At 38.2% G+C, this 60,948-nt stretch overlaps 2 protein-coding genes across 2 annotated transcripts in view; both read right to left on the bottom strand.

Annotated features, from left to right (window-relative positions):
- Nucleotides 1-6,410: 6,410 nt before the first annotated feature.
- Nucleotides 6,411-22,432, bottom strand: rwdd1 (RWD domain containing 1). Its single transcript, XM_039747607.1, has 7 exons — nt 22,010-22,432; nt 17,518-17,583; nt 16,773-16,903; nt 12,901-13,038; nt 11,609-11,741; nt 6,877-6,939; nt 6,411-6,779 (listed from the first exon to the last, which is right to left on the bottom strand). Exons 1-7 carry the CDS (start codon nt 22,080-22,082, stop codon nt 6,664-6,666), a joined length of 720 nt encoding a protein of 239 aa, XP_039603541.1. The 5' UTR covers nt 22,083-22,432; the 3' UTR covers nt 6,411-6,663.
- A 33,390-nt stretch (nt 22,433-55,822) lies between these two features.
- LOC120525373 (calcium homeostasis modulator protein 4-like) overlaps nt 55,823-60,948 on the bottom strand; it is a 15,311-nt gene continuing 10,185 nt past the window's right edge. Inside the window, exon 2 of the mRNA XM_039747605.1 lies at nt 55,823-57,035. Within this exon, the coding sequence (XP_039603539.1) occupies nt 56,622-57,035 (414 nt within the window). The 3' untranslated portion in view covers nt 55,823-56,621. The remainder of the gene's footprint in view (nt 57,036-60,948) is intronic.

Here is a 60,948-nt window from a genome sequence, read left to right as displayed (position 1 = left end):
TTGTTTGCTTTAATTCGGACACATTGGCTGGTTTGTGAGTGTGAACAGGTTGTTTCAGGTCCTGCCACAGTATCTTTACAGGGTCCAAGTCAGGACTTTGACTAGGCCTCTCCAAAGCTTTTATTTTGTTCCTTCTGAGCCATTCAACTGTAGACTTTTTTTCATTTTTCCATTGCATAACTGAAGTACTCCACATCTCCAGGTCATGGAAAGATAACCAGACACTTAAGAATATTCTGTGTAGAAGTGCAGAATTCATGGTTTGTTCAGTAACAGCATGTCTTCCAGGACCTGAGGTAGCAAACCATCTACACATCATTACACTGCCACCCCCATGTCTTATCGTAGTCTTACTGTTGAACACTGTACAGTGTCACACACTTATGCATGGGGGACAGTTTATAGGCTCAAATAGTGTTATTTGTCAGCCAGACCAGGGGTTGGCACTTTTACCTGATGCTGTCTCCTCTTATTCCTCTGCAGCAATGACATCTCCACCGGTCCACCCACTGTTGACATCATCACTTCTGGCAAACCCTGCTGACATAATTTCCGGTACCCAGAATCCACCTTACTGCCACATCAGTTCCTGTTTCCCTGACTCCACCTCTTTCTCCTATCCACCACATTTATAGACCTGACTCGACCTGTTAGTCACTTCAGTTGTGAACTCCGCTTATGTGAAGACGCGTTTCTTTTCTTTTGCTGATTTTTCAGTATATGAGGTGGCCATCTCCACACCTTTTTCTGTCTGCTGCCTAATCTTTTTACCACAACAGTCAGATCTCAGATTATAGCAATTTGGTATAATAGAGCACAACTCCCCAAATGTTTTTTTTACATGAATTTCAATTCAGTGACTTCTGTTTTTTTACTTGAAAATTAAACAAAATAGTTTTGACACCGGTGAATATGTAGTGAGGAGTACTACATACTATGGACTTTGTCACCTTTTTCAATGATTTTGTACAGTAAGCTCTTACACAGGTGAATAGCTTTTCCGCAACTGGCTGTTTAGCTGAAGGTAGAAACTGCTACTTGGAATTCTCAGCATCCTACGTATGTTCATTTTGGGGAACCTTCAGTGGTATCTTAGCAGAGACAGTACATGTCACCAGCAGCATGCACAGCTACTCAATAAGTTCTGTAACAGGTAAGCAACTAGACAGACAGCTGTCCATTTAACTGAGGAGCAGAGCATAATTCCCAGTAGTGATGTCACCATACCAGAATTTCAAAGCTTTTTATTAAAGTATCTTCATTATTAAAATGAACAATATTGTGCACTGCGGTGGGTTGGCACCCTGCCTGGGATTGGTTCCTGCCTTGTGCCTTGTGTTGGCTGGGATTGGCTCCAGCAGACCCCTGTGACCCTGTGTTCGGATTCAGCGGGTTGGAAAATGGATGGATGGATAGACAATATTGTGCATTTGTTTGTATTATGTTCAAACATATATACAGTAAATACTAACAGTAAAAACCTTTTTAAAATACTGGTATAATGTATCTGTTAAGTAGTTACCTATGATTTAAGTAAACAGTTATTGGCATTCATAGATACCAAAATACAATACAGGACTTGTTATTTAATGTGTCAAAGAGGTGAGGATCCTCCCAATGTAACAGCAAATGAGGGGTTTATAATCTTGAGAGAATTTCGGCATAGAGTTTATAAAGAATGGTATGATCATAAACTATCTGCTTTATCTAGGTATGTGCACATTTTTAATTTATTTTGACACCTTCTGTCCACTGTGGTGAGCTGGCGCCCTGCCCGGGGTTTGTTTCCTGCATTGTGTTGGCTGGGATTGGCTCCACCAGACCCCCGTGACCCTGTAGTTAGGATATAGCGGGTTGGATAATGGATGGATGGGTCTTCTGTCCAGTAACTGAAAAATACAGCTTAAAATCCATACTAAGTATAAGAATCTAAACATTACTATACACTGCTCAAAAAAATAAGGGAACACTTAATCATCACAGTCTAACACCAAGTCAATTAAGCTTCAAAGATTTCAGTTTGTCCAGTTAGGAAGCATAAGCAATTGTGAATCAACTTTACTTGCTTTGGTGCCAATTAAAGTGGCAACAGGTGCACTGGAGAGGCAACAGCAAGACAAACCCCAAACAAGGAATGGTTTTGGAGGTGGTGGCCACAGGCAATTGCTCTCTCCTTACCCCACCTGACTGATTCTTCTGTAGTTTTGCATTTTGCTAGTGTCTTTGTCACTACTGGTAGCATGAGGTGGTACCAGCAGTTGATTCAGGTTGCACAAGTGTCCAGCTCCTTCAGGATGGCACATCCATATGTATTGTCGCAAGAAGGTTTGCTGTGTCTCCCAGCACAATCTCAGGAGCATGGAGGTGATACCAGGAGACGGGTCATTACACAAGCATGCCTGGACAAGGCCATGGGAGGGTATCAGCAGCATGTATATCACCAGTATGTGCTGCTCTGTGTGAGGAGGAACAGGAGGAGCCCTAAAAAATGACTTCCAGCTGGCTACTAGTGTGCATGTTTCTGATGAAACTATCAGAAACAGACTCCATGAGGGTGCCATGAAGGCCTAACATCCTCTAGTGGTACCTGTGCTCACAGCCCATCACCTTGTTGCCTTAACTGGTATTCACCAGAGAATACACAATTGGCAGCTCCAACATTGGTGCCCCATTCTCTTCATAGATAACAGCAAGTTCACATTGAGCACATTTGACAAATGTGGAAGAGTCTGGAGATGTTGTTTTGAATGATATACAGCCTGCAACATCACCCAGCATAATAGGTTTGGTGGTGGGTCGATGATGGTCTACTGGGGCATATCCTTGAAGGGTCACAGACCTCCAGGTACTAGGCAATGGTATCCTGACTGCTGTTAGGTATCAAGATTAAATTGTCAGAGCAATTGTCAGACCTTAATGGTGGTGTACTGGACCCTGGGTTCCTTCTGGTGCAGGGCAATACCTGGCCTCATGTGTAGACAGTTCCTGGTTGATGAAGGCATGATGCCACTGACTGGTCCACACATTCTCCAGACCTGAATCCAACTGGGAACCTCTGGGATGTTATGTCTTGGTGAGCACCACAGACTGTCCAAGAGCTTACTGATGCCCTGACCCAGGTCTGGGAGGGGACCCTACAGGATACCAACCGTTATCTCATCAGGAGCATGCTCACATGTTGTAATTAGTGCATACAAGCACATGGGGGCTTATACACACTACCATGTCACAATATGAATTACCGTGATAAAATTCACACAAGTTGGGTCAGCCTGTGATTTCAATTTTTGACTTTGATTTTTGGTGTGATGTTGAATTGATTTCCATTGACCAATGTTACATCATTTTGTCTTCAAAGAATTACGCAGTATTACTCAGTAAAGAGTTTTGATTTGAATATTTCACTCATCGTAATCCGATGTGTGATTTAAATGTTCTCTAATTTTTTGAAGCAATGTATATGTACTGTTGAATTAATGAATTCCAAGATCATTCAGGATATTTCTATTTAAATAAACTCTTTAAATCAACATGCTTTTTTGGTTAGTTTGTAATATTTTCTATTATAAGATTTATGTTTGCATCATTAGCTGGTTAACAAAAATATTTCAAATTTCATATATATGAAACTCATGATGCTTTAAATTTCTGTCCGTCCTTTTTAAAACTTTTACAGCTTCATGTGTAAAACTATAATTTCTAGCTTTAAATGAACCGTTTATTTCTGAACTGTGAACAGTCTTTGTTTGCATGTTTTCAATGTTTCTTATGTGAATGATCACATTTTATTACTTATACCTGTGTTCAAATCCAGAATTAGAAAATTACTTGGGCTGTTATTACCTGTGCTCAAAATATTTACTGCATACAGTAACTGTGAGGCAGCATTACATTCTTTAATGAACCATTCAGACACGACTTGTATTTTTTCTTACAGGTTATACTAAGAAGTGGTAATTTGCTTTCAAAAGCCAAACAAGTGACACAATTTTAGTGTGTACAGATTTGTATTTAGCAATGAAGCATGCAGTTGTATTTGTCCTTCTGTGTGTTTCGGCAATTACGCATCTCTATTAACAAGGCACATGTATTAATAGGAAGGTGTGCCTTGTCCTACAAAGCAATGAAACATTAACCTTTTTCTTAACAAATGAAGCAACTTATGTCATTGATGGTGCAGAAAAGCCAAATACCCACTTTGTTTGAGTACTGCATTGATGTTTCCATGACTTTGAACTGCAATTGAATTATTGAATTGTCATCAATGTACCCCTTGGGGTAATTTTTGGCAGGGTGGCCATTTCTGGGTAAATTCACCACTGTTCCAAATGTTTTCCATTTAGAGATAATGGCTATCACTGTGGTGCAGCAACTCCAAGTTCCAACAACTTTTCTGCTCCTCTCTTCTTGAATTTCTTTTGATGGAAGCATAGTGTTCTTCAAGAAGCCATCTGGTGATGACTAGTCTCATGGCCAGAGTTAATATATTATGAAGATTTTACTCAACAGGAATGGCTCCAGTCAGTCTGGCTGTGTTCAATCTAATATGTTTGGTCAGCTGTTTAAGTAACTAAAGCCAATGTTACATTACACAACTTCTAGTCATGCGCTATGTCAGACTTGCAGACTGCAGTTGTCAATCTTATTGTCAGACTATGGTAATTTAAACAACCAAAAAATCGTTGGACACATTGTATTTAGTGATCATGTACCGACTTTCCAGCAAAGTCATACTTGACCTTTTTTCTGACAATTAACAACAGGAAACATGATGGAGCTGGCGCTGTACAAAAGGTTAACAGGTATGGTGAGTTCACCTTTTTTCTTCTTTTTTCATTCCGTTGTGGTATGTAAAACATGAGATATCAGACAGACAAGTCTCTCATCCGTTTGTGAGGTCCTACTTCTCATTACTACATTATATGAATTGTACTTTTAGATGAGAATTCATTGGTTGTAGCTCTCATGCAACTCATAGCTCACTCCTATGACAAAAGACAAAATCAAATCTGTTTGACTGTATCAGAGTGAGACATTGGGCATGTCACATTATGCAACTGAGCCTTCGACTTATATTATGTGAATGAGGGCTACAACTGAAAATCAAGGGAAAAGTCACATAATGTGGTATTAGCCTAAAGGAATACCCTTTATCTAACATTATATTTTGTCCAAAGATCTGAAGCATCTTATTTTGACAAATATATAAAAATAAAGGATATCAGGGAGGAGGCAATAATATAACATTGCTGCCTGACAGCTCTATAGCTCTGGGTTTGTATCTTGACCGGTTTGTGTGAAATTTAAATATTCTCACTACATCTGACTTTATTTTCTTTCTTTTGTCTTGTAATAAATCTATCAAAAATAATGATATCTAATAATAATTAAATCACTAGTAGAAACGTATATAAATAAATTCATGATGATCAAAGGGAAGTTAGCTTTTTATGTTTGTGCATGACTCAATAGCATCAAAATTTCTACCTGTATTATTGGAATGAATGAGATCGAGAAACAAAACACCCAGAGTACATCTGTGAAATATGCTGTATTCCTCCCTCTGACCATAACAACTCAGAATGTGCAACAGCCTCATTTTGCAGTTAAAAATAAAACTTACAAACTTATACACACAATAATGACATGCTATGAATTGCACAACAATCCATCATTATATAATTCCATGTGATGAACTAACTTGCTTAGTGCCACAGATTGATATCTCTCTGTTATTAAAAAAAAAATCTTGGAAAGCTTGGAAGGAGACGTGATTTTCTTGGAGACACTAACGTCCCACGAGACAAGGCAGTGAAACAAAAGGACGGCGGGTGTACAGGCTTTTAAATGTTTGAAGCGCTGCGCCACATGCAGATCACACAGCACGGCAGCAGCAAGCCAGTAGCAATGAGGAGGTAAAAAAAAAGTATTTGCTTCCCATTGTATCACTGTTTAAGAGGGGATTTCGGAGGTGTGACCGTATCTCCTTAGTGTTTTTATTTTTTCACAATATACATCTTTTTTACGATTTGAATGTAAATGCTAAATGTTTCAAATTGTAATAATAGCTGCAATTTAGTATTAATAATCCTAAAACAAGGAAACAGCTTTTAGATTTTAACTAAACATTTAATATTGAGGAGTTTTACCTTCCAAGTGTAAAGGAACCACTTTTGATGCATTTCCCTCCAAACAGGAGTTTGAAAATAAAGTATAATATACATTGCACCTCTCATCCCCTCCTTACAGAGATGCACTTTGCGTTGAATTATCTAAAATCAGCAAAGAACTATTTCTTTGAAAATTGAAATCATATATAAAATATACTGTACAAAGCAAGGTAGTATTAGGTTTGTTTTGTCTTATAAAAAAAAGAAAAGTATGATTGACAGAAAACAATCTGCACATTGTCTGGATCAAGGCTCAGGTGAATCTTACCCTTTTATTTGAACAAACAAAAGCATGACTGTAATGGTTTATGTGTGAATGGACTAAAAGTAATATGTACAATGTATTAGTAAAGATCTATTTATTTGAATCTGTGGATCAAAAAATAAACAAGCATTAAAATAATTTCATGTTGGGTGAAGACACTGTAACCATGTATTTTTGTTTCCTGAATACAAAGTTAATAATTTGACACTGGCGTAAGTAACAAGCAAATTAGTCGTCTTCACTGTCTAGATTAGCAGGATTAAAATCTGGATCATCATCATCTTCTAATTCTAAATCATCCATGTCTTGGAATAAGGACTCATCCACTTCCACATTATTGCCAGCTACAAAGAAAAAAATAAAACAAAATCATAAATATGTGCACACTATACTCTTTACACTTAAAACAAACTTTAAAATTAAAGCATCTTATTTTCGTACCTTCTTCCAGAAATTTGATATCAGAAGTATCCAGATCATGGTCTCGCTCAAAAAGTTGCTTTCCTAATAAAAAGAGGAGTGTCAACATTACTTTGTTTACATGCCATTAAACTGTTAATTTCAAAAGGTGCCATGTTATGGTACAATGAAAAATATTGTGTCATACAATTGCTGCATCTCAGAAAATAAAAAATACTCAAAATATTACAAAAAAAGAGAAGAGTTTAGTGTCCATGGAATCTCTTTGATTAACTATTAGCTAATCTACCTCTATTATTAACAGTTGTTAAGGTTTCTGCTTTAAATACATGACACAATAGTACAGGGTATTTTTGGGAGTTTTTTTCTTGTCTTTTAAGGGAATCAATGCTCAGGGGCTGTCACAAAACATGGCTTGTTAAAAGCCCATTGGGTGATTTTGAGCTATATAACAAAAATTGTTGTTATAGCAAAAAAGTGCTTCCTTACACTCTTAAGTGTACGTTTCTTTAATTTTCCATATTTGATGGTGCCATCGCATATACAATTCACAGCTTAACAATACATTTTATTTATATAGACCTAAGCACCTAAATGCTTTTATACTGATGTTATCTTACAAAAAGCCATCATAAAAAAACTTTAACAGTAATATAAAAAAAAAATAAACACCAAGGAGAATATTTTTCTAAACTCAGTGTTGACTACATGCATTTTACTTTCTTTGAGTAAATGACAATTTCTTCCCTTGATGTTTCAATTTTAAGAAACAGAATTTAGCTGCTTACTAAGGTGATTTATAAAATGTGTCCTGAATAAACATCCTGAATAAAACAGTCGATTGAAAAAGGCAGCACAAAAAAAAAAAAAAGAGTTAAGACTATGCTGTTATGGCATAAAATGCAATCAGTGTTTCAGAGCTAGGATTGCTGTTTTATAAAAACTTCAAACTTTAAAAGTTCAAAGCTCAAGCTGTAGATTGAATTCAAAATAAACAGTAGTCTTTCAATGAAAGTTCTAAAAGCACATGCCAAATTTTGTGACCTTCCGAGCAGTTGTTTGTCTGTTATTGGTATCAGCTTCACAAATTATGAACTTTAAAAGTTCAAAGCCAAACAACTGGAATATGTACAAAAAGTAATCAGCTCTTAGGTCTGACATACAGGTGCTGGTCATAAAATTAGAATATCATGACAAAGTTGATTTATTTCAGTAATTCCATTTAAAAAGTGAAACTTGTATATTAGATTCATATATTACACACAGACTGATGTATTTCAAATGTTTATTTCTTTTAATTTTGATGATTATAACTGAAAACTAAAGTCCCAAATTCAATATCTCGGAAAATTAGAATATTGTGAAAAGGTTCAATATTGAAGACACCTGGTGCCACAATCTAATCAGCTAATTAACTCAAAACACCTGCAAAAGCCTTTAAATGGTCTCTCAGTCTAGTTCTGTAGGCTACATAATCATGGGGAAGACTGCTGACTTGACAGTTGTCCAAAAGACGACCATTGACACCTTGCACAAGGAGGGCAAGACACAAAAGGTCATTGCTAAAGAGGCTGGCTGTTCACAGAGCTCTGTGTCCAAGCACATTAATAGAGAGGTGAAGGGAAGGACAAGATGTGGTAGAAAAAGTGTACAAGCAATAGGGATAACCGCACCCTGGAGAGGATTGTGAAACAAAACCCATTCAAAACTGTGGGGGAGATTCACAAAGAGTGGACTGCAGCTGGAGTCAGTGCTTCAAGAACCACCATGCACAGACGTATGCAAGACATGGGTTTCAGCTGTCGCATTCCTTGTGTCAAACCACTCTTGAACAAGAGACCGCGTCAGAAGCGTCTCGCCTGGGCTAAAGACAAAACTGCTGCTGAGTGGTCCAAAGTTATGTTCTCTGATGAAAGTAAATTTTGCATTTCCTTTGGAAATCAAGGTCCCAGAGTCTGGAGGAAGAGAGGAGAGGCACAGAATCCACATTGCTTGAGGTCCAGTGTAAAGTTTCCACAGTCAGTGATGGTTTGGGGTGCCATGTCATCTGCTGGTGTTGGTCCATTGTGTTTTCTGAGGTCCAAGGTCAACGCAGCCATCTACCAGGAAGTTTTAGAGTACTTCATGCTTCCTGCTGCTGACAAACTTTATGGAGATGCAGATTTCATTTTCCAACAGGACCTGGCACCTGCCAAAGCTACCAGTACCTGGTTTAAGGACCATGGTATCCCCGTTCTTGATTGGCCAGCAAACTCGCCTGACCTTAACCCCATAGAATATCTATGGGGTATTGTGAAGAGGAAGATGCAATACGCCAGACCCAACAATTCAGAAGAGCTGAAGGCCACTATCAGAGCAACATGGGCTCTCATAACACCTGAGCAGTGCCACAGACTGATCGACTCCATGCCACGCCGCATTGCTGCAGTAATCCAGGCCAAAGGAGCCCCAACTAAATATTGAGTGCTGTACTTGCTCATACTTTTCATGTTCATATCTTTCAGTTGGCCAACATTTCTAAAAATCCTTTTTTTGCGTTGGTCTTAATTCATATTCTAATTTTCCGAGATACTGAATTTGGGACTTTCATTAGTTGTCAGTTATAATCATCAAAATTAAAAGAAATAAACATTTGAAATACATCAGTCTGTGTGTAATGAATGAATCTAATATACAAGTTTCAGTTTTTAAATGGAATTACTGAAATAAATCAACTTTGTCATGATATTCTAATTTTATGACCAGCACCTGTACATCATTGAATGCCTAGTCTCCAGTCTTTCTTTGACAGACTGTAGCTTTTAGACAGGAGTAGATGATTTCAGACAGTGCTCAAAGTCCTTTGGGTGTTTTGACCCTTAACTATAATGCCCTCCAGTTGGCAGAATGGTAATGGTGGCCAAATCACTGCCCATCAGCTCCTGGCCTCCCTTTTATGGCAGTGCCAACCACAGGCTTATACTGCTGTTTACCCCAGCATGAGAGCTGCTGTATTTCTATTTTTTTCATTTTGATCCCATAAGCATATTCCATGTCACTTCTGCTGGGAATCCTCTATATTTTGCCTTGACTGAGAATATCAAGACCTATCAATGCTTGCCTTCACATTCATGGACCAGTTCCTGGTGGCTTTCTTTTTCATGATCTTCACCTCATGGAGAACTTAATTCAATTACGATGCTCTCCCTCTTCCGCTCAGACCAGATGACCACATCCATCCTTAGGGATGTTTGAGCATCTGGGGTGGAACTGCAGATTCCTTGTGAGTTCCATCCTCATCTACCACTCCCTCTCCTAGACCTATGTAATCCAATTTATGGTTGCCAGCACTGGACACAAAGCAGGAAACAGCTCTGGACTCTGCACCAGTCAATAGTGGGGCCTTCTCACTCAAACCCACATTCATGCAGGGCCAATTTAGAATTGATAGTTAACCTAACATGCATGTCTTTTGGAATGTATAAGGAAAACTGAAATACCCTGAGGAAATCCCACACAGACACAAGGGAAAATGTCAATGTGGAGTCTGCACAAGATTTGGGCATGGAGTTTTGAATTTGAATCCAGGATTTTTAATCTGTGTGGCAACAACATTTAAACAATGAGGCACTGTGCTACTTTCCCCTGTTACTTCCGTATACATGAATAATCAAGCAGCGTGTGCTACCAAGAGGCAGGATTTATCATTTATTGATTCGCCCTTTTTTCTTCAATGATATACTTGCTACCTTACATCGAAGTTTTCACACTATGAGTACAACTTACATATTTTCCCTTACAAAACATTGATTATGATGAAAACAATTCATTATGTCAAAGCAGCGTGTTTTCTTGAAATTCACTAAATGAAAAACAACTCTTTTAAATGCACCATATGATTTGCTAACACATCTGCCAACATCTAAGGTTACTGGTCTTTTATCTAATTAAAATATACAGAGAAGTAATCTACAGTAGTATGCAAATATCTATGTTAGGAGCACAGTGATGCAGTGGTTTGTACTGCTGCCTCAAACATCCAGGTTATCCAGATAAAGTGTGGCGTGAGTACATTATTGTGTGTCCACATAGATTATTCTCGGGATACCACAGGTGCAATGTGAGTAAGTACAAATATGTCCTGAAAAGGCCACAACCCATGACCAAGAAATGGATTAAGCAGGTTTGATAATAGAAAGATCATTGTCCTGGAGGGCTGCAGTGGCTTTGCAGAGGAGAGGAGATGAGCATATTGGGAGAAGGATGCTAAGGACAGAGCTGCCAGGGAACAGGAAAAGAGGAAGGCCTAAGCAAAGGTTTATGGATGTGGTGAGGGAGGACAAGCAGGTGGTGGGTGTAACAGAACAAGATGCAGAGGACAGGAAGATATGGAAGAAGATGATCCGCTGTGGCAACCCCTAACAGGAGCAGCCAAAAGAAGAAAGGAAAGATTAGAAACTGAGAAACTCTACATAACCCACCCTGTAATGTGAATAAGGGTTTTAATTTTAAACTCATACAATACTTGCAAATAAAACAAATAATAATCAAAGTAAAGAGACTATATTTATTAACAGTTCTGTGAATTATGATTTGATGCATACTGTTCTACATCACAGAAACTGGGATCACAGAGTGGAAATAAATGACTGTACAGATAATGTAGTGAAAACAAAGCTAAAGAGAGATCACCACTACATAATATTATGGAATTCCATAAATTGTAGAGGGAAAAACAACATTCACTGAAATTTCAAAAACTGTTTTCACATACCAGTAAGCTTGCATTTTCCAGACTGCTCTTCTTCTTTTTGACTTTTCCTTTTCAGCTCAAACATCTCAAGTTCAAATTTAGCTTTCCAGGAAAGAAAGTTTTCAATATTAACTGGAGTTCCATGGAATACCACCTACAACAGAAAACATGTTTTATTAACAGCAAATTTACTTACTGTGGATTTTGATATAATGTATCTTCAACATAAATGTAACAAAATGCTGAATAATTATATGTACTATTTTCTTGGGATATTTTTAAACAATTGTTAACACAGCATACTTTGTAATCTTCTACTCATTATCCCACTGTAAAAAAACACAGTGTGCAAATTAGTAATGTAAGCACATTTTGAACAAGTTGAATAACTGGGTTTCTGCTACCGACAGGCAAATAATTTAATGCATGTTGTGCATCTTAATCAAACTTCAAAGTAATTCCTATGAAACAAGGTACCATGAAGCAGCTCGGTTCTAAAAATGCTGAAGATTCCTATAGTTCTTTTTTCTCTTAGTTTAACTTTTAAATGAATTGATTAAAAATGCTATATGTGAACAAGGTTTATTGAGCAGATATTCAGCATAGCATTGCAAATGAACAGGACACTAAATATTAATAGAAGATCATGACTGCCACCTAGTGTTCAGTTTCCAGCAAATAAATTAAAATTGTGTATTGACACAAAATATGATTGAGGAATGGACTAACTCTGCAAAGATCACAGTATCCTCGACAAAGTCAAGATCAGTAAATCTGTCTTCACCAACAGATACTTCACAGTCGCAGGACCCCACGACCCTGCCCAACCCCAGTTCATGCAAGTACTGAACAGAGCAGGAGCAAGGACACAGTAGTATTCTGACGAACCCCAGAATCAACTGGGAAAAAAAGCAGAGGTTCCCCCTCCACTCTGCACAGCACTCACAGTACCAGTTTACAGGCCGGCCACAATATACAGCAACCTTGAAGGGAGCAAAAATACACAGTAGTAAAAAGTATTTAATGGCTTACTGTAAGTACGCCACAGAGGAAAGCTTCTGGAAACATATTTATTCTGATAAGTTCAAATAAAAATGCTTTATAAATCTTCCTCTCTCTTTCTCTCTTACATCCTGATACAATAATTTCACAAACTGCTTTACATTTGTAAATTCATTAGTCAATAGTATCTTTTGCTGTAGTATCATACATTTCTTTGCTTAATCACCATTGATAATTGTACTATGTTAAAAACTTGTATTTTACTTTTTAGGATAGGTACATATAATAAAGTCCCTATGTTTTTTACAAACCTTTTCAGCTTCCTCTGCTTCCTTCTCTTTTCGTTTCTTTTCTTCCTCCCATCGATTTTTTATCTGATCTACTATTTCATTTAATTTCTCCTGCACTGCAGTTACAAGTGTAAAAATCATTACCATACTTTGTTTTATCTATAAAAAAAAAGAAAAAAAAAAGAGAGATTTAATAGAATAGGAAGAAGAATGTTGGCTTTAAATACACAGTACAAGTTATTTTTCTTTCTCATTTAATTACATCCATCCATCCATTTTCCAACCCGCTGAATCCAAACACAGGGTCACAGGGTTCTGCTGGAGCCAATCCCAGCCAACACAGGGCACAAGGCAGGAACCAATCCTGGGCAGGGTGCCAACCCACCACAGGACACACACAAACACACCCACACACCAAGCACACACAAGGGCCAATTTAGAATCGGCAATCCACCTAACCTGCATGTCTTTGGACTGTGGGAGGAAACCGGAGTACCCGGAGGAAACCCACGCAGACACGGGGAGAACATGCAAACTCCACGCAGGGAGGACCCGGGAAGCGAACCCACATCTCCTTACTGCGAGGCAGCAGCGCTACCACTGCGCCACCGTGCCGCCCCTCATTTAATTACATTGTAATTATATTTAAAAATAAACATTTAAAGCCTACAAAGATAACTTGAATCAAGCTTAAATGTCTACATGGTAGCATTGGGCCACAGTAATTTATTGATATTGCACTACTAGTATGTACTGCGTTAAAAATCTCTCTTGCTATACATATACTTGATGATAATACTCATGCACATAAACAAAAACATTTTTGCCATATCTCTGCACAGCATCTATTTCAAGTACAACTACTGTTTTGCATATTGAACAAGTTCCAGTTTCAAACATCTTTTGGAATATGTCCAAAAAAATCATGGGCACAATTGCCAACCTGGCTCATAAATTTGAAGCATTTTGTAGAAATTGTATAACATACCATTTTATTTCAAAGCACTGAAATGTGATTTTTTTTTTTTACCCAATGTGACATTGTTTCATATTACAAAAAATGCCACTAAAGGAAATATGTTAATAACACTGAAAATGCTCCAATTTTTTAACAGGTTATTCGGGCGACGCTAGTGATCAGGATTTTGACTAGGCCATTGTAGTACATTAACTTGTTAGTTAAGTCAAGGTTAGTCTAGCCTTGTAATTAGGATTACTGTCCTGCTGGAAGAGTTCTGAAAAAGGCTATCATGCAGTATTTTCCACAAAGGCAAAATTCCTGCTTTGGAAAAACAACCTCATACCATAATGCTATCACCAGCCACATAAGAGTTCTTAATAAAATTGACCAGAGCATCTTTACTCGAGTCTCAATTTCTAAAAACTGTAGTTCCTTCAAAGCGAATGTTGTCCTCTATATGGCTTAGCTCACAAGTCACCATATCTTGAACAACATTTTCTAGGTAGCACTGGGGTGGTCTAACATCACTTCCACTTCCTGATAATTGAATCAATAGTGTCAACTGGGACAACCAAACACCTAGATATCACTGTGTACTCTTTGCATAACTTACGCATCTATTATTTTATCTCTATTTTTTTTTTTGCAATGCTCTTTAGCCTTCATTTTCACAACTATCCTTCAGATTCACAACCTGAGTAATGATCCCTTATGGGGGTTTTAATTCAGAAAATGTGGCAGGTATTTTAATGACTCACTGGTGTAGGCCAGCTGTAAGGCAACTGTATGCTCAATAAGCAATTGTGTTTCACCTGCGTAAATTTACAGCTTACTCAACACAATAATGGAATATTTATAGTAACAGCAGATTTCCTTTCTTTTTTGTCTTATGATTTTTATAACAACGCCACACTAAAAAATACATTTTAAGAGCTTTGAAATAAAATGAATATAGAGATCAAAATTTCACTTTTATAATGCGGTAAAATTAAGAGGATTAATCTGAATGCTTTTTCAAGGCTCTGTGTAACATACTATTTATCAAGCATGATTAAAATAGTTACCACTTCAAACTGAAGTTCGTATTTGTTTAAATAATTAAAGCTACAAATACAGAAACACAAAAAATAAAAATGGCAATTGTTTTTTCATAAAACATTTCAAGACAATAAAATGTCTCCACTGTCATATACAGAAAAAACTCATGACAATTTATGGAAAACCAGCGTTGTCTCAGTGTTTACAGGAAAGAGACTTAGAAAATGCATCACAAACAGCAGATGAACATTAATTGTTTGAGATAAACATTATAACATCTTTAATAACTTATATAATGTTTCAAGAAATATAATAGAGCCTTTTGTGAACTAAATCACAGGACGTACAATTTAAAGAATGTACTTCCATAGCCTCCTTTAATGGTGCAAACCAGATATCTCATTGTTTCATGTGATTAAAAGATAGTATTAATGTGTCAAAGTCCACAGCATAAATTAGTATACACAAATGGCAAAGGAAGTCACTTCTGCACATCTGAAATACTAGAACACACTCACTATACTAAATGCAATACTGCAACTTGCACATCAACTGAACAGACGAGTGGCTAATGTCACCTATTTGGCTCTAAACTTCAGTTTATGTCTTAATCAATGAGAAACCTGCATTAATAATGATGTCTTGGAGTCAAAGAACTGAAGAGGACTTGGACCGGAAACACACCATAGAGAACAGGTCCAATAATGGAACAATGTGTGTCCTGTCTACTAGTATTACTTTGAGACAACACCATAATTAGCAGGGACAAAATGATCATCTAGGGCACAGGTGGGCAAAGTCAGTCTAGGAAGGCTGCAGTGGTTGCAGGTTTTTGTTCCAACCCAGCTGCTTAATTGAAAATCAATCCTTGTCAATTATTTAATTTCATAGCTTGCTAGTGCTTTAACTTTGCCATTTCAACTCATTCTCATATCCTAGAATTTTTTTCCTTTCTAAGGATACCATCCAAATGATTTGAAGTCTAAAACAGACGAGTTATTTTCAGTACTTTACTTTTTTCTCTTCACTTTCCTTCCAAGTATTTAATTAAACCCAATAGTGCACGATAAACACACACAGGTGTAAATGGAAACAAGCTAAATGGAGGAATGCTAGTTCCTTTTGTCATTTGCATCTGATTGCTAATTAGGAGCAATTAAAGACCAAAACTACAGCTGTTTAAGATGAAAATAAACAATAAGGGTTCAAAATCTTAACGAGTGAGACAACTACAGTGATGCAGACGTGTTACTTGAGCAATAAGTGCTCCTTATTAAGCAATTGGGTTGGAACAAAAACCTGCAGCCACTGCAGCCCTCCAGGACTGAATCTGCCCACACCTGATCTAGGGGATAATGTCATCTGTATAAGGATCTCGCAAGGAAAGATGCCATAACACAATTCTTGTGTAATAAATTCTGTGCCATAATAAAGGATCCCAACTACCTTAGAAATGAACTGTTCTTAAGGCTGGTCATACCATAGCATCATACTTCATACCGCCACGTTTCGAAATACTGTTATTAAGAAATATTGTTTTCCTCTAGGCTACATGTATCATGAATAGCTGAAACTAAAGTGATCATATGTCTTATCTACCTTCACCATGAGTGATGAATGTTGTATTTTTGCACAGCAGGCTATATACACTGTTATCTACTGTTGTATCTTTGATACTGCAAGGTACCATATGCATAACTTATGGTAGCTGTACTTACCCTTTCATTAGTTGAAGTCTTTTGTTCTACTTACTTATTTTCAAGAGACCAAGTTTAAATAATTATTTCAATGTAATTGTAACTAACATTAAATAAAACAGTTACAACCAACATTTTATTCTTTATCTATTACTACAATATTTCTAACCAGCAGAATGTCAGAACTGTCTTATTACCTGTTGCTGTATTAACGTCAAAATTTCTGCTATGTCCCTGTCTTCCAAATTTTCTTGACTGAAAATTTCATAAAGAGGAGGTTCATCTGGATATTTCTGTACATATGTAAACTTGAAAGTTGCTTGAACAGCTGAAAGGAATTGTACAATTGTAATTAATATCAGAATTGCATTATTTTATAAAAGCAAAAGAAATAAAGGTATTTGTATCCCAGGAAATATTAGGATAGTACATTCTCTTTTCTCTCAGCTGAAGTATGGTAACATTGATATTTGCAATCAATAAAAAATTTGAATGAATGAACCAAAGGACTCAATGATCAACAATGTTTGCATATTGTTGTGAATTCAGTTTCAGCAACTGTCATTAACACTTTTGTATTTGCTTAAAAACAGACATGTGAATCCCGAATTGTAATAACTTCACAAAATAAGAACAGAAAAATCACTATTAAAAATTGATCTTAAAGCTAGTATCAATGAGAATAATACAACTATCAACCACAGTGTTTACCCAACACCAGAGGCACAGGTTGTGATTAAATAATTAAATCATTCATAAACAGATAATTTCTCAAGTAAAAATCAAATGAACAGTTACATTTACAGTATATTGTATTATAGTGAATTGTGTCAAAAATAACATCACTCAGTAACCATTTAAAGCAGACTCAGAAAAAAAAGAAAGAAGAGGTGAATGGAAAAAATAGTAATGCAGAGCCAACAGAAGGTAGTTTTTACTTACTTTCATCATTTTCCCCTGCTTCAGAAGTTACAGTAATTGTGAAGCTAGCTGGACTTTCTGACAACACTTGAGGAAAAAAAAAAAGATTAAGAATTTTAGAAACAATAAATGTTGACTTTATATAATGAACTCTGAAGTTATCTTGACCATAATTTTCTCGTACTGTACAAGGCAATGCACAGTACAGTGATTTAGAAACATCATATCTGAAAAAAGCAGTTTACAAGTTCAGAATGTTAGAGTGAAGCTAGATAATTTTATAGCAATACAACTTCTGAAAGTATTAAGACTGGAGATGGTCCCTCAATCCCCTCTCAACCACAGCACGAAGCATACAGGTATATGTTTAATAGTGTAAGTAAGGTACATATATTCTAGAAAATGTACATGATGTATAATCCTTTCCTGCAGAAATCACTGTAACACAGTCAAAAATATCAAAATTAGAACATATCTATGAGGCATGCTATGGATATTAAATGAAGAAGTTACACTCTGTAAACTACTAAAGAAAGAAAACTGAAGGTTTATTTCCAAAATGGATAACCAACTTAACATTTTACATTAAATGTATTTAACAATAATTACTTATTCACATTAGATCTGTTTATCTTACAAATCACCAAAACAATTACACATTACTTTATGAAAAATAATTGTACCATGTGAATTAGTAAATTACATTATAGTAATATTAGTACTAGCAATTTTCTGGATGTTAAAAGTACTTTCAACTACACACTATCATTTTTCAACACAGCACAACAATCATTCAAAGGTTAATACAAACAATGAATACAGGTAGAGGCCTATAAACACATCTGACCTCCTTAAGATATCCTTAATCCTTAAGGTATTAAAAAGTAGTATGGAGACAGTGTAGTGCACTGATTAATGCTACTGCCTCACAACTATATGAGAAGTCTGCAGTCTGTGGAGTATTCAGTGTTTTTGAAACATGTAAAAGTCAGTATAATGGCAAATGCAAGTTTGTTCTGTGATGGTGCGTCACTCTATTCCTTTCTGCATCTGTGAACTTTGTAAGCAGGCCAGGAAGTTGTTGGATAGAGGCTTTATTTCTTTCACTGCTCATTTTACTCCCTGTAGTTATTAAAGGAAGCACCTGTGTTCCATCATCATTTTGCTAAGTTACACTGAAACATGTCATCATTCTGTGTATAAGTGTACAATAGAGAAATAAGTGCTCTCAATTATTATTTAGTTTGGATTTTTCAGTGGCTACATGCAAGATACAGGGCACAATAGCTGAAATCCCATTGACATAGTACTATCAACCAGTAGAAATACTAGTATTTAACCTTCATCTTTGTGTACACCAGGTAAAATTAAATATATATTCTTGAAGTGTGAGCAATGATCTTTCTGTTTTGACATCATTCTTTGAGTTTTAAGTGATTTAATGTATTCTGAAGGTTGAGACAGTGGTGACAGTTTGGCCAGCATTTTTAAACACCATGATGTGATATGTCATCATCCTTCACTAACATTTTTTTGAAGATGTTACAAAGGGCAAAACAGTCCTCCTTACTTCAACACTGATACTGTGACTTAATAAATCCAACTTTCTATTTTCTTTTATAGCCTTCAAATTGACCAGGAAAGAACTTAATGGTTATGTTAGCATGGCACCGGAAGTACTCTCGGGTCGGTTTTTAAAAACAGACTCATCAACCCTACCTAAGGGTGTCTGGAGTTGGGAATGGAAGTGATGGCAAAGATTTACTTGGGAAAGAAAAACATGGAGAAGAGAATGGAACTGGAGAATAAGTTGGAAAGAGCTTCACAATGAATTTATTTATAGTGGAAAGCAAGGAAATAGATTTTTTTTTAAACAAACTATGGCTTTATGGTAATTCACATGCTCCTCGGGAGACATAAAATCTAAGTTTCCTATTGAGAAATTTAACATGAGCACATACACCAAAATTGACCAAATTGTTAGAAATCAATACTACCTAAATTTGCAGAGTTGTGCTGTTACACTGATCTTTCAACTCATTCAATAATTTAAATTAATAAGAATAAGAAAACACGAACACCTAGAAATTACATTTTTGTGAACAAATTACATTAACTAGATTCTGAAGTTCAGGGGGAAAAAAAATTTTTTTTGTCAGTTTCTTTTTAGTGCAGACTGATAACAAATCAAAACTGACAAAGTGGTATGCAAGATAAAACAAATTAGAACTTCAAAAATCCCTGAGCACATAAAACTAGCTTTATTCTGGGTTTGGGGTTGGTTTAATGGCATCCCAAATTTGCCACTATATAAAAATACTTAGAGAATAAAGAAAAGAGTGTTCTTTCAGCTTGATGCTGGCCAGGTTAAAAAAGTTAAAAAGCCACATCTCTTTAGTAAACTCTGGCAAGGGTTTTCAAACCACCATCCCACCAAATTCAGCAAAAGAGGTGGCCAAAGGAAGTTCGGGGAAGTCTCCAAGAGACCCAGGATAATTTCAAGATATTTAGAAGGAAGTCTTGTCACTGATAACGTCAAAGTGTAGGAGTCAACCATCTGAAAAAGACCGCAGAATATTTTGCTAATAGCAACATAAGGAAAAAGTCTCTGTCCTCCAAAACGGATAAAAAAAAACAAAAAAACCCATAATACATGTGTACACCTGAAGTATGGTAGACAGCACCTAAGAGAAAAAAAGGACTAGTGGAACAATGTGCTCTGGATGGATAAGATAAAGTTAGAGGTGTTTGGCCACAATACCAAATGTCTTGTCTGACTAAAACACCCTCATACAAGCTGTAAAGTGTGGTGGAAGCATTATAGTTTGTGGCTACTTTCCTGCTACAGGACCTGGCCAGCTTGCCAGACTCAGTTCAACACTGTGCCATAGACTGTAAATATAAGCGAACCTTGCCACAATCAATGACCCATAACACTCAAAACAAATCCACAAAATAATACTTCAAAAATATTAAATTGAGGGTTATAGAAAAGTTAGAGTGGAGTTCTTACCTCCACATAAATACCATGGGGGGACTTGAAATGGGCAGTATATGCAAGAAAGCTGTCAAAACATGACACAGTTGAAGGGAGATGACTGACACACAATTGGAAGAACTGCTCGTTACTTATGTTTTCACATCAGTCAGTCAGTCATTCAAGCACACACTAGGGACAATTTAGGATCGCCAATGCACCTAACTGGCATGTCTTTGGACTGTGGGAGGAAACCCACGCAGACATGGGGAGAACATGCAAACATCACGCAGGGAGGACCCAGAAAGCGAACCCAGGTCTCCTAACTGTGAGGCACCGTACAGTAAATACCACCCCAGGGAGAAGCAAAGAATACAACTGATTCCAAGTTTTGCTTTTTTTTTTTTTACTGGATCAAAGGCAGGTTATGTGACTTGTTCAAGGTTACATATACCAGAGATGGAACAGAAATGTCAAACCTATAGTTTACAGACCAGCTCCTTTACCTGCCTGTTCAATGTGATCATGTACAGTATATTTAATCATTTTGATTTCAAATATTGAGGAGTAGAAACATACTACATAGGATCCTTAAAGGAAAGCAATTGCATCTGGTCCATATGTAGAGAAAGCTATTGTTAAATTATCAGAGCTTGGTAAAATGAATTACTAGCTGCTACTTAAATCATATTATACAGATATGCTGAATGTATTACAGGAAACATAGTTGATGCGGCTGTTGCAGGACATACAGATACAGAAGACTTGAGTAGAAAATCCAGGCCTGGTTACTAGCTTCACTCTTGATACAGTTTTCTTATTATTAACCTCAACCCCCAAAATGACTGTTTTCTGGCAATTACAAATTGGCCAGAAATAAATGAATGTCAGCGTACCCTGTGATGAAGGCTTGTTTCTTTTTTGCACCCAATAAGCCTAAATTTAGCACAATCAGAAAAACAAATAAGCAAGCTTTTGTATTTGCAAATATCAACAATGACAACCACTTCTTGTCCCCTATTAAAGAAAAGTATTAATATTAGGCAGGCAGATTGCACAGGCACAGTGGCGAGTTCAAATCCAACTACCGACACCGTGTGACCATGAGCAAGACACTTTACGGTACCTGCCCGTGCTCCAGCTGAAGATGATATCTTTCAAATTTTATTAGCATTACCGCAGAACAGTAATAAAGTTATGGTAACAAACATATTTAAGACATAATATAAGCAACGATAACAGTATATCGTAAAGAATGCTGCTTTGCAGTTTAGTAGAGCCACTAATGAACGGGATACCCTGCAACCCATCACCATTTGTAACAGTAAAACTTCTCTCAGAGTTCATAAGCTTGGCATTACTCACAGGAAAGTGAACGATGCTGTCTAATGTATCATAAACTTCAATTTGTTATATTTTTACGCCAAAGTAAGTAGATTTAAGTGCAGGGCGGAGTGAAAGCCGTCCGGACAGTCGCCGGAGATGTGGCACGTTGAGACACTTCACTGTTGAGTACAAATTAGCCCAGGCTCTTACCTGTAAATGAATCTGGATAAATGGCCTCCAGTGCCTCTAACTCGTTCTTCTGCTCCTCTCCGTAATCTGTCATTTTCTGTCACGATGTTCCATTGATCCCTGTATTGAAACGCGACCACTGAAGCAACAGTCACGCCACAGAAAGGAAAAAACGAGGGGGCCTCTGTGAGTTCGACTTATCGATAATCACGAAACAGGCCTTCTGGACTCGGGGTTTTCGCGACTACAAATGTGGCACTGCCGGCACTAGTTTCATCTTCATTCTTTACAATGGTAATTCTTCAACTACTGTGGTGAAAGAATACCTCCGTGTATCATCAGCCCAGGCTAGTAGGACTGTTAACTATTTCCTCTAAACATTCCGGAGAGCACCAATATCGACTGCTCGTTAATTGACGAGTTAGGGCTACATAGAGTGAGCACACTCCCAGGATGAGAAAGAGTTTCTGAAGCTGCGCAGCCTGCGCTGAATGGTCACATGCCGCAGGTCTTGGCGAAGTGAATGGACAAGCTCTTACGTCTGCAGTGTCGTTGTATTATAGTTCTGAGGAATTTAAGGTTAAACGTGAGCATTTTACATTTTTGACGAGATTCGTTTTATGCACATTTATTTTGTGTTTATTTAGATTATATGGAGTACTTTAACAAAAAAGTTAGCTGGTAAAAAGCTCAGTTTTATTAACACAAACGCCTTGCTCGCATTGACATGCGGGTCGTGGCTATAAGCTTAACATTTATGCGTTTACAGTATCAAATTGATCAAACTTTGTAATTAATAATACTGTTCTCTACTGTAGTTTGGCGAGGAGGCGGAGTTTGTCCTAACAGCCGTGGTCGCAAGTTTGTAATTAACCACAGTGTTAACGGCAAAGTTTCATTAAAGCAGTCAGACTTGCCGGACCGACGATGGCAACGTAACCAAAATAACTGTGGCTAAACGCATGCGTGAACGCTGAAAACCTGCCAAATCACGAGGTCCAAGTCAAACTTCATCCGTTAATGCTTTATGGAATATGTCAATTCTTTGGGCCACAGGCGTACAATTTTGATTGTTTTTATCGAACACAAAATTGTTTTTATCAAACACAAAATGTTTTTAGGGCGCATAGTACTGAAAACGCCAAAAATAATATTAATCATACACATCTGTATATTTCCATTTTTATAAAAAAATCTTTCAGTAATAAAAAATGACTTAAGAGATACATTGATTTAATATAGAATTTCTGCACCAAAGACTGGATTAATTAAATAATAAAGAATTGGATTAAGAGGTTTGTGTTTTGTTATGATTTAATGGTGGGTGGCGTGATAGCACAGTGGGTAGTGTTGCTGCCGCACTGATCTTTGGATTAAATATATATATATATTTTTATTAACGAGTGTGGGCTCAGCACATTCTTAGTATGGCAAACACTGGTAAAACCGAAGTCCAATAAAAGAATTTCAAGAATAGCCTCCCATTAATAAAGCATTTAACCCGCCAAGAAACGTTGCACAATGGATTTCGGAGAAAGTTATTGTTTTGCACAAATTATGCCAAAGAAATGCTAATAAGTGAATACTTTACTATTTAACAAACAATTTGACAAAACATAGTTTCAAATTTCCCCATATATTTGAATATGCAAATTAAATTAATATAGCAGGTACAGATACAGACTCTCTGGGATCAAAAAGCCCACAAACAACAAACTCCAAATGTTTTTAGTCAATAACCGATACACAAATGTTTAGAGTGTTATGTCCAGTGAACTGGCTTGCTAATGCATTCCGGAAAATCTTCCCTTCTTCAGAGCCAAAGGCAAGCCACTGGGCATGAAAGGAAAGTACAACCCATAGATATTAAAAGAATTACTAATATAAATGAGACTGTATATAATAGTATTCATTAAAGTCACACACACACGCGTATAATACACGCAGAGAATACTGACAATACATACTGTACATTACAAATTAGGAAGAGAAAGATAAATAAAAATGCGTACATTGACATCAGTTAATACTGATAAATACTGAAATACATAAGGGACATGGCTATAATGAAATTACATATACAATGAACTTTGCTTTTTTACCATTTGTGTCAGGAGAGTTTACTGTATCTCTCTATTATAAAAAAAAATCATAGAAAGGAAAAGCAGGGCGGCAAGACGTGATTTTCTCAGAAGACACTTAAAACACCCGCGAGACGCAAACAATGTCAAATAAGAGCAAAGCACTCAGTTGTGTAAAGGCACGTAGCACACACAGATCCTGTGCTGTCAGCACATATAAAGTGTATAAGGACAATATGTTCTAGATGAAACATCAACGACTAAGCAAAGAAGAAAGAGCAGCACAGAGAAAAGAGACCCTAAAGCGTTGGAGAGAAAAAAAGGCAGATAAGACATGAAAGCAGTGGAGTTCTCTCAATCATGATCACGCCCCCCATCTTCCCCCTTCTCCAGATCTACAGTGGTGTGAAAAACTATTTGCCCCCTTCCTGATTTCTTATTCTTTTGCATGTTTGTCACACAAAATGTTTCTGATCATCAAACACATTTAACCATTAGTCAAATATAACACAAGTAAACACAAAATGCAGTTTTTAAATGATGGCTTTTATTATTTAGGGAGAAAAAATCCAAACCTACATGACCCTGTGTGAAAAAGTAATTGCCCCTTGTTAAAAATAACCTAACTGTGGTGTATCACACCTGAGTTCAATTTCCGTAGCCACCCCCAGGCCTGATTACTGCCACACCTGTTTCAATCAAGAAATCACTTAAATAGGAGCTGCCTGACACAGAGAAGTAGACCAAAAGCACCTCAAAAGCTTGACATCATGCCAAGATCCAAAGAAATTCAGGAACAAATGAGAACAGAAGTAATTGAGATCTATCAGTCTGGTAAAGGATATAAAGCCATTTCTAAAGCTTTGGGACTCCAGCGAACCACAGTGAGAGCCATTATCCACAAATGGCAAAAACATGGAACATTGGTGAACCTTCCCAGGAGTGGCCGGCCGACCAAAATTACCCCAAGAGCGCAGAGACGACTCATCCGAGAGGTCACAAAAGACCCCAGGACAACATCTAAAGAACTGCAGGCCTCACTTGCCTCAATTAAGGTCAGTGTTCACGACTCCACCATAAGAAAGAGACTGGGCAAAATGGCCTGCATGGCAGATTTCCAAGACGCAAACCACTGTTAAGCAAAAGAACATTAGGGCTCGTCTCAATTTTGCTAAGAAACATCTCAATGATTGCCAAGACTTTTGGGAAAATACCTTGTGGACTGATGAGCAAAAGTTGAACTTTTTGGAAGGCAAATGTCCCGTTACATCTGGCGTAAAAGGAACACAGCATTTCAGAAAAAGAACATCATACCAACAGTAAAATATGGTGGTGGTAGTGTGATGGTCTGGGGTTGTTTTGCTGCTTCAGGACCTGGAAGGCTTGCTGCGATAGATGGAACCATCATTTCTACTGTCTACCAAAAAATCCTGAAGGAGAATGTCCGGCCATCTGCTCGTCAACTCAAGCTGAAGCGATCTTGGGTGCTGCAACAGGACAATGACCCAAAACACACCAGCAAATCCACCTCTGAATGGCTGAAGAAAACCAAAATGAAGACTTTGGAGTGGCCTAGTCAAAGTCCTGACCTGAATCCAATTGAGATGCTATGGCATGACCTTAAAAAGGCGGTTCATGCTAGAAAACCCTCAAATAAAGCTGAATTACAACAATTCTGCAAAGATGAGTGGGCCAAAATTCCTCCAGAGCGCTGTAAACGACTCATTGCAAGTTATCGCAAACGCTTGATTGCAGTTATTGCTGCTAAGGGTGGCCCAACCAGTTATTAGGTTCAGGGGGCAATTACTTTTTCACACAGGGCCATGTAGGTTTGGATTTTTTTTCTCCCTAAATAATAAAAACCATCATTTAATAACTGCATTTTGTGTTTACTTGTGTTATATTTGACTAATGGTTAAATGTGTTTGATGATCAGAAACATTTTGTGTGACAAACATGCAAAAGAATAAGAAATCAGGAAGAGGGCAAATAGTTTTTCACACCACTGTACATGTAAGAGCGCCAGTATAAATTCACACCCGATCTGACGCTGCATTAATATTGCATTAGAGCGATGATGTTTTCTGTTTGGTACTATTCAGGTCATAAAATGATTTCTTCAAAATGTCACATATACTGTCTCTTTCTTTCATGTGTGTAATAGAACAGCATAGAGAGAAGTGTGTACATTGCAACAGATACACATGTCGTAAATGTAGGAAGGACGGCCCTTGCATGTGTGTGAACTGTTAACATTTGAAGCTGATGAATGTATATAGCGTGGAACTGACCTCTCTGTACTATTCTTTCCTCTGCATGTTCTGGAGTACAAAAGAAACACCACCATACAGCAACACCATGCACCAAAATGTGGACACTGGGCAAGATCAAAAAAAAACACACAGCCACTGATTTAAACCGCAAGATGTTATGTGAATGAATGTGAAAAATGTTGCATCCGTGCCACAATTTTTTTCGAAATGTACTATACAGGTCATAAAATGAATAATTACAAATATCATATATACCTATGTCTCTGTTTTTTTTTGTCAGTGCAGCTTTGACATCATGGACCATAAGGTGCATACTAATACAGCATGAACAGGGACACTCAATAAAACTGAATAAAAAAATCAAGTGACAGTGAGATATGAATAAAGCATATTCACCAGCGTTTGTGTGTAGCTTTTATCCATCCAGATCAGAGAACGTCCAGTTCCATTGTCTCAAAACACCACTCAGATCTACAGTTATTCCCAGTTTCAAATAAAAACCAACAGCGTCAGATCCCTAGGGTGGTAGTATGTATTGTGATCATGACTGAGAGAATAAAAGTGAAAAAAGGTAACTTTTACAAGTACTATAAATGTACAGCAGCTGTTACAGACACAAACCAAATGTATGTGTTTACTGTATAATATTAATAATAAGAGCAGCTCACTTCTGAAAACGATAAATATATGAGGCAGTCAGGATCAAACCGGGGTCTCTTGATTACAAGTCAACAATTCTTACCGCTACGCCACGGAAGCTGTTGTATTGTCCTTGAATCTTTTGTGAAAATGTTTATTTGATCTTTGGACTTCAGGCTTCACACATTATATAGTTTATGCCTACATTTTGTCATTTATTACTAAAATATGAAAAACATTTCTGTTTTAACAATTTGTTTACACAGATTATTGTAGAAACGGAACGCACATGAAATACATGTGTTCCAAATAACAATCTATTATTTCCACTCTAAAACCCCAGCGCTTCACACCTAGATTATCAAGGCATAAGCTGGGAGAACTTTGTGCATGTTCTGCGGGGGTGGAGGGATGGAATAGCAGGCTGCTTGTCTTTATTGGCACACTTACAGGACAAAAGACGCTGATGGAGAGGTGTGAAGGGATTTAAGGTGGGCCGGATTTATGAGTTTTTTGGTAATTCTAGTGTTAATAACGCCATTTTTTGTTATGGTAATCAGGTGCTCATTTTACTTGACATTCTTATGAAGGGGGTGATGATGTGTTTTAAATTGGTAAGACATGCATATACAGTAGGTGAGAATTTTACTGTATTCTGTAAACATGTCAATAAACCTGAACATTCTTGACATTTTGGGCTTTTCATTCCTCTTTCATGTCCTTGTACATTTAGAGATCAAGTCTGCACCATTGTTTTCTAGTATTCCGTATGTCCACAGAAGCATGCATTTCCTTTACATCCTCTACTTAACTTTTTTTACACTCAGGATGCACTTCATTCATTGATGTCTGACTGTAAGGTAGTTGTGATGAACTTCCTTAGGCTGGGGACTGGCATGTATACAATGAAGGATGTTGAGTACCATCTGCAAAGCACCAACCTTCAACATGAACTGTTGAGAAGGAGACTTGCAACCACATACTGCATTCAACTAAATGTTAAAATTATTTGCTAGGAATGTGTTGATGTTATTGCCAAAAGCACAACAAGAAACAGATCTCAATGTCCGGCACCAGTATATGAAGCAACACTATAACTAACAAAATGTAAAATACTGTCTGTGTGTCATATCCTGGTCAGTGGTTGTAGAGAAAGTGAGGTAGGGCAGAAGTATATTAGGTATTATTACTGATTAGGTTGATGGCTTTATGGAAAAACAATAAAACAATGAAGATTTCCAGTATTTCTGTTGATTCCAATTTTGAGTGACCTAAATCATTTTCCCAATTGTAATCCAAAATGGCAAATACACAGTTCTCTTAGTGCCCATTTCTTTTCCCGAAGCAGGTATAGGACCCGTTTAGAACAGTTTCTGACCCACATTTATCTCCAATGTAAAAACAGCTCTTTTGACCCTTGTGTTACGAGAGGGCAGTTGTATAAGCAAACAGAATAATTAAGGATGTGTGGATGCCTTCAATGATAACACTATCTCACCAGCAAAAAGACAAGGTCAAGTTTATTGTCACAACTACAGTATATAGTAAAATCAACTTCAATCCTGGTAGCAACAATAAGCATAATCTGCAAGCTGAGCCTGAAGGGGGCACTAGAATCATGCATACTGTATATGTAATATGTGGATGTGTATGGATTTGTGCATGATTGGGCACTGTGATTAAATGATTGCCTCTCCAGGGCTCATTCCTCCCTTGAGCTTAGTGCTGCTGCTATATTCTCTTGTTATCTGCAACACTGAATTGGATTAAGTAGATTTGACAATGTTATATAATTCTGCTGTCTCTTATTATTTTATCATTTCTCTCATTATAAAAGAACCAGGCAGCATAGTTCCAGAATGTGTAGCATTGGCTTGGTTAAGTTCCATAGTAGAAGTCCTGTATGGAGATTTTTCCATTTCTTAATTGTTTCCTGTGCCAATTCAAAGAAACATAGAGCAATTTGTGTCACAGGTTTTTAAATGTGCCCTGAACTTGTATTTTGTACCATGGTTTTCAGGCGATAAAACCAGGTAAGCATTATCTCTGAATTTTGCCACTGGTTACTGTCAATTGGAATGGCATTTACATGAGATTTACCAATAGAAATACATTCTAGAATGGATTTCTCCATCTGTTATAACCAGTTTCAAAGTGCATCTGAAGTATCCAAATGTGGCAAAGGCAAACTGCTGATTACGAGAAAAATAGGTGTTGTGAACAAAATCAAAATTTATTTCAGATTATGCCTATTGTTTAACACATTACAAAGCATCATGGCCAGCAAAAAAGACTATACCAACTGAAAAGCAGTTTTTGAGCACAAAGAGAACCTGGAACAAGAGCAAAAAACTGATGCCTCGGAGCATATTCTCTGATCAACCCAGGTTCAAAGACTGCAGAGAGAGAGCAACAAGGATAGCAAACAGTTCATTCCCTTCCACATCACCAAAATTTAACAATTAAAAAGGGAAACTGTAAGCTCAATATTCATTTTACTTCAGGAAAGAGAGAAAGAAGGAACTCCACATTGTTATGGGCGCGGTTATTGAATAGCCCAGATTCTGTGCTTAGACACTTAGAAGGACTGGGGTGTTTTGGGAACTTTGTGGAGTTGCAGACAAATAGGATTGTTGCATTGTGCTGCTGAAAAAGGCATTATTAAGATCCACATCCTTATAGTACCTGAATGCTATGAATAAAACATTTTGTGTTTAAACAGTCACTATATACTACGTATATGTATTGCCAGCTCAGCCAATATTTTCATCCAGCAATCCTGCAAGAGATGGCATGGCTTCCATAGAGCCCTGATCTCAACATCATAAAGAGACCAAAGCAAACAAGACTGCTCAAGTCTGCAGAAGAACAACAGCAATTTCATCAAAATGATTGGATTAAACTGCCAGTGGATTTTGCAAAAAAATGCATAACAGTGGACCTAAGGAACTGATGCAGTTTAAAGGGCAAAGAGTGGTCACATCAAACATTCATTTGTAGTGCATACTGCTCTTTAGAGTACATCTTTTGATATTGAAAAACATTTCTTTTAATTATTTTTGAAACCATCTTCACTTTATAGATTTTTGACCTGTGCCTAAGACTTTTATACAGCACTATATATGTATATGCTCTTTGGCAGTTATTTTAAATGAGCCAATGTTGGAGGCCAATCATAAGGGAATTATGTCCTTAATAGGCAATTGTCCTTAAATTTAAGATTAAATAAACTTTATTAATCCCAAGGGAAAATTTATATGCATGCAACAGCAGTAACATAAAAAGCAAAGATACAAACTCACAGTACAAATAGTACAATCAATCAGTAGATAGGTCAGGTCAGGTTGGGGAACATGCACTGATACATTGCATTGCTGTACCCACCACACAATGCAACAGCTCAAGATCCTGGTTAGCAACACCCCAGGCAAACATGAGGTCCATCTATCTGCTGCAGCCAGGTGTTACGTGGACGTCCCCTTGGCCTGGTCCAGCCGCTCGCGTCCTCAACAATGAGGATTCTGTGAGCCAGATCACCCTTAGAAAATCACACCACGTGGCCATATTGCAGCAACTGACACTACCTCATAATGCAGGTAACGTGCCTCATTTGGGACCCCGTGAGCAACCCTCGTTCAATACAAAGTCAAACAAGCAATACCCAGTGATACTCCAAAGAGAGACAGTGCCGAAGGAGTCCAGTTTTCATCTCAGGTCACTGGATAGCGTCCATGTCTCGCAACCATATACTTTATTAATCCCCAAGGGGAAATTCACATGCTCCAGCAGCAGCATACTGATAAGAACAATATTAATTAAAGACTGACAAAAATGCAGTGGAAGTTAAAAAATGCAAGGTGGAGAGTGCAAGGCAGGTATAACAGTCAGTAATCTTGTATAGTGTTAACGTTTACCCCAGGTGGAATTGAAGAGTCACATAGTGTGGGGGACCTCATGATCGACTTCATAGGAAGAGTCACCAGAGACATGAATGTCACTGCTGAGGTAAGTAAGCCTCTCGATGAGGTCGACACTCACCTCGCAAACAGACATGCTGTTGCTGGCTGTGCATAAGAGGTTATTAAAGGTCTGGATCTTGGTTTTTATTCAGAACACTAATAAACCCAGACACACAGACTCCTCACTCATTCTCTCGAAAGTCCTGATCAGTGCCTCCATTGACTCCGCAAAGATCACAACATCCCCAGCAAAGTCAAGATCAGTGAATCTTCCTTTACCAACAGATGCCCCACAGACACGGAACAGCTAGCATTGAACAGGGTAGGAACAAGAACACATCCTTTACAAACCACAGAATCATCTGGGAAAATGCAGAGGTTCTGCCTCCACTTTGCACATCATTCATAGTACCAGTGTACATGCCGGCCATGATATGCAGCAATTTCAGGGGGATCCAGCAAAATGTCAAGATATCCCACAGGGTAGCTCAATCAACTGAGCTGAAAGCTTTACAAAAATTGACAAAAGGCTGCAAAGAAACTCTGCTAATATTTGAGAACTCCTCACGGCCAGAATACATAAATGGTTGACTTTTTAGGCATAAAACCAGACTGTTCCGGTTGCTGGTAGGTGAGCAAGTGATCACAGATCCTATTAAGGATAACCCTGGTGAGGATCTTACCCAGCACCGAAAGCAATGTTATCAGTGTTCTCCTCCCGTATTTGTCACAATCTATGCGATCACCCTTCCCTTTCCAGATAGGGACAATCAATGCCAGGACAGCCTTTCCACCAGCCTGTAGACATTCACCTTGGATACCACAGATCCCTGCAGCCTTCCCTACCCTCAGCTGGTTCACCACCTATGTAATCTCAGTGAGATTGGGTGGTTCACAGCTACTTAGAGGATCATCCTCAAGAACTGTGGACCCAAAGATGTCCAACATCCTAGGTGGAAGATCAGCTTTAAACAGCTGCTCAAAGTAGCCAGCCCAGTGGGTCACAACTGCAACATCATCCGTAGGAACAGATTCAGATGAGCGTAATGCTTTGATTCCTCTGTAAGCAGGATGTGGGTTATTAGACCAAAGATGGTGTGTGTCTTGCTCGCAGATTACTCAAAGAAATGCCTCTTCGTCTGCCCTCAGAGCCCTCACAGCTGTCCTTCTCAGTTCCCGATACAGACCAAAGTTGGCATCAAGCCGTGCACTAAGACTCCTCTAGATTATATCGAGAGTGCCCTACGAGATGAAATAACTCCTTCTGGGAACACCGGCAACACCAACACAACCCTCAGCAACCATCAGGGTCTTGCCACAGAAGGTTTCCCACATCATATTAGAATCAGCAGTCACACTCAAGTCTGCAAGTTCCTCATACACACTACGTGCAAACTCATTAGATACAACCTGATCTTGGAGTATGACAAGGTCCAGCCTCATTCTTCTAATAGGTGGTAGCCTACTGGACCTAAACTGTATATTCACAGTAGCAACAAGAAGTTTGTGGTCAGAATTCACAAACTGGCCACTTACGTAGTTAGCTAAATAAATATTAATGTATATACAGAAATAGCAAACTAAAAAGTATGTAGTCTGAGGCATTGGGAGGAAGCTTTGAATTAGCTGATAACAGCCGACAGAAAAGATCCCCAGAGGCACTTCTTAGCACACTGTGGAGGAAGGAGCCTGTGGCTAAAAGTTCTACAAGAGAGGGCCTACTGGAGAGAATGGAGTAGATTTTTCTTAATGGCATCGAATTTTGCCACCTTTTTCTTTTCCACAACCGCTCCCAGCATGTCCAGATTTAGCCCTGTGATGGAGCAGGCGTTTGTGATAAGTTTGTTCAGGTATTGAACTCAAGTTGCTTTCCCAGGAGAGCACAATTTAAAACAATACACTGGCTACTATCAACTCAAGTCAAGTCAAGTTGGGGAGCATGCACTGGTACAGTGCATTGCCGCACCCAGTACATGACGAAACAACTCGGGATCCCGGTTTGAAACCCCCCAGGTAGACACACGGTCCAGTCCCACCCTCTGAAAATGACCCTCTATCTGCCGCAGCAAGGTATTACGTGGGCGACCCCTTGGTCTGGTCCAGCCACTCAGGTCCCCAACAATGAGGATCGTATAATGAGGATCGTATGAGCTGGATCACCCTCAGGGTCATAGTGCCGTAACTGACGCTGCCTCACAATACAGGTAATTTGCCTCATTCGGGACTCCATGAGCAACTGCTCATTCGACACAAAGTCAAACCAACGGTACCCAAGGATTTTCCAGAGAGACACAGTACCAAAGGTGTCCAGTCTTCAACTCAGGTCACTGGATAGCGTCCATGTCTCGCAACCATATAGTAAGACAGGAAGCACCAGGAATCTGAAGACCTGGACCTTTGTACTTTTGCATAGATATTGGGAGTGTCACACACCACTTTCCAGCGACCTCATGACCCCCCATGCTCTCCCAATCAGTCTACTGACTTCATAGGAAGAGTCACCAGAGACATGAATGTCATTGCCAAGGTAAGTAAACCTCTCAGCAAGGTCAACACTCTCACCGCAAACAGACACAATGCTGACGGCTGTGCCCAAAAGGTCATTAAAGGCCTGGATTTTGTTTTTTATCCAGGACACTCCCAGACACTCAGGCTCCTCGTTCAGTCTCTTGAGTGCCCCGATCAGAGCTTCCATTGACTCCGTGAAGATCACAGCATCATCAGAAAAGTCAAGATCAGTGAATCTGTCTTCACCAACAGATGTCCCACAGCCGCTGGACCCCACGACCTTGCCCAACTCCAAGTCCATACAAGCATTGAACAGAGAAGGAGCAAGAACACACCCCTGACGAATCCCAGAATCAACTGGGAAACATGCAGAGGTCAAGCCTCCACTCTGCACAGCACTCACCAGTACCAGTGTACAGGCCAGCCATGATATCCAGCAACCTCGAGGGGATCCTGCGAACCCTCAGGATGTCCCACAGGGCAGCTCGATCAACTGAGTCAAACACTTTGCAAAAATCTACAAAGGCTGCAAAGAAACTCTGCTGATATTCGTGTTTGCGCTCAATCAGTGCCAGGATGCAGTCGATGGTAGACTTCTTAGGCATAAAACCAGACTGTTCCGGTTGCTGGTAGGTGAACAAGTGATGACGACCCTTGCAAGGACCTTACTCGGCACCAAGAGCAGTGTTATCCCCCTGTAGTTGCTGCAATCCAGACAATCACCCTTCCCTTTCCAGATAGGGATGACATCCCATTTTCCAGTCAGTTGGGATGATGCCAGTCTCCCAAATGGAAGCAAAGATTGCTTGCAATGCCAGGAGGACAGCCTTACCACCAGCCTGGAGAACTATGAACTGATAAAATATTTCTGGCAGCTTGCTGCATACATCTAAAGACGTTAGACTCCTCAAGCAGTAAAGTCTTCTCTGACCCTTCTTGTACAGTACCACTGTGCATTCACTTGGGGACTGAATAGTAATGCAAACAGCATATTTATTTTTTTCTTCAAAATATTTTGTTTCTACAATTAAACAATACCAAATAAAAAAAAATTGTGTTTTAAGTGCTTTGACGTAAAAACAAAAAATATATAAATATCACTCACTGACTGACTCACTCATTCATCACTAATTCTCCAACTTCCCGTGTAGGTAGAAGGCTGAAATTTGGCAGGCTCATTCCTTACAGCTTACTTACAAAAGTTGGGCAGTTACGAAATTCTATGCATAATGGTCATAACTGGAACCTATTTTGCTCCATATACTGTAATGGACGTTAGCCCGATGGCCGTGGTGGGGGCGAAGCTATGTGTGACATCATCATGCCTCCCACGTAATCACGTGAACTGACTGTGACCGCAGTACGTAGGAAAGAAGGAAGAGCCCCCAAAGAGCGCTGAAGAAAAACGCCAAATACTTTATTCGCGAGATACAAGTTTAATGAGAAGACACGAGGTATAAACGAGACTTTGGATCACTTTGTAATGGAGTTAAAATTGCTGTAGCAAGAAACTTTTAAGTGCCGGGTCTTAGCTAACATTAAATAACACCGTGGACATCGCGAGATCGCATGAGATAGCACAGGCACAGCTCAGAAGCTTCGATGCATGTACTCCGAGCGGCTCACGTGAACTGACTATGAACGCAGAGAAAGCAGAGAGTTTTGCTCACGTGAATGTGTCTGCAAAAAGTGGAGTGCGCCTGCGTAGCTGTACCGGCCTTTGAGATGCTGACTGCGCTTCTGCCTTAAGTGAAAGTAAACACTTAATTTTTTTCCCCCTTCCCATGAGCTATAGCCCAGACAACTATAAACACGGGATCCCACTTCTAGACTGCGGCAAACTAATATTAAGGCGCTTCGCACTTTCTTTTACACGTATACGATTATAAGGTCGTCAGGTCGAATTATGAAGACACGCACAGGAGTGGAGGACCGACAGTGCCATCCCGGACAGTTAATGGCAGGGACGTCTCACCAGTCTACACAAGACCCACCGCGACTGTCCCCAAAAGGCGCTCATATCGTCAGCGAAGACATCTCTACACTATATAAAAGAAAAAGGCAACTTTCCTTTCTTTACACCTTTTTTCCTTTTATCCCAAACCGAAGCCTTTCTCTCTTAACACTGCAGAGGACACAAAAATAATTTTCTTTAATTGCTGGTAATGCCGGTAAGGCACATTACCAGAGGCAGAAATTTGGACGTTCACATAGAAAATGTAATTTCTATACCACAGCCATCGTGTAGCGCCTTTCAAAAAGGATCTACTACCGAGAGATCATCCATATACATTTTAGCTGCTGTTAGTACTACTTACCTGTTGTGTTACACCGTCTTTAAAATGTAGTTTACCTGAAACCACTCCAGGAATGCTCAATGTAGCTTTACTTTTTAAAACGTTAATGTTTTACTGTTTAATAACTTATAAACTACATTTTATTATTTTTCCCTTGCACTCAGTGACCAAAGCTATACACACACATATAGACACATACATGTATACACATATATATACCTGTGTGTGTGTGTATATGTATGTATGTATATATACATTGTGGTGAAATGTTCTGGTCCAAATAATTTTCCACAATACACAAACAAAGGTTTGGGGACCGTCCCCATATATTGTCGTCCAGACAATAAAGAATAAACGATTCAAAGTCTTAAATCAAAACAATGAACAGTTTAGTTCCAACAAAATGGCGAATTTATAGGGAAAAGGATTATGGGACAGGAAATGGTTGGCATGAAAACAGGAACCGGAATTAACATCATAATGATGAGACGGAAGTGAGGTGCTTTGATGGAGCCGGAAGTGACGTCATCATGGTTGGCCGGAAGTGATGTCATTGCGGCCATTTTGGAAGCCGAAAGTGGAGGAACTTATTTTTCTTCAGATTTTCTGTTGAGCAAAAGAGATTTAGGTAAGTACCACGTGACAACCCTCTATCTCGCGATGTTTCACTCACCTTTAGGCTCTTTGACTGCCTCCTAATCGCACATGTGTGACATGACCCCCCCCTCAGCCCAGACCCATCGGGTCGGGCGACCTGCACCGAGAGGTCGTGTACCCGAGAGAGAGCATCTGCGTTGGCCTGTAAGGAACCCTTACGATAAATGACACTGAAACGATAAGGCTGAAGATCTAAAAACCACCTAGTGATGCGAGGGTTAGACTCGATGAAGGGACATCCACTGTAAAGCAGCATGATCCGTCACCAGAGTAAACTCACGCCCCAATAGGTAGTACCTTAAAGACGTGACAGCCCACTTAATCGCCAAGGCTTCTCGCTCCACCGCAGCATACTTGGTCTCCGGTCCAGCAGTTTCCGCTAAGGTACATAACGGGTGTTCAGCACCATCAACGCACTGGCTCAGCACGGCACCCAATCCTGTGGCGATGCGTCGGTCTGGAGGATGAAAGGAACAGAAAAATCAGGAGATCTTAAAACAGGTGCTGACGTAAGGGCCAACTTTAAGTCACTGAATGCTTTATCCACTGCATCATCCCATACCACTTTTAAAGGTGCTCGTTTCCTTGTTAAATTAGATAAGGGCGTAGCAATTTCTGAGAAATGCGGTACAAAACGGCGATAGTAACCTGCCAATCCCAAAAATGCTTGTACCTGCCGCTTATTTATCGGACGGGGCCAATTCAAAATGGCATCAATTTTAGAACATTGTGGTTTAACAACCCCCCCTCCCACTAGGTAGCCTAAATATTTGGCTTCCTTCAACCCAAAGAAACATTTCTTTGGATTAATACGAAGACCTGCTGACGCTAGCTTGGAGAGTATTGTTTTAACCTGCCATACATGATCCTTCCACGTGCTGGAATAAATGACAACATCATCTAGGTAGGCAGCACTATATGAATTGTGGGGCCGTAGCAGTGTGTCTACCAGACGTTGGAAGGTAGCTGGCGCCCCGTGCAAGCCAAAAGGAAGGACCTTGTATTGCCAATGTCCACTGGGTGTACTAAAAGCGTTTTTTTCTTTGGCGGAGTCCGCTAAGGGAATTTGCCAATACCCTTTTGTCATGTCAAGAGTAGTTAGGAATTGAGCGTTCCCTAACCGATCAAGTAAATCATCCACTCGCGGCATGGGATACGCATCAAATTTAGAGACCTGATTAAGTCGCCGAAAGTCATTACAGAACCTCCATGACCCATCAGGTTTAGAAACTAAGACAATTGGACTAGACCAAGGGCTATAGCTCTCCTCAATAACCCCAGTTCTAGCATTCGTCTAATTTCCAACTCTACTTCCGCTTTCTTTGCCTCCGGGAGCCTATAAGGTCTTTCTCTGACAATCACTCCAGGGTTAGTAATAATGTCGTGAACAATCAACGCAGTACGTCCAGGTATCTCGTCCACAACTTTGGGGACAGACAAGATAGCCGCCTCGAGATCTTGTCGCTGTTCAGATGTTAATTCAGGGCCAAAATTAAGGTGGGCACATGACATAAAGAGAGAACGAGGCTGATTGGATGAGGGATCAGGCTCCCTGTCCTTCCATGGTTTCAGCAAATTAATATGATACACTCGTTCACTCGGTCGACGATTCGGTTGTTTAACCAAATAATCAACGAGTCCTTTTCTCTCCTTAATTTCATAAGGGCCTTGCCAATGAGCTAACAATTTTGAATGAGAAGTTGGGACGAGTACCATCACACGATCACCCGGGACAAATTCCGGATGGTGGTGTTTCGTTATAATAACGGACTGCGCTGCTTGTGCTTTTCCAAATTTTCTTTTAGAATCTGGTTGATTTTCTCTAGTCTATCGCGTAATTGCGATATATTCAAGAATATTTGAAGTAGGGAGGACCTCCTCTTCCCATCCTTCTTTAGCATGTCCAAAAGTCCTCTGGGTTGTCTTCCATATAATAATTCAAAAGGAGAAAAACCAGTAGAGGTCTGAGGGACTTTCCGATAAGCAAACAAAACGAGAGGAAGCAACTGATCCCAGTTTCTTCCATCCTCGTTAACTACCTTACGTAACATCTGTTTTAAAGTTTGATTGAAACGTTCCACCAACCCGTCAGTTTGGGGATGATAGACAGACGTTTTCAGATGTTTTATTCGGAGTAATTTGGCTACTTCCTGAACGTCTCCGAAGTGAAAGGAGTCCCTTGGTCCGTTAAAACCTCTTTGGGGATCCCAACACGAGTGAATATCCCTACTAATTCCCGTGCGATGTTCTTCGTATTGGCTGAGCGCAACGGAACAGCTTCCGGAAAGCGAGTGGCATAATCTACTAGTACCAAAATATATTTAAAGCCTTTTAACGAGGGTTCTAGTGGTCCTACGAGATCGACTCACTCGTTCAAAAGGAATATCAATAAGGGGAATAGGAACGAGAGGAGCTCGAGTCCTTCTTGGAATCTGGCGAAGTTGACACTCTGGGCAGGAAGCAAAATCGCCGGACCTCCTCATTAATTCCCGGCCAATAGAATCGGAGTTTTATTCTCTCCAACGTTTTTTCGGAGCCTAAGTGGGCTCCTAGAAGGTGAGCATGTGCTAATTCACACACCTTTCGCCGAAAAGTGCGTGGAATTAACAACAATGATCGCACTTCTCCCTCGTGTTCTGCCACTCTATATAATAATTCATTTTAAGTACAAAGAACGGCATCGGTGGCATGGGATCCAGGGTTGTATAACCCTCAGTGGATACTACTGCATTTCTAATAAATTTTAAGGAATCATCGTTCCATTGTTCTCTTTTAAAAGAGGACGGGGTTAATAGGAATTGGGCAGTTAATTCTTGTATTGGGTCCTGTGCGACCTTAAAAGGTGGGTTTTCTGTCGCCACGCCCTCCACGTTAACTGTACTAGTTCCCGCAGAGGTCGATGGGACATCGATTCCTTCACATTGGGTACCCGTATGGGTCCGTGCTACTGTGGGACATGGCGTGGAGGCAGTCGGAGCAGTATTCTCCATTACTAAGCCTAAATATTTTTTAGGTACAGTTACGTTAATACCGCTAGTAATTTTATTCCAGTCCTACCTAGTATAACTGGAAAGGGGATCCGTAATACAGCCATGGCCATGCTCGTTAGGTTATTGTTCACCGATATCACACATCTGGCAGTTTTATAATACGGACATCCCCATGAATACATTTAAGACTAGTTTTTACCTTAGTCCACTGTTGCGGTAAACGAAACGGGCAGCAACAATGGAAATGTTACTCCCGGAATCAAACATTGCTCTTACCTTCCTGCCATTTATGATAACTGCACCTGTATAGGGCAGAGATAAAGGATTAGACACTGTGGCACAATACCTTTCTCCCTTTACTAATGAGCAATCCATAGGCTCGATGGACAGTTGGGGACAGATGTCCAATCTCCCCACACTTGAAACAGCGGGGAAGACTAGCACATCTGTCCCGTTTACGGACGGCAGGCTCGGAGTTTGTCGGGTGGGCTCAGGAGCTGCCCCACGTGCCTGTTGGGTTCGGCGCGAGAACCGTTCTGACCGCCCTGATTTACAAGCCGCCCAGTGACGCTCTGTGATTTGTATCAAGGTGTCCATATCTTGGAAATTATGTTTCCGGACTTGCTGGGCGATGTTCTCAGGGAGGGCATGCACAAAAGTCTCGCACGCTAAAAGCTCGGCCACCTTGTGCGAATTATTGATATCGGGCCGTAGCCAGCGACATACTTTTCCCCAGGCTTCAAAGCCCTGGGTTCTTATTGGTCTTTCCGGATCGAATTGCCACTCCCTCCATTACCTCGCCTGCTGTTCCCGGGATACGCCGTGCGCTTGAACACCTCCGTTTTAGAGCGTCATAATCAGCGCCTGCTCCTCAGTTAGATCATAATAGGCCCTCTGCACCGTTCCCTTCAGGTAGGGAGCCAGTTGGTACGCCCATTCCGACCTCGGCCACGCATTCCGCTTAGCGGTACGCTCAAAATCAAAAATACGTTTCAATGTCATCTGTCTCCGTCAATGTAGTTAATGCAATAGGTGGTGACCGAGCGACCTCCGTCCGTATCCCTGCAGCAGCACGAGCGTTGGCTTCCGCTACTTGGGTCCTCGTCTCGCCCATCTGTAGTTTTAAAGTCTGAAGATCGCTCATGATGGTGTTTAGGACGGTGTTCAGGTCCTGTTTCTCTGACATCTTGAAAACAGACGAAAAACAATCCTAGCCGAGCTACGCCAATTGTGGTGAAATGTTCTGGTCCAAATAATTTTCCACAATACACAAACAAAGGTTTGGGGACCGTCCCCATATATTGTCGTCCAGACAATAAAGAATAAATGATTCAAAGTCTTAAATCAAAACAATGAACAGTTTAGTTCCAACAAAATGGCGAATTTATAGGGAAAAGGATTATGGGACAGGAAATGGTTGGCATGAAAACAGGAACCGGAATTAACATCATAATGATGAGACGGAAGTGAGGTGCTTTGATGGAGCCGGAAGTGACGTCATCATGGTTGGCCGGAAGTGATGTCATTGCGGCCATTTTGGAAGCCGAAAGTGGAGGAACTTATTTTTCTTCAGATTTTCTGTTGAGCAAAAGAGATTTAGGTAAGTACCACGTGACAACCCTCTATCTCGCGATGTTTCACTCACCTTTAGGCTCTTTGACTGCCTCCTAATCGCACATGTGTGACAACATATACACACACACACACCTATCTACATTATATATACACACATACATACATACACACACACATATATATATAATTTGTGTGTGTATGTATGTATGTATGTATGTGTGTGTATATATGATGTAGATAGGTATGTATATATATATATACACTCACCTAAAGGATTATCAGGAACACCATACTAATACAGTGTTTGACCCCTTTCACCTTCAGAACTGCCTTAATTCTACATGGCATTGATTCAGCAAGGTGCTGAAAGCATTCTTTAGAAATGTTGGCCCATATTGATAGGATAGCATCTTGCAGTTGATGGAGATTTGTGGGATGCAAATCCGGGGCATGAGGCTCCCATTCCACCACATCCCAAAGATGCTCTAATGGGTTGAGATCTGGTGACTGTGGGGGCCATTTTAGTACAGTGAACTCATTGTCATGTTCAAGAAACCAATTTGAAATGATTCGAGCTTTGTGACATGGTGCATTATCCTGCTGGAAGTAGCCATCAGAGGATGGGTACATGGTGGTCATGAAGGGATGGACATGGTCAGAAACAATGCTCAGGTAGCCCATGGCATTTAAATGATGCCCAATTGGCACTAAGGGGCCTAAAGTGTGCCAAGAAAACATCCCCCACACCATTACACCACCACCAGCCTGCACAATGGTAACAAGGCATGATGGATCCATGTTCTCATTCTGTTTATGCCAAATTCTGACTCTACCATTTGAATGTCTCAACAGAAATCGAGACTCATCAGACCAGGCAACATTTTTCCAGTCTTCAACTGTCCAATTTTGGTGAGCTCGTGCAAATTGTAGCCTCTTTTTCCTATTTGTAGTGGAGATGAGTGGTACCCGGTGGGGTCTTCTGCCTTTTGTAGCCCATCCGCCTCAAGGTTGTGCATGTTGTGGCTTTACAAATGCTTTGCTGCATACCTCGGTTGTAACGAGTGGTTATTTCAGTCAAAGTTGCTCTTCTATCAGCTTGAATCAACCGGCCCATTCTCCTCTGACCTCTAGCATCAACAAGGCATTTTCACCCACAGGACTGCCGCATAGTGGATGTTTTTCCCTTTTCACACCATTCTTTGTAAACCCTAGAAATGGTTGTGTGTGAAAATCCCAGTAACTGAGCAGATTGTGAAACACTCAGACCGGCCCGTCTGGCACCAACAACTATGCCACTCTCAAAATTGCTTAAATCACCTTTCTTTCCCATTCTGACATTCAATTTGGAGTTCAGGAGATTGTCTTGACCAGGACCACACCCCTATATGCATTGAAGCAACTGACATGTGATTGGTTGATTTGATAATTGCATTAATGAGAAATTGAACAATCCTTTTTGAATAATTTTTTAGGTGAGTGTGTGTATATATATATATATATATATATATGTATATATGTAGATATGTATATACAGTATATATGAAGATATGTATGTGTATATATATGTATGTTTATTATATATATATGTATATATATATATGTATATGTAGACTCAAACCAATTATAACAGCAGCAATCCAAGCTGTGAGAAAACAGTAAAAAGGAGGCGTGTCAGACGTCGTGGTACATTTTCTGATGCAGCTAGACGAAAATAACTTTGTGACGCTGCGACCAAATACACAAAACAATTACTTTGACAATCATGTTACGTTATTTTTAAAATGTTTCCTTTTCTTTTTCATAACTTCTTTAACACACGACTTCACTACTAAGCGCGGGTATTTTGCTATTTTGCTATATATATATATATATATATATATATATATATATATATATATATATATATATATATATATATATATATGACAGCAACACTCATAACAGTGACAAAACAATTACATTGACAATCATGTTACGTTATTTTCAAAATGTTTCCTTTTCTTTTTCTTTACTTCAACACACTACTTCTCCGCTGCAAAGCGCGGGTATTTTGCTAGTACTGTATATCACAGTCAGGTAATATGAAAAGGTGGGTGAAGGGAATGAATACTTCTGCTAGGCAGTTGTGTCCACAAAACAGGAGACAGCCCTAGACAGGGTATCAGTTTTTAGCATGGCTCGCACACAAATAAACCCACTCACATTGTGTCAGTTAATCGATGAATCTAATTTACAAGGCTTTTGGAAATGCAGAAAAAACCCTAGAGTACTTGGATTAGACTCTCACAGACTCGGGCAGAGCACAGAAACCCCACAAAGACGACAACCTGGTGTGGGATTTGAATCCAGAATGATGGATCCATGAAGCTGCTTGTAAAACTACTATGCCACCTTTTAAATATGCATTTGCTATGCTACATTTTATTATTATATTAAATTGTGTAAATAATGTGGTATGCTCTTTCATATGTAATAATTATGTGTTTATAGTGAAGTTCTGGAAAGTGATTATATCATTTTGTTAGTGTGTGAATGCATCAGAGATTTTTGGTCTTCAAAATTTGGTAGGTATGCTTATGTTTTAAAAAACAAAGTGTGAATAAATGTTTATGGTAGGATGAGGACCAGGCTACTGTGTGTGGTCACAAGTGGAGACACAAAGCGTGCACATGATCTGTGTCACAAGTTGCATTTTTCAATTTTACACTTAAAGCAGGATGTGGGTGCTCTTTCAGCAGATGCAAAAGATATAGTTAAGTTATATTTACTGTAGAGAGCACTTCCTCTTCTTGGGCATGAAAGCATCCTCATCTCTTTGCGGCTGTTGGCAGTGCTGACTAATTGGTAAGGTTATTGAACTTGAAAGATTGCCTTTTCAGTCACCATCCATGACTTCACCTGCAAGTTTTCAAATTGCAGGAAATATAAAAAGTTATATTATAATTCTTGACATAGTCAGTGCCATGAGGTGGCAAGCATAGAAAATAGGGGTATGTTTCACTCTGTGTAAGTGTTATAAACAGCAGTGCAGAGTAAAACTATGATGAGAGTTAGTAGTGTCAATGCCAACTCTTACTTCAAAGGGAGTGCAGGGGCATTGGTGCAAGATGGTTTATGGAAAAATTCACAATAACATTACACAGTATTTCTTTACACATGCAGCCATAAATGATGTGTTTATCATCTTATCTATATAAACTTCTATGCGTGAAAGTGTGTGTGTCTGTCCGGCCCGGAAGTGAGAGGTGGAGTCGGGGTAAGGGCTCTGCCTCTGAGGATACGCAAGCGAGGCGAGTACATTGGCAAAATGAAACCTCTGAAGAAAGACCAAGTCACTTACCTGCTAATACACAAGCGATGCGAGCACGTCGGCAAAACAAAATCTCCTAGGAGAGAGATACCCAGAGCAGTTCCTTTCAATAACCTGACATCACTACATTTCAATTTTTTTCTGAAAATTTAAATAGTTACTAGGACCCTGGACTTTTTACAGCATGGACTTAAACAGCTAGTATATAATAATCACCTTTAGATCTTCACTCTTCTCTCCTAAAAGTTAAGCGAGTAGGGGCTGATGAGCTCTGTTTGGCCTGAATGTTCTGTTCTTGTCAACATGTTTCTTAAACATATAAAGTGCTTGCTTTGCATTAAGTGGTGCAATTTTCTTTCTGTCAGTTTTTTTTATATTACACTGACTTTTGAAAGCAACAAAATATTCAGAAATAGGTTAACATTTCAAGCCATATGAAATCCTTATGGCAGTTTATTTTCAATCAATATATAAGAAAACCAGAATTATTAAACTGAAAATTGTTAATTCAGAGTACAGTGACTATTTAAATATGTTGTGTTCCAGGAATGGCGCCCTTCAGTCCTTTCTTTCAGACTACTTGTTTGCAGTCTTTAAGGACTGCTGATTTTCTGACATGAAGGAGCCTAAATCTTACTGCCATTATTCTGATTGTAACTGTATAAATGAGGGAGACTTTTTTTACATTGAGTCCTGCTTTTAGCCATCATATAATTTTATTCTCCAGTCACACATGCTTTAATTTACAGTATACAACAGTATCTAGGTGGTATAAAAAAGACTTCATAATCTGTACAGATTCTGAATTGAAATGTTTCATATTAGAAATAAAAGGGTGGTAAATTATAGCATTTATCTTTTACACCATGTTAATCAAAGAAAAGAACATTAATTCCTGAAGAGATAATTTGTAATTATTTTAAGAATAATTTGCTTTAATCTTCTGGTCACAACTGATGAAAATTAAGACCGTTTAGTAATTAATTCATCCCACAGTATGTTTTAAAATGGGTGGCACAGCAATTAGCACTGCTTCCTCACAATCTCTTTAAAACTGGATTTTTATTCCAGCCTGCCTTGTAGTGGGGAGCTGGAATAGTCTCCTTGGATTTACATGGGTTATTCCATTCTCCTCTCAATTTTAAGGATGTGGGTGTTAGGATGAAGGTTGACTATTAGGGCCCAGTATGAAAGAATAGACTAGCTCCTTGTCTTGCACCCAATGCTGTCCAGGATTGTTTTCCTCAACCCTAAACTGGAATAAGCAGGTTAGAGGACAGATGGATGAAAGTTCAAAGCAGCCACAGAGCATTGTCTGTTTAAGTGGTACATATTAAGTACAGAAATGTTCATCAGATGCATGAATTTAGTCATTCCATTTCCTGAATTAAAAATTTCCATTTCAGTAATGAAGCCCATCCTAGCAGCATAGAGTCTATCATGGACCAGAACTAGGCCATCACATACTCATACACATACCTCCAAGGCCATTTTAGTGTCACCAGGTAGCTCAAGACAAACATCACCACGATGTACAGTTATAGTGGCAACTAAAGCAGGGCTTTGGGCTGGAAGCAGGATCCAAATCCATTTCTTGTTCAGATTGGTTTCTGTGAATATCATTAAACATAATGATTTTTGGAGTTAACATTCTTACAATGAAAAAGTATATTTTTTAAAGCATTATCATCATTCTCATCATCTATGTACCAAAGAAGCAAAACTGACAAAATATTAGGTTATACTGTATTGTAAAGTGGCATTATGGTTAAACTCTGGAAGTAGTGATTGTTTAGTTATGGTCACCAAACTGTAGAAGCTTTGCAGGTATGTGCACCACTGGTCAAAAGAGCACAACTTACTGTGAAAGGCTAAGAGAACTAAACCTGCTTACTCTTCAGCAGAGATGGCTGCACTGGCACCCAATTCAATTCTTCAAAATTCTCATAGGCATTGATAAAACATATCCATCAGAATTCTTTAAATACAACAGAGAATCTGATATACAAAGGCACCAGTAAAAATAAGTTTAAATTCAGTGAAAGGGAGATTGTAATTCTTCACACAAAGGGTCTTGGGAATCTAGAAGAAAATAAAAAATCATGTAGCTGAATCGGAAACCTTAACAACTTTTAAAAAGTAAATAGACAACTAACCTGTTATGTTTTTTTTTGTTAAGGCTAGTGTATTCCTATATAAAGTATAATAGAATGTCAGTATTCATATGTACAGTGTAATAGAAAACCAAAATGTTTTACTACCTTACAAAAAGAAACATGCAATAAGTTAAGCGAAAAGGTGGGTTCATTGTTTTAGCAGAATAACCTCATATAGAGAAATATTCAGTTCTTTCCTCTGCAAAACTATGAAAAAAATCTTTAACATATCAGCAAACACTTTGCATGGTTTTGCTTGTTATAATACCCACAAGGAAACTCTTCCGTTTTCAATTTATCTTTTCTTACCATTTTCAAAAGACAGGTAATAAAAATTGTACATGTTTAACAGTTTAAAACCCACTATCTTTAAAGGGTTTGCATTCTGTACTTTTAAAATTATTAACCCCTTGTCCTTTTTCACATTGAAAATTGTCACAGTTTGAGATTTTGATGCATTTAACTGAGAAATGTATTTGTGAGTCGCACATTTACAGAACATTGCCAAAAAGAAAGAAAGCAGTAAACAATACAATAATTAAAAACAGTGAAATATAACTTCTTTTTTTTTGCATCAGTACAATTGTTAAGCCATCTCCAGTATCTATATCAGTCAGTGGTATTTTTGCGGTCTGCAGCAAGTTTGTACAATGTGATACAGCAATTTGGTTCAGTCTATGGTGTTAATTGGAGAACAAAAATGGAGAACAGTTTTGCTGCATATTTAAGGGGGTTAAAGTCAGCACTCTGATAAGACCACACCGTTTTTTTATTTTGTATTTCCCAGCTTTGTGCTTTGGATGCCTGTCTAAACGTAACACTAAATATTTCTTTGTATTTTGTCCAATCTATCTTTGGTCAATGCTAACTGGAATGTCAGCCCATGCCTATGTAAACCATCCCTTGACATAATCACTAAGTTTGCACGCACACACATAGCCGGGATAAGGTGAGTAACCCAGTTATTTCACTAACACAATGTCTTACTTGTGTTTCTAATTGGATGAATAGTAATTTTCTCTAGCTAAATAAAGAGAAAACATAAATTTTAGTGATTGGCAATAATGGAGATAATGACATTATTAGAAATAAACTTGATGCATTAGGATTAAAAGTCAAGACGGAGGTAAAGAACTTAGGGGTAACTGTTGACTGTAACCTAAATTTTAAATCGCATATTAATCAGACCACTAGGACAGCATTTTTTCACTTAAGAAACATAGCAAAAGTTAGATCTCTTATATCATTGAAAGATGCTGAAAAATTAGTTCACGCGTTTGTTTTCAGTCGACTAGATTACTGTAACGCACTCCTCTCAGGACTACCCAAAAAAGACATCAATCGTTTGCAACGAGTGCAGAATGCAGCTACTAGAATCCTAACTAGGAAAAGAAAATCTGAGCACATCTCTCCAGTTTTGATGCCACTACACTGGTTGCCTGTGTCATTCAGGATTGACTTTAAAATACTGCTTATGGTTTACAAAGCCTTAAATAATCTCGCTCCATCTTATATACTGGAGTGTCTGACACCTTGTATTCCAAATCATAACCTTAGATCCTCAAATGAGTGTCTCCTTACAATTCCAAAAGCTAAACTTAAAAGAAGTGGTGAGGCAGCCTTCTGTTGTTATGCACCTAAAATCTGGAATAGCCTGCCAATAGGAATTCGCCAGGCTGATACGGTGGAGCACTTTAAAAAACACATTACTTTAACATGGCTTTCTCATAACTTAATTTTAATTTAATCCTGATATTCTGTATATTCAATTAATTATAACTACTATTCATGGTGGCTCTAGAATCCTGCGCCACCACCACCACCTAATCAAAGCAACGTGATGTTCCTACATTGATGGATTAAAAGCCAGACGTCTACATGACCATCATCATCAAGCCCTTCCATGAGAACCCTAAATACAAAGAGGACTGTTTCATTTATGTGAGGTAGAATGCCCAGAGGGGGCTGGGCAGTCCTGTGGCCTGGAACCCCTGCAGATTTTATTTTATCTTTCCAGCCGTCTGGAGTTTTTTTTTTGTTTTTTCTGTCCTACCTGGCCATCGGACCTTACTCTTATTCTATGTTAATTAGTGTTGTCTTATTGTAATTCTTACTTTGTCTTTTATTTCTCTTTTCCTCATCATGTAAATCACTTTAATCTACATTATCTGTATGAACATGTGCTATATAAATAAATGTTGTTCTTGTAGTTAAGGCAGAAACCTGGTTTCTTAAAAACATCCATTTACATGCACAAATATGCCTCTGTAGTTCTCCTTTGGCAAAAAGCTCCAATGTCAATAAACTGCACAAAAAAAACAGCTAAATGTCATCATCTGCTGTTGCATGTAATAATTTTCATGTGCTTTGAAGTAAATAACATTCCTTTGCTTTTTACATCCTCAACCTGAGCTACTGATGATTTGCAGTATGAACACTGGCAGCTGCATCACTCGATCACACTGTTTCAGTACATCTATAGCAAATAGCTGGATGACAACTAAACTGACATTTTAATACTGTAATATGTTTCAGTTACTAATTGCTTTCTGCTTGGCTGTGCGATTGAGCCCTGCAAAGGACTGGCATACTGTTACGTGTGCTTCTTGACTCATACTCGGTGCTGCTAGGACAATAATAACATTGGTATTTTTACTTCATTAAAGATAAGTATTGCATTAGATTACTCTCTGCTTTAAAATGTAATTGGAGAGCATAACGCACGTTACTTTTAACGCATTACCCCAATACTGCTCCTGCCAATGTGCTGCTGAGCTTAGCACTATACGTTCAGCTTATCAACATAAATGTAGTGATTCTGAAATACTGATACAGAATATTTCAATCAGGAGAAGAAATAATGTGATTAGTGGTAAACCAGTTAAGTGTTTATGTGGCCAAATAACTAAGTTACTCACTTAGAAATCTACATGTATTGACCAATAACCTTGTTTATCTAACAAAACTAAGGGTTTACATGGCTTTTAAAGAGGATTCTATGAATAACTGCTTTATTAAAGTGTATGTAAAATTCAATAGTAGTTACCATTACCATTCTTTACAGTGAGGATTAGTTGTTTAAACAGCTAATGTGCAGAGTCACACGCACATAGCACTTCAGTCTCATCAGATAACCAGGCCTCCAGTCGCATACCTGCACTAACATCTAGGTCAGGGCTACTCAACTTTATTTAACTCAGGGGCCAAAAACTGGGAATTAGCCTGACTGAAGGGCTACAATGCAAAACAAGTTCATATTTTTGGTATTAATTGTTTCCTTAGGATTTAAGTTAGAATGTTTTAAAACTAGCAAATCTACTTAACACATTTTATTTGCACTTGGGGTTAGGTTTAATAAATAATCCTTCAAAAGAATAATAAATGTAGCAATTAGCACTTTATTTAAAATTGAGCCAACATAAGACTTCTTTTGCTGTAATCATATAACATCACAAGATTTATAACAGTTATCTGAAAATGGGAGTAAAAGTAAAAAAAAAGTAAAAATGCATCTTAAAATAATTATGAAAGCTATTTGAAACTTTACTGTAATTTAAATCTATTAACATTTTATTGCCCAATCTACTTTTGCTCCTTTAAATGCCATCATATATGGAAAATATGTAAGTTACACTTGAATACTGCCATGCCCCAACATAAATACAAACTGATACAATCAGGATGCTTATAACTATTCACCTTAAGCAATTTATTTATACAACTGTAAATCCAAAAACAACATGTCAAATAAAAATATTTTACTTGATGAAAATTCAGTTATGATTAATTATATACACAGAATCTGGTTCTTTCATGAAAAATGTGCTCTGCAGTTACTTTCTACTATGACTGGCACCCACCCCATGACCTGGGCCATGTCTGATATATCAGTTGACTCGTCAATGGCCCGATTAAAATGTTCTATGTTACTTAGGTCTTTTATAAGTTTTTCAAAAAAATTATCAGAAATTGTTTCAACTCTTCAGGTTAGTGTAGAATCTGATTATATCTGACCAACAATATCATCTTTGTTTTTAAAAATCAGTGAAAAGAGATTCACTACATTCCAACTAACATTTCTTAATAAACTGACCTTCAGTAAAAGGTCTGTGATTCTTTGCAATGTTCCACACTATTTTATATAATGCTTCTGTGATGGAATCACTCTCTTTTATTTGGCATCGTAGTAGATTTTGCTGGCCATAAAGGCTGTCTAGAAGTGAACACACTTTATCCTTTCTTAAATCGGTTCGAGGGGGATGTAATTTTCTAAAATCAGCATGACAGCTTTCCTAGTGGCGCTGGATAATTACACATTTTCGTACCACTATACTTCTTTGACAAAGTAGACATAAAAGTTAGTCTTTTTGCCATTTTCTTGTTGTTTTCACCAGTAGCTCTTTAAACATTTTGTCTACTTTGCATTGTGATGCAGAAAGAAACTTTGCTTGAACTGCTAAGGTGTATACACTAGTGCACCCCCTTTTGAGAGAAAATGGAATGTTCCTGTTTAGAGAAGGGATTTAAATTCTAAAATGATTCATAGACTTCCAATATATTTCTTACTACCTGGGGGCCACAGAAAATTTTTTATGGGGGGCTGCATGTTGAGTAGTGCTGCTCTAGGTCATGTAGTGCAAGCAGGCTTCAAATACAAATACAGTATACTGAATATACCAAGTCCAAGTTATTATATTGGTTTGTGCATCCAGTACAATTAAATTCATATTAGTCACAGTAGTAATACCAAAAACAAACTAAAAAAGGCAATGAATACAACATCATAAACTGAATTCAACATACAGCATAGAGTTCATATATACAATAAATAATCATGCAGAAGTCATTATGAGTAGCTGTTGAGTGGCCCTACAACCTGTTGATAAAAATTGTCCCTGAATCTGCAACCCCAAATCAGAAACAATAGGAAAAATGGAAAATGCAAATAAAAAAATGCAGTGATTTCTAAATGTACAGTACTTTTACTTTATTTCATTGCAAACTGTATGAACCCAAAATATATCATGTTCTGTCTGGTCAACTTCATGTCATTTGTTAATATACAGTATATATCCATTTCTGCATTTCAAGCCTGCAACATATTTCAAAATAAGTTGGGATGGGGGCAAATTAGAGCCAGAAATGAGACAAAAAAGTTAAATAATGATGTGATTTCAAACAGGTAATGTCAACAGGTAATTACAATTATAATCTGATACAAAAGCAGTATCCACTAAAGGCTGAGTCTTTGAGGAGCAAAGATGGGCAGAGGATCTCTAGTTTGTCAACAAATGCATGAGAAAATTATTGAAATGTTTAAGAACAATGTTCCTCAAAGAAGGATTTGTATATTTCTCCCTCAACAGTGCATATCATCATTAAACGACTCAAGGTGTCTGGAGGAATTTCAGAGCGTAAGGGGTAACGGAACAAGCCTAAGCTGAATTCACGTGATCTCTGATCTCTCAGACGGCACTGCATCAAGAACTGTCATTCATCAATAGCTGAGATAACCACATGGGCAAGGGATTACTTTGGCAAACCTGTGTCAAGCACTACAATACAGAGTTACATTCACAAATTCAACTTTAAACTTTACTGTGCAAAAAAGAGGCCTTATGTTAACCATATCCATGGACCACCACATAGTGGAAACATTTATTGTAATCAAAGGAATCAGTAATCCAGATCTTTTTTGGAAGAAATGGACGGCTTATGCTCCGGACCAAAGACGAAAAGGACCATCCAGGTTGTTACCAGCAACAAATCCAAAATCCAGGGCCTGACAATGTGTCAGTGTTTTGGCAAAGGTAATTTATACTTCTGTGATGGCAGCATTAAAGTAGAAAAGTACACTGAGATTTTACAGCAACATAGGCTGCCTTCAAAGCAAAATCTTTTCCAGGGACTGCAATGCATTATTCGACAAGATAATGCAAACCACATTCTGCACACATTACAAAGACATGACTGCTGTAAAAGAGGGTATGAGTACTGGACTGGCTTGCCTGCAGTCCGGACTTGTCCCCACTAGAGAGTGTGCAGAGAATTTTCAAACAAAAAATAGAACAAGGATGACCTTGTGCTGTTGCACAACTTAAGATTTGTTTACAGGAAAAATGGGGAAAAAAAACACCTGAAATGCTCATCACTTGGTATCCTCACTGCCAAAATTTCTTTGAAGTGTTGTGAGAAGGAATGGCGGCATTACAAAACGGTAAATGCTTTACCGTGCCAACATTTTTTGGACTGTGATGTAGGTCATAGAATGCAGGAATTGATGGATATTAACAAATGAAATGAATCTGACCAGACAAAACATGAAATATCTTGGGTTCATACTGTCTGCAATGAAATAAAAGCCAAAGTAAATTTAAGAAATCTCTACATTTTTTTATTTGCATTTTTTCACGCCTCCCAACTTTTTCTGATTTGAGGTTGTACCTGTCCAAGTGCTAAATATCTTTTTTTTTTTTATTTATTAATTTTATTACAATCAATACATAGCAATCAAGTTTTTACAAAAAAAGAATTATGTTAAGAACAGATTGATCCCCACCCCTGAGAGAGAGAGCAAGCCAAACGGTGTAAAATTTAAGGCTTGTAAAAATACCTAAATTAATAAATTCTCTGTGCTTTATAAACTTACTTTAAAATATTACTGATTAGATCCTGCCATGTTTTGAAAAAAGTCTGTACAGATCCTCTAACTGAGTATTTGTATTGTATTAGTAAGTGCTAATTATCTTGTACTGACAGAAAAATCTGACTGTGCAAAATGGCTGAGGTCTTTAATATGGCACTGCCAATCCTTCTTGATTGGTATTTCACACACACTGACCAAGAAGAGTTTTTGACATTTTAACGAAATCAAAATATTTTAAATGTTAATTCCCTGAGATTTTTCAGGTTTAAAAAAAGACAGTTTGAGGTAAGGTAGTTTTGCTCATAAATCATTGCACCTGAGAGTGGTCTGTAAACTATAACCCACATGTATTGTGCTCACTTCAGATCATAAGTAAAGGTGTCCCCAAGAAATTTAAGACTTCTGACCCTATCTTCATGCTATTCTTTCTGAAGCAGATGAGAGTGTGATCATCCTCCTGCTTGCAAAAATCTACAGCAAGATCCTTGGTTGTGTCGATATTAAAAGTAACCACTGTGTCAAGAGGCAAATCTCTTTTCTGAAAGTATATCATCATTGCTGGTGATCAGTCTCACAATGGTTGTTTTATGAACTAATTTAATAATGGAGTTGCAGCTGTGTACTGAGAGATGGTTTGAATGATGAAGGCAAGTTGGAGATAGTGGATTGAAGGCATATTTTACTGGGGTGTAACAGTGGTCTAAAGTGTTAGCACACCTGGAAAGGCTGGTGACATACTGATGGTATTAAGGTAAAATAATCCTTGAATTTGCTTTGTTGAAATCTCAACCGATATTTAATAATTCCTTAAGATTGTATGACAAAGTGTACATGGCTCATTTTCCTAGGCTTTTAGTGTCACACAAGGCCTGTCAATACAGCAGATTTAACAGGGATGTATACATTCAGCTGCACACACTCCCACCTGCATTCCTGAGAGAATACTAAAGTGAATGGCTGAACTGCAGCTCTACTTACATTTTGGTCGGCTCAGTATTTCATTTGACAACAAAGGTGCAAATCATAGTTGAGCTTATACCTCTAAAGAGACTCTTTCAGACAAAAAGGTGGCCAGATGGACATTCATTTTAGGCTTGTATTTCCTAACTGAACTCTAGCTGGATGTGACAAAATGTAACTCCTATAAACAGGCACCGGATAATAATCTGTAACTGGAAGTGACCTCGATCCAATTAGCAGAACGTGACATCTTTCTCCAAAACTATCTGCATTTATTTCTTCTGCTCCCTTTGGGTTAGCTGAGGATCTATTCTCTTTTTGGGGGCTCTGAATACATGTGATCTGTTCTCAGTGTGAGCCAAAAGCTGACAAGGCAGTGAAGAACCACCCCCTCTTTGCAGAGCAAAGAGTTCAACAAATTTCTTTGGCCTGGAAGCTACATTCCTTTGAATCTTGGAGCTGGATGTCCTGAACTAGCTCTAATGTCCACTCTGCTATTTCAAGCTATGTGCCATTGACGGAGCAGAGTTTGATAAGACTCAGAAGCAGGATTACTTCAAGAAGGGAACTTCAGCATCTACACTCTTGTGCCAGAAAGAGCAACGCTTCCTTATGAAGTTGCAGAGAGCACAACAAGCTGCAAGCTCAGGAGCATCACACCACAGACAAAGGATCATGTAGGAATAGACAAAGAGTGCATTCCAACACAATCAGAGTCCTCCATTTAAAGAGGAGCAACAACACTTAACTCCACACAGCATTGGGTTTCATTTTTGAAGGCTTGGTATCGTCAAACTGTTTATTTGTGCCAAGATAAATTAGAAGTATAAATAGACAGTAAACTTGTTACATGTTTCTCTATTTTCCTGTCCTGTCTTGATATACAGTATATGCAGTCATCATTATTTCTATAATCCTTTTGTTTAAAAATAAATTGGATTATTATGTTTCTTAAAGGAGTTTGCATGTTCTCCCCGTGTCTGCGTGGGTTTCCTCCCACAGTCCAAAGACATGCAGGTTAGGTGTATTGGCGATCATAAATTGTCCCTAGTGTGTGCTTGGTGTGTGCGCGCCCTGTGGTGGACTGGCACCCTGCCCGGGGTTTGTTTCCTGCCTTGCGCCCTGCGTTGGCTGGGATTGGCTCCAGCAGACCCCCATGACCCTATACTTAGGATATAGCGGGTTGGATAATGGATGGATGTTTCTTAAAACGATTGTGCTTCAGTTACTTTGATATAAGTCTAACGGCCAGAGACCAGCTCCTGAGAAAGGTAAGGAAAATAAAGTGCAAGCTTAACCAAAAAGTTTAATTAATTACTGGCATTGCAAGCTAATAATTAAATAACTGGTTGATTAACATTAATCAATCAATTCTTTTTCTCACATCCATTGTATCCTACATTTATTTGGTGTCCCTGAGTGGCCAAAACAGAGATCCCTCACTCAGTTCCTGCAAGATTTAACAATAATGTTGTACAGTTTGCTCTGCATAATGCTGGTGCAGATTTGAGAAAGGATGTAGATGGCAATCAGGAAAACAACTGGAAAATGTCTTTGGGGAGTAAGATGGGTAGCAATTGATTACTGCATATGTCAGATCAGGTAAGCAGTTTTTGGAGATGATTTAAACATATATGCATCCTGTGTTGTTTTCCAATAAAGTATCATGTCTTCTTCTTTTCACACAAGAGTAGCATCAGATGGGACTAGATTAAGTAATAATAAACTTACAGTGATTTCCTACCTAGATTGTTACTGAGTTGACTCATTTTTCTTAACTGGAAGAATTGTAATGCATCCTCCATAACTCATGCAAAAGGGACATTTTATATTATCTAAAACTAGAAAAAAATAACTATTTTCCAAGTGGAAAACAGTGCAGTTTTTTTTTCCGAATTTGGCAAGTAATTCTTATTGTTATTCTATTTTCTTCTATATGGAAAACTACTTTATAACAGAACTTTTTTCAAATAACTGAATTTGGTAAGGGTGGGTCTTAATGACATGAATTATGTTGCATTGATTACATTTTTATTTGGACATTGTTTTATATAAGACTTTTATTAGATCGCATGTCTGATTGGTTATCTCTTTATTATTAGGCCTATATTTTGATACTTAATGAAAACGCCTTCCATTTCATTTGACATGGTTTAGATAACTAAGGAAAAGAAAATCCTAACTTCATTTATTTCAAATTTCAAATCAAAAAGTACAAAATGTTTTTAAAGGAAGAAATACTTTTTCAGGCACTGTATACTTGCTGCATTTTAGCAGTTGCATCAAAGCAGATATCTTTCAATAACAATCTGTTTAATCACAGAAAGAAATAAGAGTAATAAACTTAAAATGTCATTCTGTGGTTTCCATATAAATTTTGAATGAACTATAGAGTATGAACTACAGAGTATAAATCTAACCTGAGTCCATGTACTTTTCACATCCAACAAACATTTTGTTTCAAGGATTGTATGGTGAGGTAAAAGTCATGTTAAATTTATTTAATAATAATTTTAATTAAGCATTTCCATGCTTGTGGATGCTTTATGAAAAACACAAGATATTCATTTTGGTTGACTTGTTCAGAGTGCTGAAGTGGAAGGTTGTAAACATATCCCCTCATCAAGGTGTAAATACTTTCCATCATCAGACATTTCATCTGACCAAGAATGGAGAAGACTGTAGTGGTAGTTTTCTTCGCTGATGACATTAAACATATCCGCACCAGAAATGAGCCTCCAATCGTCTCGAGCAGGGATCCGGATATCCTTTACTTCTTTGTTCTCTGGGGAGAAGCCAAAGAACTTTTTAATGTGCTGACTAGCAAAGATCTTACTGTGTTGATCCATAGTTTGTTCCATAAGTAACTGCTCATTATCCACATAGCGGGACCAGTAGTTCAGGTGAACAAAGCTGAGTGGGGACAACCATCTTGCAATGCAAACAAAAAGGAAACCAGAAACTGCCACAATGGCAATCAAGATCCAGCCAGCCACCTGAAATACAGAAAGCAGCATGTGTCAATCCAAAAGTCCCATATTTGAGGCAAGAACAACCAGCTGTTTGAACATCAGTTCATTACTGAACCCGTTTTATCTAGTTTAGTGTCACAGTACCACAGCCTGGTCCAACAAGACTGGATGTAAGGAAGAAAGCAACTTTGGATAGGACATCGGTCTGTAAAACACACTTGTGCATTCATCCATATTTATTTATACAGATTGTATCCCACACACTTTTGCAGAGAGAAATTATTTCTCCTTTGCTAGGAACATGCCATAACATTCTCAGTGCTACGGGATGCAGGGCGTTAGAAACATGCTATCATAAAAATCTTCTCAAATAACAGTAAACATATCCTAAAAAAGGCAGGTGCATCTTCACATAAGAACTACAGACCAGTGACACATCTCACACATCATGAAGACCTTTAAGAGACTGGTCCTGGACTATATGAGACTTTTTATAGAACAACTGGACTCACTGCAGTTTGCCTCTTGGAGTGGAAGATGCAATTATCTATCTGCTTCACAAGGCTTATTTTGACCTGGACAAAGCTGGCAGCATTGTAAGGATTATGTATATTTATTTTATTTCTCCAGTGCCTTCAGTAACATCCAGCCATCTCTGTTAAGGGATAAACTCAGAGATATGCAGGTGGATGAGCCTGTGGTGTCATGTATAACTGATTATCTTCCGGGCAGACTGCAGTTTGTGAGTACAAAGCACAACATGGAAAATTCCTCAGCAACAAAGTCTTCAGGGTTAAATTAGGCTACATACACACACATACATACATATATATATATATACACATACATACATACATATAATATATATATATATATATATAGCATATATATTATATATACACGCATATATATATATATATATATATATATATATATACATATATACACATATACAGTACTGTATATATATACATACATATATACATATATATACACATACATACATATATACACATACATACATATATGGTTGAATAGTTTACTGTCAAATAATGCAAAGAGTACACGACACATGTTCTGCCCTAATTCTGGGCTCATCAGACATACACACTCGCTGCATCCCCTCTCAGGGATCGAACCTCGGACAACCACAAGCGTTACCCGGTAGGTAACCACCCATACAATCAGATTGTGATTCAGACTACAAATGCCATGAACATACATACATACATACACACATATATATACATATACACATATATATATATATATACATATATATATACATATATATATATATATGTATATATATATATATATATATATATATATATACACATATATATATACACATACATATATACACATACATATATATATATACACACACACACACAGAGCAATTATATAAGGAATATATGAATACGAGTATATGAACCATTGTTTTCCTATACACACTTCAAATATTAGTTAAACACTGATGACTTTGTTCTGAATCTGGGAGTGAACTATTCTCAGTGTGCCAGCAAGGCTTAATGATATGCAAACGTGAAGCATTTTGTTTCATACTTTAGTATGTGGCTTCTAACCTTACATGCGTCATGTGCCTAAGCCTGTGATGAATGTGCTGTCAGCTGCTTGGCCATTTTTCTTATAATTGTCTATAGTATTTTTAGGAATGAGCACAAATCTTCATGTTATAACTTTATAGACACATTAGACTATTTAAATAAAAAACAAAAATAGCAAAAACTAACTGCTATTTTAGTTTTGTCACCCATTAAGTTTTCAGTAGCACATATAAAGAACAGTGTGGTGAGAGCTAGCAGAATGCTTGCTCTTCTGAAGCACCAAAATTTGACACAGTCCCTGATATACACCACTGGGTCATCTGAATAGCCAGAATGAAATTTTATCACATTTAGCATATGCTGTAGTTAACATCCAGCTCTCTGTGATCACCAGTTTTGGTTGAACCTCGGCTATTGCTACATATTGTACCCTACCGGCCTTACTAATGCCATTGTTTACATGTCAGCAATTTTTTCTTTTAGATAAATATCAGAACAGAAGCTTATATCTGACAGGATCTCCAGCATTGGCATTTTCACATCCTCTTAGTTTTGGGCATTTTATTTTGTATTATTTGTTCCTGAATAGAAAATATTGGTTCTTTATTAAGCATTTTTGCTGTCACCATGTATAAAAACTCCCAGAATCTCTGGAGACCAACATTGTTTAATAATGATTAACTTCAAAACATAAAAGGGTGAACATGTACAGTATCTTTTACTGTGGTTACCCTTGAGTGGAAATCTCTCCTCATATTTGTCCAAATTGTCAGAGGTACTGTGGAGGGCCATTGCATTCTAATTATCTTAATGATTATCTACTTGGTTTACATAACACATTTGTCTCTCCAGAAATGTGCAGGGAGTTCCCAGGCATAAAAGTCAGAAGTAGGCAGCAGCTGGTGAAAGACTGTAACAAGTGCTGGGAAGAAAGACTGTCCATTGCTGTCCTAAGCTGCACATCTTGTAAATGTGAGATGGAAACTTAAGCAGATTGAGAAAAAGAAAATTACCAACATGCTAACTTCCCAGAACTGAAGCTGGAAAACAGTGTTTTTAAAATGCTGCATCACTATTCAGCTCTTATTTAGGCAGTATGTAAGTGAAGACAAATTAAAATGCTTTTGTGTACTACAGACTATGACAAAACTGTTTTTTTTTTTTTTGCTGAATTCCATAAAAACGTTTATTTGCATCACACACACAGAAAAACAAGCCATGATGTTATAGACATTAACCTCAAATAAAGAACTGGAAAAACAACCTGCAGTTTGGAATAACCTTAATATGTTATCATAACATAACACAATCAAATCTCCTTAATCCAGTTAAGGGTCACTGGGAGCCAGAGTCTATCCAGGCAGCACTGGGTAAAAGGCAGGAAAATGACCAGCAAAGGAGGTCATTGTGCCCAAATTTAGAAAAACAAATTAATCTAACATGCATGTCTTTGGGATATGTAGTAAAACCCTAGTAATCAAAAGATAAATGAATTCAGACACAGTATTAACATGCCAGCTGTGCAGAAATTTACCAAGCACTGGGTTTCAACCCAAGATGTTGAATTTATAAGATAGCAGTGCTAAATCCTGTTCTATCAATGGAAAGTCATCAGTGGATTTTATTAACCCTAACCTATGCAGTCTACAGGCAGGTTATATCAAGATTCCTCAATGGGATTCCTCCTGAGAGGTTTTAAATTAGACTTCTTTGGTGTTCAATTGCACCCATAGGTGACCATCACATATTTCCTTAATCCCTTACTGTAAGTACAACATACGGAACTAAGGGTGTGTGAGATTGGCAAAAATTATATCTTGATATTTTCTATGACTTTGATGGTAATGATAATTAGACGATATTTTGCGTCCTTTAAAAATTTGTTTGTAACATGAAATACATTAAAATCCATCTCTGTTAAGGGATAAACTCAGAGATATGCAGGTGGATGAGCCTGTGGTAAAATGTAATTTTTCCACTACAACTTTCAGGAATGTGTCCCAAATTACTTTGGCTTGCAGCTGCTTAAAGACTAGTAAATTGTTGAGGTTCTCACTGCTTCTGTATTGTTGGCCTACACAATATGATGTGTGTTGTGTAAGTAAAGAGCTATAAATTAGCCACTTGTACAACATATAATGTTCCCATCAATACAGGCATCTTACAAGCAGGTGTTAACTGAGTGTTGTAATTTTGGCTATTATTTTCTTTGAAAGTAGAACAATAGATACTGTCGCTGTCTGACTGCTCATGGTCCCAGGACAGACTGGGGATCAAGTCTGGGTTAATAATAAAAATACTGTTAATTTAAATAGCACTTATCAAAAACAAAGTTACAAAACCTTTCCCATGAATCAATCAGTAAA

Source organism: Polypterus senegalus, chromosome 3 (genome assembly GCF_016835505.1).
Source record: "Polypterus senegalus isolate Bchr_013 chromosome 3, ASM1683550v1, whole genome shotgun sequence".
In the NCBI taxonomy this organism is placed as follows: Eukaryota; Metazoa; Chordata; class Cladistia; order Polypteriformes; family Polypteridae; genus Polypterus; species Polypterus senegalus.
The sequence above is the reverse complement of the archived record's forward strand: the minus strand, read 5'-3'. Positions and strand labels throughout refer to the sequence as shown.

Bases quoted from the DNA above. Each gene is read 5' to 3' on its own strand.
- rwdd1 (XM_039747607.1), bottom strand. From the start codon at position 22,082: ATGACAGATTACGGAGAGGAGCAGAAGAACGAGTTAGAGGCACTGGAG. The intron at 16,904-17,517 runs GTAAGTAAAAAC...AATTCCTTTCAG, and splicing joins AGCAGGGGAAAATGATGAAA to CTGTTCAAGCAACTTTCAAG. The intron at 6,780-6,876 runs GTACGAAAATAA...TTTTCTTTGTAG, and splicing joins TATCAAATTTCTGGAAGAAG to CTGGCAATAATGTGGAAGTG.